General features: G+C 45.0%; 1 protein-coding gene across 1 annotated transcript; it reads right to left on the reverse strand.

Annotated features, from left to right (window-relative positions):
- Positions 1 to 1,627: 1,627 nt before the first annotated feature.
- On the reverse strand, positions 1,628 to 52,410 carry JCHAIN (joining chain of multimeric IgA and IgM). Its single transcript, XM_069236851.1, has 4 exons — positions 52,220 to 52,410; positions 34,232 to 34,361; positions 31,843 to 31,923; positions 1,628 to 2,127 (listed from the first exon to the last, which is right to left on the reverse strand). The coding sequence occupies exons 1-4, from the start codon at positions 52,284 to 52,286 to the stop codon at positions 1,929 to 1,931; spliced, it is 477 nt and encodes a 158-aa protein (XP_069092952.1). The 5' UTR covers positions 52,287 to 52,410; the 3' UTR covers positions 1,628 to 1,928.
- Positions 52,411 to 72,089: the final 19,679 nt, after the last annotated feature.

Here is a 72,089-nt window from a genome sequence, read left to right on the forward strand (position 1 = left end):
ATAGAAGAGGTGGAAATCTCTGCACAGAGGTTTGGGAATAGCATTTTGTTGTACAAGTAACACTACTGTAGTACTATTAAACATAACAGAAAATGCAGTTTATGAATAGGTCCCTTGGTGTATAAAGTACTACCACCAAGCTGCATTTACATTGGAATGATTCAGCAAGTACAACTATGTTACAACTTCATATTTTCACAAAAAGTGTTGAAAATATTAGGTGGCTCATTTCAGTATTTTGTTTTGGATGCCAAACCGCCTTAAAATGGTCCTTATAGTGCAAATATACTCCATGGAGGACGAAGCAATGGGATACACATTAAGTTGACAATGAAAATCAATTCAGTAGCTGCACAGTACCAAAAATGCATTTTTGAAGTGAACATGGTTTGACTGCACAAAAGCGTCCTATTCCGTGATACTTGTACCTACGTAACATTCCTAACTGTAATATAAAAACATGCTGCAAACCAAACATTTGAGATGAGAAATATAAAAGATAATCCAGCCCAGTAGAGAATCCTGGTGAGGGTAAGGTTTTGGGTGAAAACGCATTTCTCTTTCCTGAAAAATAGAAAAGAATGACCTCTTGATGTAATTCATTTAATGCATAATTTCCAGCTGCAAAACAAGAAGCTGACAGTAATTTGACAGCCAGCTGGACAGTAAAATCAAAAGGTAGAAGAAGAATTAAAGAGCAACGATTAAACCTGAAAAACTGTGAAAGGACTGTACAGTAGCAGAACTGGCCCTCCTGCCATTTCTGTTGTTTAGTTGTAAGACTGGGACGGGCCCTAGCATAAGCACAATTCATTATTGAACATGACATATGTCGAGGCATTAAAATTAAAAGAATGAAGTAGCCATGAAAGCTGTGCATAGAAGTCAGAGCAAGTAAAAACGGTATATGTGAAATGAAATGCAGAAGATAAAACTGTTTATAGTTGGTGCCATTGTGAAGAGGCTTAAGCTAGAAGCCAAATTTGGAAATTTTTTGGCGCACAAGAGGCACATAAAATACAGTTAGGGCCTGGTTCACAAAGGTAAAAATACCTTTAGAGTAAGTTTACCATGTGTTTGCTATTCACAAACAAAATATATTAATAATATCTTTAAAACTTTGAAGTATCCCCACTCATACCGGAGACTTCCCACATGAAAAGACAGGCCAGGCCTTTTGTTCCTAATAGCAAAAAAGGCAAACTTACACTAAACTGTAAATTTACCGCTGTTAATCAGGCCCTTAATGAGGTAAGTATGGAGGGAATGCTGTCCGGTGCCTGGAGCACTCAAAAGATACCAGTTGTCTTTCTTGTGTCACAAATCCAAAGGAGATAATGGACACCACAACCAAAGGCTTAGTACTGTTTACGTCCTTAGTTCTGATTTGTTGGGCTTTAATTCAATTGCAACTCATTGGGCATATTTTATTTTCACAATATTATTCCTAATTCCCCTTAAACCATTCTAAACATGACTTGTAACACTTTGTACAACTTTTGGCACAACAACAGTATTGTCATAGATACAATGATTCATTAAGTATAGAATGATGGTAGAAGAATTATAAATACTTTTGTGAAAACACACTCAATGAATTAAGACCAATAAATAGGAATTACTGACAGAAACGCAATATTAAGACTTTATTTTCTTAATTTCTCTTCTTTCTTTGGTGTTTGTCTAAGAGGGGGTTTATAATTTGAAATTTCAAGAATCTTTTAACAATATAAAATCCTAAAGGTTTAACTGAAAATGGATGTGATGCTGCCTTAACACAGACTTAGTCGAAGCTAATATAAACAAACTACATAATCTGACTTTTTGGTCTGAAATAATAGATGGGATTACGCTATGAGAACGTAACATTTGGTGTTTCACGTAGAATCATTTCATCCATCCATCTTGCACAACATCATGGTAGTTCTTTATTCATAGCAAGACTCAGATGTCAGGGGTACTTTCAACATTTTGGTCTGCCCTTCATAGGTGTACTTGATGTCACTCGTGTAGCACTTATTCCTGTCGTAGGTGTAACACACATCTTCAGAGGCACTGCAGTTGCTCCGGCTAGCCATTACTATCTCGCCACCCAGTACGATTTCTTCTGGGTCACACTTTTTACATCTGCAAGCAAGGGACAGAACATAACTTAAAAAGGTTAGTTTATAAATTACTGGAATGTATTGTTGCCAATATTACAACATTTCTGAGAAATTTCATTGATATACCACTTTTGTTTTTTTGTGTGGCTTTTTTCTTTATTGTGGCTTTTTATCATAGAAAGGATGGTTGGTTATCTATGTGTCTGTCTGCGCTCTCTTTTTTCTGACTTAGGGCCTAATTTATATGTTGGCGGAAAGCGTACGCGATAGTAACGGTGATGGAGTACCCTTCCCACCAACATAATGGTCCATTCACCCAATTTACATGCAGGTGGACCTCTGGTGTAACAACGGCAGAGACTATTCTTTTTCCGCTGTGGTTACACCACTTCGATGGTCTGATGGAGGAAGGGCCATCGCACACTGACCTTTAGGTCCACCCACCTAATTTAGACGGACGGACTTAGAGGTCAGTTTTCACTGCAAGTCAGCACCAGCAAAATCCTGGTCAGAGGCAGTGTCATGGCAAGAGGGGCATTGTTTTTTTATAATTTTCAAAAATAAATCCCATCATGTTTGACAGAGCCATATGTCAAAGTTATAATATATTGGTAGGAACCGCCTTGACTGCAGTCCCTGTCAATGCTTTAAATGTCAGATATTTCATAATTTAGTAGTCAGGACCTCCCCCAGGATGGCAGAGTAGGAGGCAGGAGACAGGTAAGGATTGCATATGGCTAATTCACAGGAACAGTCTATATTCACTCAGCTGACTGCTGAATAAACACACTTTTTATACTATTCACCCAGCAGAGTGGGTTTTAGACATGGATGCTTATTGGTCCCATGTCATGAGTGACCCTTCAGCCACACTGATATTTTATTCACTTGCCCAATGTATCATGGGAAGGTTAGTTTTTTAACATGCTAAGCAGTGTTTTACTTGGGCAAGGTTCTGTCTCTACTGTGTCCTAGTTCCTGTTCTTGAAAGTGCTGTCTCAGCAAATGAAACCTGGAAGTCAAAAACAAATCTGAGATACTGACTTGGATGCTGTACCTGGCTAAAGCCAATGTCGAGGGGGCCTGGGGAAAGAAGGAGTAGGATCAGTAGGAGGAGGTTGACTGGTAGGAGTGTAAGAGCCAGGATGTGGACCACCAGGAGACCTAGGCAACCAGAGCCATGGAAGCCCGTAGAGTGACATGCACATCACATTGTGCTCAGAGATTAAATGTAACTTAACAGGATCACTGGTATACTGAGCTACAAATAGAGCTGCATCACATCTTGTGCTGAAAGTCATACAAATGATACTGAAAACAAAGTTATGTGTGTGTCACTCTCCTAAAAATTCTTTAAGGTAAAATGTTTGATGCATGAAGTGGACTTCATCTACTAAGAGGTTGGTGCATACCCCTGACATCTTCAACCATTGCTCTTCACCATTTTTCTTCACAGCATTCACTCTTTAGTAGTGATCTTTGAAATATTAATGTTATTCTTATGATTGTATAAAGGGTTTTTGTTTACAGTGTGGGTCCTTGAATGCCTAATGTTCAGATTTCCTTTCATTGCCCCTTGAACTTGCATGTCCTGTTTGTTGAACCACATATCCTGAGTGCTGGAAATATATTATGCTAGCTCTGAAGTGAGTATTCAACTAATTGTGCATGTTGTATTTTTTTGACATGCTTGAACTTTAATATCTATGACTGAACTGTATTTCTTTATGTATGTTCTTTCAGCCTTGAAGAAGCGGATGAAGGTCCGAGAAGCACACGTTGGCAACTTCAGTGTGTGTATTATTTCAAAATCTTTGTGTATTCATTTAATTCTTGGTGATAACTCACATGTTGTATTATGCTCTTATGGACGACTTCTGTAAGAATCTATGAACACTGCTTCGCATTACATATATATACTGAACAGATGTGTTACAAATTGGAGAACTATACTCTTCAGATATACTTTCAAATTATAGAAAAATATAGTCTGTGGTATTGGTGCATCGTGTTTAACTATGAACTCCCCACAACCCTTTGTTTTTTTAATAAGAAACTGATCCTGGATGACCAAGACAACCCAAACTGGGAGGAAAACGACTAAGGGGGGCCAGGGCACAAGAGGCCAGATCGACCAAGGGGATCAATAGGGCCGGTACCAGGGCTAAGAGATCCAGGGTGACCATGGTCAAGGGGATCAGAAAGGAACAGGGCTAGATGTGTCAAGACTAGGGGGATCAAGATGGACAGGATTGCCAAAAGATTTAAGTTTATTATAACCAGCACAATAGAGCAATAAGGACCAGGATGATCAAGAGCAAGGAAACCAAGTTCATGATAGCTGGTGGACCTGTACTAGGAGAACCCACACTATTAGGAGCGGGACCAAGAGGATCCAGGCCATTGGGCACAGAAACTTGAGAAGGAAAGGAGTATGGAAACAGGAGTAGGACGACCATAGCTTAAAGGACCTGGGAGTTGAGACCAGGGACACAGGCAACCAGCGGCAGGAGGAAAAGTTCTAAGAGGATCAGCAAGCAGAGGACCAGGAGGGCCAAGAAGATCAGGGCAAAGAGGATCAGAACCTTGAGTAAAAGGACCAAGGGGGGCCTTGTGTGGAGAAAAAGAAGTATCAGGACCAGGGACATCAGGAACCAGATGACCACAGCCAGGAGGTCCAGGCCACAAGGATAGAAAGAGGATGGCCAGGAAGATGAGGTACAGGATTGCCAGACACAGGAGGACAAGAACAAGAAGGACCATGGTCCATTGGTGTAGAACCACGAGGGCAAGCAGCAGGAGGCCCAGGGTCAAGAGGATCAGATCTAAGAACACTAGTAAAATAAGGAGCATGAGGATTATGGCCAGTAGGGCAAGGGGAACAGAATAAGTAAGGAAAACAAAGAGGCCAGTGCAAATGATACGAGGGGAACCAGAACTAGAACAAGGAGGATTAGAAGGATCAGGACCAAGAGGATTGGATAATGGTCTGGGAGTGCTAGGGGCCCAAGGACTAATGACTAGAGTACCAAGTGGAACACAAAGACGGGGGTAACAGGACCACAGTAAGGAAGATCAGGAGGACCAGAACAGCCAGAGCCAGTAAGATCAAAGGGATGAATGGCCAGGGGGGTCAGGGACAAAATGACCAGACTCAGAAGGACCCCAGCCAAGAGAACCAGGACCAAATGGCCCAGACAAGTGTGTGCTATGCCAGAAGTACCATGAGGAGAAGGCATAGGGCCAGGAGGACCAGGACAAAACAAACAGGAGGGCTAAGAGGAACAGGACACACAAGGCCAGGTGGATCAAGAGAACCAGCAGGACTAGGAGCTGGTGTACAAGACATTGGATGAGCAAGGTGTGAAGGATCAAAAAGATGAGGTCAAAGGAATGAGGGGCAAGAGTACCATGAAGTGACAGGAAGAGCTAAGAGAAAAGGGCCTGGAAGAACCAAGATGGCTGCCGGGAGGACCAGGACCAAGAGGACTGGGCATATAACGTCCCAAACAAGGAGGACCAGAAACAATGAGATCAAGTTTAGTGGGGCCAAAACCTTGAAGACAACAAGAACTATCAGAACCAGGAATAGGAAGACCAGTGCTAGGCAACCCAGACTGAGAGTGAGGAAGACTAAGAGAACAGGACCTGGAGAATTGGGAGGAGCTGGCCCGGCAACCAGAGGCAGCAGGACAAGAGCTAAGAAGACCAGGGCAAGAAAGACCAGTGGGACAACAACCAAGGGGCAAAGGAAGATCAAGTCACAGAGGCGAAGGAGTATCAGGAACTGGCATGCCAGGAAAAGGAAACCCAGGGCAAGATGGAAAAGTAGGTCCAGGATGACAGTAGCCATGATGACCAAGTCAAGTCTGAAAGCACCAGATGACCTGAACTAAGAGGATCAGGACAAAGTAGACCAAGAATGCGCCAAAGTGGACCAGAGTGGACCAAAAGTATAATGACAGGATAGAGGAGGACCATAAGAACTAGTCAGAGCAGGAGCAAGTAGAATAGGCCCATTAGGATCAGCAACCAAGTGAGAGGATTAGGTAGACTAGAAGGATCAGGATAAGTAGGTCGAGGAATAGGGCTAGGAGGACCAGAGAAGCGAGAAACAAGGGCACCAAGGTCTGAAATACCAACTAGAGGAGGACCAGGAACTGGGTTATCAAATCAAGGCTGGCGAGGTATTCAGGAAGACCAGGACAACCAGCGGCACAAGGATCAATGGGGCCAGGACTAAAATGCCCATGTCTATCCCAAGAGGGCCTAATAAGGACCAGGATCCCTGGATCCCTGGATCAGAAGACACAGTAGCAGGTGGACCACAAGGACAGAGGCCAGTGCACGAAGATCAGAATGGCCCAAACCAGGAACACTATGAGTGCCAGACCTAGGAGAAAGACAACAACAGGACTAGGTGGAGAAGGATCCGGCAGACCAGTAGGATCAGGGTGGGGAGGATCAGTACTACCAAGACCAGAAGACCAAGAAAGGGCTAATGCAAGAAAGGGGCAGAAGCAGGGCCAAGAAGCAAAGGTCAGGAAGGACTAGAACCAGGAGCCCCAGATTCAGGAAACAAGTACCAGGGTGAGCAGAACTAGCTGGACCAGGGCTAGGAGGACAAAAAGAACCCAGAAAAAGAGGTCTTAAAACAAGACCAGGAGGAGTACCAACACCAAAAGTCACTGCAGGATCTAGAAGAGAAGGCAGAAGATCTAGAACAGGAGGGCAACTATGTGATTCTAGGCCACATGTATTTGGTCATCCATTTGTAAATTGTTCTTCTTCATGCTTCTTATGCCTTTCACCCCTAAAAACCCTACACTTTTCAGCCAAGTTATAGAACTAGTGAGTATTTTCTGAAAATCAGAGCATGCAAAGTGAATGAAAAGCCTGGACTCTTACACTCTGACCTCTGAGTAATAGCAGATACTGTGCAAGCTGGCACAGTATAGTACGGATCAGAGGACACAGGAATTGAAACTTGGCAAAGGGGCCTAAAGGTGGAAGGGTGAAAAGGTGGGCAGTTTGTTAGGGATGGCAGAAAGGGTATGAGTAACTCAGATGGCTGAAGTCAGCACAAATGGTTAATATCTAACAAAGGGCCCAAGGGCAATGGCAATCAGTAAAGAGGATTTCAGGATCAAAAGAAGGCTCAAATGAGTAGGAGAGGGGGAGACTCCAGAAAGTTTATGTCAGATGGCCCATTAGGGATTCTGAGTAACAAAGGACTCTGATTGTCAGCAGTGATAGCACTGGGAACAATGACATTAGTGATTGCCTCAGCAAAGACAAGTTTATCGTAAAACTCTGAGAGCTATATGAGGGGTGGTCGAGATACATATGTAGCGGAAGTGTTTGGAAAGCAAGCAAAGAGGCACTGGATGTAAAGAATGTCTAACTCCCATTGGATATGCAGCAAATGTGTAGTAGTAAGACTCCATGTGTGGTGAAAGTCTCAGTGCTGGGACCAGTGGGATGTACCTTGGATTGCCCCTGGCTTACTTTGACACAAATGTTGTGGAGTAGATAAATCTTCCTTAGACAGTGCAAGTGTATTGACTGCATCCCTGTGGCTGGTGGATAGCGACACAGAACTGAAGTGAGAGAGTGAGAAATGTTACCCACAGAAATTCAGTGAAGTCCTAGTTAGCAAAGGGCTCTTATTAGTTCTTCCTGAGTGAGAACATAGCGTAGATGGTAGGAGTGAAGGGTAGGTTACAGTTTTCTCTTGTTAATATTGACAATGGGGCTTATTTACAAGCCCCTTGCGCGACCGTAGCATCATGTTTTTTTGATGCTGTGATGGTTCAATGAGTACCCTACTGCACCACATTTACAAACTGGAGCAATGGGACCATTGCACCAGTTTGTAAAGCCTTGTGCCACATTATACCAGCGCCAGGTATAATGTATGCAAGCTAGGTGTTCCTGGACAAAAAGCCATGCAGAACTGGCACAGTGAAATTTACTAGATTTCACTGCATCTTTCTGCGACTTCACTTTGTCAAAAATGTAATGCCTGCTCAGAGCAGGCTTTAAACTGACACAGGGCTTTTTAACATGTGAGCCCTCTTGTAAATGAGGCCCAAAGTGCCATGTTTTTTGTACCTGATGACTGCTCAGGAAGGCAGATGACATGCATGTGCTGAGATCTCAAACTTCATTGTATCTTTGTTTTGGATACTCCTAGTTGAAGCCAGCATTATTTCTACTTCGCCATCGCCTGGCACAAAGGCTGTGTCTGAGCTAGAGCCAGAAAATGACATTTGAAAGAGAACCAACCCAAATCAGTTCTGCAATCTAAACAGTGGATACACATCCCCTGTCTGGAAAGAACTATAAAAGTGGAATTGCGAAATGATCACTCTGTAGGTGTAACAAAACATCTCTGTTTATTCAGGGTCTTATTTACTACAATATTTGCAATAAAGTCAGTGAATAAAATATCTCAGTCAGTTTCTTTTTTATGCGTCTTTGAAGCCTATATGGCTTTCTCTGATTTACTAGGAATATACATTCAGATTCCAATGACATTCAGTTTAATTAATTTCACCCACATGATCGTGGCATGCTTCATCCTTGGCTAGTCCGCCCCGTCGGGTTAAGATGGTACTAACTCTGCGTTCTCAACTTTAACTCAAAAAATCTTTTTGTTGGGAAAAGGGGCTCAGAATAAAGTATGTCCTGGTAAATGTAGAGAGCCAGATGTTAGTATAATAAAATATTGCCTCTGTGTGTACCCTGGATGTCTCCTTTATTAGTTGGAGCACATATGGTAGGATTGAAAACTGGTTGCTCCAATCTCACGAGCGACCTTAAAGGGGTGTCTAAGATTGATGAGAATTCACCACACCCCCACATAAGTTAATGGCAACATGTTTTGGTTCATGAAAAAAGAGAATACCTGCCTGGCAAGAAAAATATTGCTTCCAGGAACATGGTTCTGGGCCTTCATCGGGGCACGGCCATCACAAGGTCCCTACTGCTTGTCATACATGTGGAAATCATGCATAAAGGTAAGACTGATTCTTACCTAGTCCTTGTTGACACTCATCAGGGAGAAACTTCATTAGTCACTATGAGGGGGACCTCACCTGTAGTCACACATTCATCAAGGTGTAGATCCGGTATCTTACACCTATTCTCATGCCTCCATAGTGCTCCCACTCTATGACAAGTGACGGAGGACTGGTTCCTTTTAAGAACATGGACTGCTTTATTTGTTTTTAAAAACATGTGGAATTCATATGGAATTAAGTCATATGGATGGTGGTGTGCTGTCCCTTGCAGGCTACCCTCCCTATGACTATAGCCAGTCAATCTTTGGGTGCATACCATGAGTTTAAAAACTCAACAGAGTATTGCTTTATTTGAACTAAAAACATTTCTTGCCATTTTAACTTTTCCATTTGAGTGTCCAACACTTGGGGCAGTGCTTTACACAGGAACAAATTATGTATATTGATCCAGTACTGTATGATCTGGTGCCCGCGAATAGGTGATTTGGCCCAATAGTGTGTGAAATAGGCTCAGCACTGTGTGATCTTGACCCATGCTGTGTTGTCCTAGGCTAGTAACAAGTGCACATGGCGCAACACAGTTTGTTTTTATGCCATTCATATCTGCTCTTGAGCTACTGCTGTGATTTAGGCCAGCACTGAATAATAGTGGACCATCAGTTTACTATCTGGTGCCAGTCAGCTCAGCCCTGTCTGACAGTGGCTCAGTCGTTTTAGATCTTTTCTATGTTTTGTTCCCCACAGAGAACAGACAATGAAAAGGTCAGGGTGGGCTCATGAATAGCAACACTTTGTTCTCAAAAGCATCATGCAAAACCTCATGATGGAGGTGGTGAACTTAAAATTATATTTTAACTTTTTCATGCTTCCTTCATTCTGATGAAGGCTTAGAAAATAAAGTTATTGCAATGTACGGCTCTAAAACTTTTAAGTATTCCAAATATTTTTCCACGTATACAGTAGGGTCCGTAATATGAGTGGACATGGTCCTTCTACCCATCCTCCCTACTATATGAGATTGAGGGTGCAGCTCGTGCAGAGCAGTTTAAACACAACCACTCACCAATCACTGCTTTCCCAACTTGTTCTGTCTAGCTAGGTCACACCAATTCATACCTGTGCAGTCCCGGGCATCTCCCCCAAGCAGCATCACAGTTTTCAAATGTTCTTCATTTTAAGGGCTCATCCTTATTTCCTCTAGCATGTAAGCGGCATATTCATGATTTATATGCACTGGCCACACCAGACCATACCATACCAAACGATCCTTAGAAAAAAATTGACAGATTTTGAACAGCGCACACTGGCCATCGCTGTGTATGATATTAAGGCGCTCATTACAACCCTGGCGGTAGGTGGTAATTTAGGGAAAGGTACTGCCAACAGGATGGCGGTACCTTTTCCCAAATTATGACATTGGTGGTTTGGCTCAAGCCAAACCATCAATGTACCACTCCGTCCGACAGGGTGGTAATGGCCACTGGGCTGGAGACTTTGGTCTCCAGCCAGGCGGCCATCACAATCCCACCCTCGGGATTATGACCCCGCCTACTGCCATGATTTTCGTGGCAAGCGTATCTCCACGAAAAACCATGGGGGTAGGCACTATCAGTGCCATGGAATTCCTTCTCTGGCACTGATAGGGGTCTCCCCTGCCCCCCTCCCCTTCCCCAGAGCCCTCCCCGCCCTCCCCCTCCCTCTCCTGCCCCTCATCACATTTACACACCCACACGCGCACACATACTCACTCATACACACACGCATACCCACATCCACCCACGCAAGCACACATACATACCCACATGCCGCAACACACACCAACATACATTGTCACACACACGCATTCACAACACAACATACAAGTACACTCACATTCAGTCATTCACGCACTCATTCAATGCGACTCACACCTGCATGCATGCATACAAAAACAGACACACACACGCCACACACAACACCCCCACACACACACACAACACCCCCACCCCCTCTCCTGTCGGAGAACCCGACTTACTTCCTTGCAGGAGACGGGACGTGGCACTGCTGCCAGCAGCAGCGCCCGCCAGCAAAACACCGCCAGGCCGTATCATTGCTCATTATACGGTCGGCGGTGTTTTGCTAGTGTGGCGCTGCTGATGCAGCAGCGCCACCTCACACCGTCCACCGCCATGAACGTCGACGGTATTCCACCAGCCTTCTAGCAGAATTCCGTCTACGGTCATAATGCGGGTGGTAGGCTGGTAGCCACAGCAACAGTATGTTGGCTGCAGTCACCGTGGCAGTAGGCGGTCAATACCGCCAATGTTGTAATTAGGGCCTAAGTTTTGACAGTGTTTGTAGGCCAGAGTTATGTGATTCCAGCACTGTGGTGTATTGCACGTTGATATGACAGTGTGACAATGTATGTCTTTGCTGTATGTTGGAGAAGTGCTAAGTCATATCAGGTGTGTGATTTGTGATACATGGCTCAGTTTTTGTGATACTGCCATAATGGTGAGTGATATTGCCTATGACTTTCTAGTTATATGGTCTGGGCCCGCACTGTTGATTGAGAAAAGTGCTACTAATGCACCAACATTATGTACAGTGAATTGACCATATACCTCATTTATGGGGTCATTACAACATTGGCGGGCTTGTAACCGCCGTGCGGCCGCCAATGCGGCCGCACTCCCACGGACCCCATTACAACATCCCCGCTGGGCCGGCGGGCGCAAACCTAGTTTACGCCCGCCGGCCCAGCGGGGATGCGGCCGCAACATAGGAGCCGGCTCCTAATGGAGCCGGCGGTGTTGCGGCCGTGCGACGGGTGCAGTAGCACCCGTCACGCTTTTCACTGTCTGCTATGCAGACAGTGAAAAGCTGCACGGGGCCCTGTTAGGGGGCCCCTGCACTGCCCATGCCATTGGCATGGGCAGTGCAGGGGCCCCAGGACTCCCCTTACCGCCAGCCTCTTCCTGGCGGTGCAAACCACCAGAAACAGGCTGGCGGTAGGGGAGTCATAATCCCCAGAGCAGCGCTGCTTGCAGCGCTGCCCTGGCGGATTATCACCGCCAGGGCTAAAACAGCGGGAAACCGCCGGCCCCGGCGGTGCGACCGCGGCGCTACCGCCGCGGTCGTAATATGGGTCTCCATACCGCCAGCCTGTTGCCGGTACGGACGCCACATTACCCCTGGCGGTCTCAAGCCGCCAGGGTCATAATGACCCCCTAAGTGTTTACGAGGTTTTACTGCATCTGATGTAGAAGCATGTCTATCCTCTACACGAGTCAGAAAAGCTTTTCACTGTTAGCCAGATGTAGTGAATGTATAAGGGATTGGTATGACCGAGTTAGTTTATTGAACTAACTAAAAGTGCCTTTAGTTTTCTTCTCTCGTTGCTGAATTTGAAAGCACCCAGCAGCGGTGGACCAAAATGCCTGATAAAGCCAAGATTGGATGTAGGTGCCAGCCTTTCTTTACAAGGTGAATTAGGAAAGGCCTTTTACATTTACAAATGCTACTAAAGTGTGATATTAACACTTGCTGGGAAGACGCCCTAAATCACAGTGGAAGAAGCCCCCAAACCATGAATGCATCCAAGCTGTTAACAGCAGCACAATTGGCACTATCTGGTTAATAATCAGTTTGACTGGAAACTGACTGAAATAGCAGCAGATAATAATGACTCCTACTCCAGTTGCAGGACATACCGAAAAAGCGTGAGAAATGTATTAATTTAAAGAACTTAGTTCATGCATTACACAACATGAAGGCCAAATACGATGATATGTTAATATGTACTTATTTTGTTTCTTAATGCAATACTGTTTTTTGCTTGCATTTGGTACAGTACTTATATATTCCAGAGTGCACACATACATGGAAAGAAACGAGAAGACATGCACACACGAAGCATTTTACAAACTTCCTTTAAAATTCCTCCAGTGAATGTCCTGATTCCCTCTTCCTCTTGCTTTTCTCTCGCACACAAACACACAGAAGCAAGCAAACACACAGACACAAGCAGACACTCACACAAAAGACTCAGGTGGCAATAAAGTCATTTAAAACTCTTTACCTCCCATGGCTTTCTTAATTGCAGCTGTCAGTGGGCTGCCTGGATTCCAGTGTGTGCACAAAAGCACACAATAGTGTGAATGTGACTGACAGCGCACAGGGCTTAAATGGGCCTTACTCTCTCAAATAGTTCAGCTGTGGCTCAGCTCGGGGCTACAGAGGCGCTTTGTCTGTCAGTGTACTGGTACTCTGCTTGGTGGCAGAGATGTGCTGTTACTCAGAGTGATAAAAATAAGACGTGTCGGTATGAGTCCCGGCCACTTTAAAGCACTGACTTGGGGGCATATTTGTCAACATTTTGCATCGCCCTTGCACCACGCAAGGTCGCACAAGGGTGATGCAAAACCTAAAATGATATTTACCAAGCTACACAAGGCCACCTTGCATGGCCGTGCACGGCTTGGTAAATCTTGAGTAACGTAACGCAGCTAAATTGCATTACTCTGCCCCAGGGAGGCGTTCCATGGTTGAAGCATGGGGAGGTGAGGAGTAACGAGGAGAAATATCTTTACTTCCTTTATTTCTCCTAAATCTTCTTCTTTTAACACGTGCTGCATTCTGCATCACACGTAAAGAGAGGCAACAGCGTCAGAGGATTGTTTTGTGCAGGAAAGTGCCCCTTCCTGCACAAAAACAATCCTGTCTGCAATGAAGGCACCCTTGCCCCATGATGCAAGGGTGACTGCATTGGCGCTAGGCAGCCGCTTGTGCATGAGCGCAAGCAGAAAGCAGGAATGCAGCATATTTTGATAGACATGGCATATTCTGCCCTCTCCCTTTCTTGTAGCTCAGAGCAGCAAGGTGTCTTGCTGAGCTGTGTGAAATAATGCTAAATATGGACCTAGGTTTGTACTCTCCCTGTGCCCCCATTGTGCAGAACCCTCATTTTAATGGTAATTAGCTGAGGAAAGCAATTGCTTTACATTCAGGCTTCAATTTTAAAAGACTTTGCTTCATTAAAGATATACACACTTGTTAATGTATAGTCTATAAGGGATCGTGTCCATGTGGAGATGCGAGTAGGAGCAGTAGGCTGATCATCTTTAAACCGCCCGTTTAAAATTTTCATATCAGCGGAATGGAACAGGTCAAAAAATAGTTTAGCTAAGTTATCTCTTTTTTATTCATTAAAGGGTATTCAGCAGAAGGAATATTCCATAATTGATTATTAACTATTACAAGGTCTGATTTCTTTGAGGCAGGTGTTAAATATAGGTTTATATCACTATTCATGAGCCAGTAGGAATCACAATACTGCATTTTTAAATCACAGATTATCTCTTCAGATTTTTATTAAAAAAGTCATTTTTATCGCGTTTTGAGGATTAATGTAAATATTCATAAGGATTAAAGGAGCCCCATTTTGCCAGAAATTCCAATTTTTAATCATACATGTTATTACTGCAGGAAGTTGATATTCAATGTATCCTATTAACAGGCATGAAGATTCAGACCAAGCTTCTTGTAAAAGTAAGATGATATATTTTTGCCAAAACTTTATTGGCTTCTCATCTAACAGTAAGCCCAACACCATCCCCTTTGTCCCACAAGTGTATTTTCAAAAGTTCAGAAGAAGTTGGAGGAGAAATTTTATGTCAATTATTTTTCTTATTATCTAATATTGTGGGAAGCCAACTCCAGTCTGATTCTTCTTGCAACTTGTCTAGATCAATCTTACGTTGTCCTTTCTGATCTGTTCCAAGGTGAATTTTCATACCTAAATGCCCTGTGAATTTTTGATGTTCAGGGCCTACCATCCTACACAAGACCAAGGGGTTTAGATGAGCTTGCTGCATTGCATCTAATCTAGATGGCCTCTATACAATGTCTTTCACAGGAAGAAGAATGTCTGGGTAGTTAGGTTTCATCTTTAACAAGAGCTCAATACCCCATTTAGCAAGTTGTGATTTCTATGCATATACTTCTTTTGCATAAGAACTTGTACTCCATATAACTAAGGTAAATTCTTTTAAGATCGGGATAAAAGGGTGGCAAAAATTCTACAAATTCTATATTTCTTGAACTTATGTGGGTCAACACATTAATGTACAATTTTAGCAAACAGCAATGCAAATGGTAAATTCACTTAATTATTTATGATGTTGCTTCTGGTTAAACAGCTGACATTTTATATTATTTGACCAGTGACCTCGCAAGTAGCAAAGACATTTTAATATTTACCCAGCAGCTGGCTAAATAGCACAAATGACGTACTGTATTGCTGGTGGCCTTCCCAATGACTTGAAAAGAAATGTCATTATTTACCTGGTGGTTAGATAGATACACAGTAGACAGTATGCACAACTTAGCCAGTAGCCATGCAAATAGCAGAAGAACTTCACTATTTACCCAGCTGCTGTCTAAACAGCTTACATTTTGTTTTATTATGCCTTTTGCAGATTTGAGCAGGTACTTAAATTGGGTAGAACTGCAAATGAAGAGTGAACACAATTGGCATCCATCTTTTATGAAAGTTTGTGTCCTGATGTATTATTTCATATGCAAAAAGTGGTTGCAAATTCTCCACACACATTTTGCAAATGGAATAGTACTTTGCAAACCGACATATGTACTGTTTGGTCAGTTTACAAAATACTGACTCTTAGGGTGTTGCAGAAAGACCTGCTTAATTAATATTCATTGGCCAGTTGCCAATTTGTGACTGTGATTGTCTATAATCACAGAAATAGTGGCCTGCAAGGCAAAGCAGGCAATCATCTCTATGACTGCATTCTCAAAGCAGTTTGTGTTTCTTAAAGGAACAAGTTATTGTTTAAAAAAAAGTTTTGGGTCTTGGAATCTTCTTCCCCCTGAGGCTGCCAACATGATTCTCATTCCCTTTTGCAAACTGTAATTGTATTTATATAGCACTTACTATCCGTGACGAGGCATCAACACACTTTTCGGCGAGTAGCACACTTCTCCAGAACCCAAAAAGCATTAGTGGTGGATTAGTATAGGGAAGTATGAGTTAATCTGAATGGTGGACCTGTGAGTCATTTAGTTGTGTTGAATAGGATAACGGAGGGATAGAGGAGGGAAGAACATGGAAAGTGTTATTTGGGAGATCATAGTAGAATGATGAGGTTTGGGGTGAGTCAATGGAGGGATACATTAAGGAAGAATTAAGAAAGGGTTATTTGGGAGATCATAGTAGTGAAATGAGGTTTGGGGTGAGTCAGAGAGTGGGGGTAGAGGATATGTTGAGAAAGGTAAAGGATTAGACATAGAGTAAAAGCAATGGAGAGAGACAAATGGTGTTTTTTTTCTACAAGAGTAAAGCAATAAATGTATAGATACATAACCACTTAGAAAGTGTATAAATGTATGAAGAAAATAATATATTGAGATATAAAGTTGTATTGTATACATTCAGGCTTTCAAGGGTTGCTATACTTGAAACTAATTTATTTGTATGTTTTTATATTATTTAGTTAGCTCTATGCCGGCTTCCTAGAATTTTTGTATCAGAGTGTTATAGTCAACTGTGTCAAAAGCAACTGAGAGGTCCAAGAGAAGTAGTGTAGCAACCCTGTTTCAGTCTATGTTTTTAAGGTCATCCCAGATGGCGATGTGGGCAGGTTCTGTGCCTCTTCCTGGGTGGAATCCTGTTTGGAAGTCTGAAAGTATGGAGTTATTTTCACAGAATTTTGAAATCTGAGTGAATGCTGCTCTTTCTATCATTTTGCCCTGGAAAGGGCCATCTGTAATCGGTCAGTAGTTATTGGAGTCATGTGGGTCCAGGTTGTTTTCTTTATTATAGGGCATATGTATGCCTTCTTTAGGTTTTCTGGAAAGATTACAGTAGCTAAATTAATTAACACCCCAACTTGGGGGCACATTAGCTCATCAATGGTTTGTGACAGCAATTGCAGTCACAAACTATCAATAACTTCCTTTCTGAATTGTATAGGGGAGGGAGGAAACTCCTTTCAGAACCATCCTATTTGCACTCAGAAATGATCAGGAAAGTCCTTTTACTAGATTAAATAATTTCCCAGTTTCTATTAAGGGTTTTTTAACATAATGATAAGCGCTTTTGTGGTCACAAACCCTGTGATTTAGCAAAATGAGGCACTTAGTTGCTACAGCTGGCTTAGATGCAGCCACTAACTCATAGGTCTAAAGGTCCCAAATATTTAAATGTTTTGAAATATTTTGACAGACATGGCACTGAATGCCAGTCCATTACACCATTGGCCAAGACAAAGCAACATAGGAGGCCCTTAATTGAGTTCTCTCCTGCTCCACAAACGCTCCCACTCGCTTACATTTACCTGCAGAGATGACTAATGATATAGATGATTAGCACCTTTGTCAGACTTGTTAAAGCTGTTTATTCTTCTAAAGCTACGAGTTAGACTAGACAGCCTTATGGTGGTTTTACCCCAACATCTTGCCTGCCTCCCTCTATTTCTTGACCTCATTTTTGCTGGCTTTAGTACTCTGTGCACTTTACCACTGCTACCCAGTACTAAAGTGCTTGTGCTCTCTCCTCTAAATCATGGTAACATTGACTTAACCCCCAAATGGCCTATTTAATTTACATTTAAGTCCCTAGTTAAATGCACTACATGTGCCCAGGCCATGTAAATTAAATGCTACGTGTGGGCTTGCTGTAACGGTTTTATCACCCACTTAAGTAGCCCTCTAATCATGTCTCAGGCTTGTCATTGTAAAACCTGTGTGTGCAGTTTTACATTGCCATGTCGACCTGGCAAAATACCCTTTTTGCCAGACCTAAACCTTACCTTTTTATACATATAAGTCTTCCCTAGGGTAGGCACTAGGGCAGGGTGCAAGGTATTAAAAAGGCAGGACATGTACTTTTATGTTTTATATGTCCTGAGAGTGAAAGTCTCCCAAAGTAATTTTTCACTACAGAAAAACCTATCTCTCCAATAGGATAACATTGGGATTATCTTATTACGTCTTAAAAGAGTAATTCACAATCTGGAAGAGATACATTTGTCAAGTTTGATGTCTTTGGACTCACAATTTAAAATCACAACTTATGATGAAGTTGGATTTTAAATTGCAGTTCTGCAAATGGCACTTTCAGAAAGCTGGCATTTTCTTACTTTAACCATTTGGTGCCTTCTGTCTGTCTCTAATACACGTCTGGGGTGGGGTGAGAGCTGGGCTTGTGCATTCCCTCTAGACAGCCACACACAGAGCGAGCTTAGGTGTGACTGATTGGCCATGCACAGCCTGATGGGTCATCCTGGGCAGGAGGGGAGGGATGGGCTTGACACTTGCACCTGAATGCTTCATACCCCCCTGTAGTGAGTCTGAGGCCAGGGCAAGAAAGGAGGACCTCTGTGCACTTCAAAGACCTTTCTTTGAAGTCTCCCCAGCTTCAAAGGCACAACTGGCTATAAGTACTGGACCTCTGACACCACCAACTCAGTACACGTCTGGACCTGTGGATACTCTGTCAGAAAGAAAGACTGCTGTGCTGCTACAAGGACCATCACTCTGCTGAGTTGCTATTCTGCTGGACTTCTGCTTTGCCAAGCTGACGTACTGCCTGCTGCCCTCTAGCCTGGGGTGAGAAGGACTAGACCTGCATCTGTACATCTCAGAACTAAAGTGACTCGAAGGGCTTACTGGCTTGCCTCGTGTTTTTTGAAGTCTCAGGGACACAAAAGAATTCCAACTCACCTGCTACAGCTCTTGGACCCATCTTCAACCAGCTCCTGGCCCCTAAGAGGTGCTTCTCCAGTCCTGGGCCATTGGAAGTGGTGTTTGGCTCCTGAAATCAAGCTTTTGTGCTCTTGGCGACTGCAAACAGGTCCGCCTGCACCAAAAAAGCATTGCCCGCTTGAAGAATCAGCACAAGCTGTGACAAGTTTGGCTCTTCGCACAGCAGGTATCGCCACTCGCAACCACAAGGTTCTGGCCCAGCCATCTGTGATACCCCGCTGACTCTTCACACCTGTGGACCACCGCCAGCAAGGCTCTCCTAGAGCGACCAGATACCCCACTTTTTACTTTATGCTTTTAAGCACTATATTTTGTTTTATTCTTTACAAAATCATAACTCAGGTTCTACTTATATGATTTTTGTAGTTTTGTTCTGTTTTTGTTCATAAAATTAAGATCTATTTTCTTAACCAGGTGTGGAGTCTCTTTGTGTGGTGTTTTCACTGTTTTACTGTTTGAAGTATTGCACAAACACTTTACACATTGCCTCTTAAGTTAAGCCTTACTGCTCTGTGCCAAGTTACCAGAGGGTGAACACAGGCTAACCATAGGGTGTATTTGTCACTTACCTGGACTAGGATTGTGTTTTCTGCTTGGACAGGGTGCATACCTCTGACAATCAGAAAGTTAATTTCTAATACTATGTACTCGGTCTTACTCACAAAGCCATAGGAATGTACCACAGGTATATATATTGATACCAAAAGGCTCCATTTTATAATTTCAACTCTTTTTCTGCAGCAAATCAGTGCATTCTAGAATTATCAGCTCGGTTGTTTTCAATGAAACAAATCAAACTAAAATACCTAGAAACAGTGATTTGTAACAGCAAAAACAAATGTTTTATCCAGTGACATAGGGTCATCTAATATTTGGGGTGATTTTTATCAAAATAGAAACAATTGCATAGTGTTCGTATGATGTTAACAACACAGTATAATTAAGAGACTTCATTCCAATCTCATGACAGAAAGAAGAAAAACTATGGGCCTGATTTGGAGTTTCCAGGAGGGAGTGAACTGTGTCAAGATGGCGGAGTACAAAACCTCCGCTATCCTGAGGGACCTCCGCCCACCAAATGTAGAGTTGTCCACTGGTCCTGTGGTCAACTCTCTACAATGACACATTGGGAGTTTTCTCTCAGAGTGATGGGGTCATTATTTTTTTCTTATCCTTTACAGCCAGGTTTTAATCTAAATAAGGTGGCAGTATAAAGTTCTTCCTTCAATGGCCCCCTATTCTGTCGGGCCATCAGAGAAAGCATTCCATCAAGGAGCCACAAGCAAAGGAATGAAACTATAATTAATTTAACTGAATCTCACTGGAATGTGAATGAATTCTCCCAGTAAATTAGAGAAAGACATATAGGCATCTAACAAAAAGAAGAAAAGATGTGGACCAGAAAGGGTTTGTTAGAGGCAGATATTTGCACGAGTTGACCCATGACTTGTTGGGTGCGGTGGATCTGGCGATCTCTGAAAAAGTTCCCCTATCGGTTCCTACTTTCGACGCAGCTAAAACTTTCGACCGGGTAAATTGGCGTTTCTTACAATGTTCAATGGAGGCTTTTAAGTTGCATCCGAAATTTATTGAGGCTATTCAGGTTATCTATAAGGATCCATCTGCCTGTATTTTGATCAACGATAAGGTATCTTCTAGATTTAGGATTCAGAGAGGGACGCAGCAGGGTTGTCCATTATCCCCTCTTCTTTTTGATTTATATATTGAACCTTTAGCAGCAACAGTTAGGGCGGATAGAGAGATCCCTCCTTTCCTATGTAAGGGCTGGGAGAAGAAGATTGTTCTGTATGCTGATGATCTTATGATATACACTGGGAACTTGACACATGTTTTTTCCAGAATTCTACTACGCTTGAAGTAGTTTGGTGAAGTCTCGGGTTACTCTGTTAATCCAGAGAAAACTGAAGTTATGTGTTTGAATACTACCTTTAATAGCCCGCTGGTTAAGCAACAGATTATATACCTGGGAATTCAAGTTATTCCCAACCTCAATGAATTGGCTAGGATCAATTTTGATAAGCTTTGTAATGAGACTCGTAATTTGCTTAAGATTTGGGCTGGGCTCCCTCTGTCTTTTATAGGTAGAGTAAATGTTCTTAAAATAGGTATTCTTCCTAAATTTACATTTTTGTTTAATGCAATCACCCTGGAATTTAAGAAGAGCTGGTTTCAGAAGATGCAAGCTGATTTAACTTTGTTTGTATGGTCCTCCAGAGTGGTTAGGATTGCTTGGCAAAAATTGTGTAGGCCCAAGGGAAAGGGGGGGATTGCAGCTCCAGATATCTATAAATACTACTTAGCTTTTCATTTGAAAAATGTCATGATTCTGCTACAGGACAGATCTAAATATACGTCCTTTTGGGGCGCAGTGATTCAAGAGTTTATAGCAGCTGGTACCTTTTTTTTGTATAAGTTTGGCTGCCCGAAATTCTTCAAAAAGATTTGTTTGAAGCTTCTCAAGGATGCTGCCAGAGTATGGTGGTTGGTACGCCAAGCTCTCCATATTCATTACTACAGTCCCAGAGCACCAGTCTGGGACTCTCCTCGTACTCCCTAGTTCCTTTTAGATAGACTGGCGCTGGTATTAAAAGGAAGGAAGCCAAGTTAGTGCCCCGGTCAGGACTTGAGGAATTAACAGATCATAAGCTTTCAAGGTTTAAATATTTACAATTAGCAAGCTGGGCGACATCCCTTCAAGAGAAAGGGGGTGTGTACAATTATTGGGAAGAGAAATTATCCTTGTTCTTAGTACATAAAGAAGTTTCTGTTTGGTATCAGGCGTTACTCGATGCTTCAGAATCAGCGGTTTTGCTTCCCAAGAAGAAATGGGGAGAGGTTTTGCCAGATTCAGATATAGTGCATACCTGGGAATTATCAACCTCCATTCTCTGGTCGGTAACTAGATCAGCAGCTTTGAAAAAAAATCATTTATTCACGATGCATAGGGTCTATTGGTCCCCCCAGAAGTTATCCACCTTGGGGAAGTCAGAAAAAAAGTGTCCACGATGTGGGGAGCTTAATGCAAATGATATACATATGTTCTGGAGCTGTCCTAATCTACGTATCTTTTGGTCTGGGATTAATGGTTTTCTTAAGCAGTTTATAAGTATTGAGGTGGAGGTGACCCCCTCTTTAGTATTCTTTGGTGTTTCCCCTGGCTCCGCATGGGACCAGAAGCTATCCAGGCCGCACAAGTGTATAATGTTTTTGTTGATGTTACTGGCTAGGAGACAAATATGTTTCAAATGGATCATGCCTATACCCCCAAATGTGTCTGACTGGTTGTCTTCTGTAGATTAGTTTTCTTGCTTAGAATGTAGTGGCCCAATGGGTAATAACGATGAATTCTGGGCCATTTGGGAAAATGTTCGGCAAAATGGAACTACTTATGGAATATAGTCCAATGATTACTCCCTCTTTTTCTCCCCCCCTCCCTCCCGGGCTTGTGGTTTGATATGAGCATTGGGTATGTCCGGGAGAGGTGAAGTGCTGTATCTGTCTAGGTTTAACCTGGTTAAACTGATTCGCTATGCTGGATGCAGGTTGATGACCCTCGAGTGGTGTGGCAGGATTTTCTTTATGAGGACAAAAATAAAAGAAGAAAAGAAACTCAGAGAGATTTTTATTCCCTGATTTTATTACCAATATTGTAAGAAGTATGACACTGAATATACAGAGACATTTGTTTACGTTACATCCATTCTTGTCACCTACACATTTTCCAGACAGCAATGTGGATACATTATTGAGGTTTCAGAACTGATTTGGGGTGATGTATGATTGTCTGGCGTTAGCTCCAAGACAGTCGTTGTGCTAGGTGATGGCTCTCACAGCAGTAGCAGTATTGCTGGATCCAAGCAGGAGTATCTGCAGCATGAGATCTCAGCCTTCCTGTCATCAGCCTTCCTGAGTAGTCATCAGGCACAGATAAAAGGGTCCTTATGCACTCAGATCTGCCCTCAGACTACTGTGGCAGCATTAGGCAGCACCTTCAATCACTCACAATGTAACACTCACAGCTTTTAATCCCTTTACATGCTCTGATTTTTCATCAAATACATACCAGTTGTATACATGGTCTAAAGAGGTAGGGGTTTCTCAGGGTTGGCAGCATAAGAACCATGAATATGAACCATTTACAAAACAGATATCATAATACATGAGGCCTAGACTCACAGGTGTCCTCCTGCTCCAGGTCTTCTTCCATCTCTTCTAGGTTCTTCTGTGCTTTTAGGCATCCGTCTTCCTCCTAGTCCTGTTCCAATTCCTCTTTTTCTGGTCTTTTTCAGACCTCCAGACCCTCATTCTGTCGCTGATCTAACTAGTTCTGGTTACACTGGTACTAGTTTCCTGAAACAGGTACTCCTGGTCCTGGTCTTTCCGGACCCTAGTCTTTCTGTCCCTGCTCCTGGCACATTCTTGTTGTAGCCCTTCCTGGACCTCCAGATATTGGCACTGCTGATGCTCCCCCTCACCCTTCTGGTCTTGGTCTGCCGGGTCCTTATCCACCTAGCCATTTGTCCTGATTCTCCTAGGGCTGGCACTTCTAGTCTTCCTGATTTGGGTCATCCTGGTTCTCCTTTTCCTGGTCCTTGCAGTCTACCTGATAATGTGTCCAATGGTTGTGGTCCTCCTTTTTAGGTACTCTTGGGCTGGGCCTGGACATTTTGCTCCTGTTCTAGTTCCAGTGGTCCTTCGAGCTCTGGTTGTCCTTGCTCCACTGAGCCCTCACCTGTCTGGTCATATTACTTCAGTTCTTTGTCCCCTGGATCCACTTGGAGTTTTAGGTCTTAGTTCTCTGGGTTTTGACCTCTCTAGTGCTCCTAGCCCTCTTCCTGGTCCTGCGTATTCTGATACTTCTAGTCCATCTAATCCCCCCATCTGGTCCCCAGTCTTAATGGCCCTAGTCCACCTGCTCCTGCCCTGACTAGTTCTCCAGTTCCTCCTTCAACATGTCAAGATACTCTTGGCCCTTGTCCTCTTGCTTGTTGCCATCCTGGACTAATGTGTCCACTTTGCCCTAATCCTCCTTATTCAGGCCATCCTGTCCTTAGCCAACGGGCTTGATCATCATTGCCTTCTGTCACCCTGACATTCCATATCCTGGTCCTCATTTTCCTTCTCGTCCTCCTGATTCTTGTGGGCCCCTGTGACTTGAGCTTCCTTTTCCCCATGGTTGTGGTCTCAATAGTCCTACTTGCCTGCTCCTCTTTGCTCTTGTCCTGCTGGCTGTGGTTGCAAGGCCATCTACTCTTGATTCTTCAGGTCCTGTTCGCCTAGTCTTTCACACTCTCAGTCTGGTTTGCCTAGCAAATATCTTCCTGGGTCTTCTTTGTCCTTGTTCCCTCTGTGTGGGCCCTTCAGGGACTTGCCACTGTGGTGCTGGTCCTCCTGGATATGCAGACCCAGTCCCCTGAGTCTTTCTTGCTCTGGTCCTCTTGATCTTCCTCGCCATAGTACTGCTACCCCAAGGACTGGTCTTTCTGCTCCACTGGGTAATCTGGGCCCTGGCCCTATGGTCATGGGCCACTTGGCACTACTAGGCCTGTTCCTGGTCCTCTTGGTGCTGACCCTTCTAATTCTCCTTGCTCTGGCCCTGGCCCTGCTGGATCTGATCATAATGATATTCTTGGTGCTCACCCCCTTATCCTCCTTGCTTATCCTGCATCCCTAGTCATATTGCCTTGGATCTGGTCTTCCAATATCTGGTCCAGATGAACCTGGCCCTGATCTTCCTGTCCATTGTCCTCGCGCTTCTACACAAATTCATCATGGTTCTCCTTTGTCTGGTCCTCCTGGGCCTGGCCATCCTGTTGTTCATCTTTCTAGCCATCCTGTTTCTAGCCCTGAGGCCTAGACCCCCAGGCTCTGATCATCCTGGTTCTGATGTCCCTAGTCCTGATCATCTTTACCCTGGTCATGGTACTGAAGGTCCTGATCCTCTTTACCCGGATCTTCCTGGTCCCCCTAGACCTTTGTTTCCTGCCCCTCTTATAATGTTTCCTTCTAACACTGGCTGCCTGTGTCCCTGGTCTCAGGTATTTGGCACTCCTGGCCAAGGGCATGCTACTCTTGTTTTTCATAATCCTTGTACTTCTTGAGCTTCTGCGCCCATTGTCCTCCATCCTCTTGGTCCTGTTCCTTATACTTTAGGTTCTCCTGAGCCTAGTTCTACTGGACCTGGCCCACCTACTGGGTTCTGGTCATCCTGGTCCTTCTTGTCCTTTTGTGCTTGTTATCATAAACTTTGCCTTTTGGCCATCATGGCCCTTCTTTGCTCTTATAGTTTTGGCCCATCTAGCCCTGTACCTTTCTGGCCCTCCCGGTCCTGATCACCTTGTCCTGGTACTACTCACAGTCAACTTCCTAGCCCTGATACTGCAGATCCTGGTCCACCTTGCTTCTCCTGCCCTGTCACTCTTGGTCTTTGTCCTCCTAGTTTAGGTTGTTCTGGTTCCCTTGGATCTGGTCCTTGCTCATTTAGCCCTATGGGCACTGCAGCCATTGTTTCAGGTCCTACTAGTCTAGGTTCTCCTTGTTTTGGTATTCCTGAGTCTGGTCATTTTGGTCCTGGTCCTCCTAGTCACTACTGACAGGTCCACTTAGTCTTCAAGATTCTGGTTGACTTATTTACATCTGATCCTCCTCACCCTGGTCCTGCTACTTGTATTGACTGCTCTGCCCCATTTGGTAATATGAGCCCTGGTCACCAGAGTCTGATCTCCATGACCATCCTAGTCCTGTTTCCGGTCCTCCTGGTTATTTCTTTTTTAGTTTATCTAGTCATCTTAGTCTGATCTTCTGGATTCCCTAGGTACCTGACCCATTGGTCTTCCTTGTACCTGTCCTGCTTATCCTAGTGTTCTGGATATACTAGCCATTGCCCGCCAGGTCCTGGTCTTTGCAGTCCTGTAGAGCCTGGTACAGATCGTTCTAGCCCTCATCCGTCTGCTCCTTGCCTGTACTGTTCTGTAAAAACTTGTCCTGTGAAAGATCACCCTAGCCTTTCCTAGATCTGACATTCTTTGACCTCCGGTTCATGCTAGTCTAAACACTTCCTGGCCCTGTTGTTCCTGGTGTGTCTAATCCTCATTTGCATGTACTCAAGCCCCTAGCCTTTTAGACCTTTTCAACCTTCCCACCCTAAATCTCGCTCATCAGTCTTCTTGGTCCTTCTCCCTGGTTTATATCGTCCTGTGGTTTTCTTCTTCCTAATCCTTCTGATTCTGGTCCCCCAGGTTCATGTAGTCCTAATCTTAGTTCTTGTACGTCTTTGTCTGGTCCTCATGCATCAAGTCTTCTGGTACTGGTCCCACCGTTTGTTATTTCCCAAGCCTGCCTAGTCCACCAGTTCTCCTGCCCCATCTTAGTCCTATTAGCCTTCCTAGTCTCCTCTATCATGGTCCTCCTAGTAATGGTCCTCCTGGGTCTGGCCTTCCTCCTTCCTGTGGCTCTGGGCCTCATAGTTACCAGGTTGCATGTCACCCTGGTTTATGTAGCCTCTCTGGGCCTGGTTCTTCCTGCCCTGGTCCTTGTGGCTTTGGTCATTCTCCTGGTAGTCTACCTTCTTGCACTTATTTTCCTTCTGGTCATCATCCTCCTCCTACTGATCCTACAGCTTCCTTCCCCAGACCCCTCTACAAAGTCTTTAGTCAGTTACAGCCTCCAAGCTTACCCCTCAGAATTTCCTTTGACTTCTAGATTTCTTCATCTGAGACAGCACTGTCAAGGACAGAAATAGGGGCTAGGTAGAGACATAGCCTTGCCCACTTAAAACACTGCTTAGCATGTTAAAAACCAAGATGGCCATTCCTATGATACATTTTCCGGGTAATTAAAATATCAGTGTGGCTGAATGGCCCATGATGACATGGGACCTGTTGGACATGGCCCTTCTTAGGGGATTTTTCTGAACTTTTTGCTTTTTCCTCACAGTTTTTTGCTGATTCTCTTTGGGTGGCCTTAGGACTCTGGGCACTTTCCCACTGTGCTACAGTGGGAAAGTGCATGCGCCCTTCCTACCCATGCCAGGAAGGGGTGCTTACATGATTGGTTGAGGTGCCATACCCAGGAATGCCTTATAAAAAGGTAAACCACAAACCCGGGGCAGGTAGGGCCCTGGCCCTTAGTGAGACGCTGACTGAGTGTGCCACCCACCGGTTTAGCCTGACTAACATTTCCCAGGCCTGTGGAGGCACAGGGGTGCCTGTGCTCAGGGTGGCATCACTTCCACATTCGCCAACTCTGAGTAGGCCTTCTGCTACCCATAGAGCACCCCCTGGAGGGCGGAGCAGGTGGCAGGCAGAAGGCAGGGCAGGTACACAAGTGTGTTCCATGCCCTGGTAGGGGAGAATCCCCATGTGGGTTTCCCTACCTAGGAGGTCGGCTCTTCCCTGTGGTTTTTCTGATCCTCTTTGAGTGGTCTTAGAGCCGTGGATGCTTTCCCACTGTAAGTACAGTGGGAAAAGTGTGCACGCCCTTCCTACATATGTTAGGAAGTGGCGCCTACCAGTATGTGCACACTTGCACATTGGCGTTCTATACACACCTTAAAAAAGTAGCCTAAAGTTGGCAGAAGGACTTCCATAAGAAGCCCAAAAAGATCCCAGCCCACAAAAATCTTCAAAAGGCGGATCATGAACGTAAAAAAAACAATGTATTTTCATGATTGACTGAAACATTTATGCAGCCCTGCCAAGAACCACGCTTCAGGGGTTAGACTTACACATTTTAGTGCTGGTGTCCTCCTCACCGCACTAAAATGCATTAGTCAGACGTTTTATATCTCCTGGCACCTGCACTAAAAATGAGGCACAGTATTCATGTAAGGCAGCTAGCTAAGCCACAATTATCATTATCAGCTCCTCACTGACTCTCCCAGGCGGGAAGGGAGGACATTTCTGGGTTAGACAAAGTGTCAAACAGTAAATTGCCTCAGCAGAGCCTTTTCAGTAAATTAATAATTGGCCCAGCATCTCTGGGCCACGTGGATCTGAAGGAAACGAAGAGAATCCTGAACATAGTCCCAGGTACTGCCTTTTAGTTTTCAAGCATGCAACACCTAATAATTGGCCCAGGGGCGCAGTTTGTGTTTCGCAGCTCTGCCTGCACAACCGCCACATGACTCCATGCTCTGTGTGGCACTGGTGCAGGTGGTCATGCTGGTGAACAGCGGCAGCAGCACAGGATGTTTTCTCCAAAAGATCCCAGACATGTTTTTTATTTCTTTCTAACTAGCTCCTCCAGGCCCCGGGACATACTTTCCAGGCTGTTGGATGCTGTTGACTTCAGCATCATCAAGTTGTCGGCCTATCTGCCCTCCTTGCTCCAGTCATTTGTGGAGGGGTTCCTGTAATCTAGTCCGATGCTGGAGGTTGAGTGCACACTTTAAAAGTGTTAATAAGCCCCGACAGCCACTACAGGGCCCTCCAGCAGCACCAATGGCAGTGTGACAATGATTCCACCAGAGACGGCCAGTAGCACAAGAAAACGCCCTGCAGTAGTGCACTCAGGGAAGCCCAACTATGAAGGGCAGCACACAGACAATCTGCATCCTAGCGATCTCCAGCATGGCACCAGTTACAAGGCGCTCTCTGCTGCCTCAGCTTGCCCTAGTAGTCCATTTTCCTCATGCCTCCCAGTTTTGTTTTTTTGAGAGTCTTTAGTAAAGGTAATTCCTAAAGATACAAAGGGCTGTGTACCTGCACAGCATGTGTGTTGGTTAAATCACTAGGCATATTTTGCGTTCCTGAGTAATTTTGATGGCTTGCAAACTTAACAAACTCCCTTTGTATTTGATCAATTAAACTTGGAGGTTCATTGAGCTCAGTGGAACGAGGCAATGTGGACTGGGTCCCCTTGTTATTATGATTAGTCATTATTTTCACCTCACCTACTAGTGACTTCAAGATGCTTGGGAGGGTTTCTAATGAATTTATTATTGGTGAGCATATACAGGTTTTACTAGAAGGATTGCTTACCTTTGCCCAATGAATTAATTCGCTCAGATCAGACGGTAACCTTAACATCCAATCCCACAACTTGGGTAACTAAATTCTGAAGAATATCAACTTGCAAACCTAATTTGTCAGATTTCAAATTAAGTGCTTTAGCTGCGGCATCAAGGCACTTCAGCAAAGAATACCAAGTGGAAGGATGTATTATTTTTCCAGGATCTTGTAGGTCAATAGCCTTAGATTTTGTGGAAGCAGCTATATCTTCTGCAGAATTGTTAAGAAATATTGAACAGGATAGACAAGACAGCCTTTGGTTTGCCTCATTCTTGATTCGAAATAATGGCTGATCCGTGACTGCAAATAACAGAGTCGTTTTCCAATTGCACATCCTTTCTAGAACGTACCTCATCTAGAACAGCTGAACAAGCATGCTGCATATTTTGTAGATCAGATTTCATCTCCCCTTGCTGATTTATTAACGGTGTTGAATGATTGATTAGCTCCTCTTTAACAGCTACATTTGTAGGTTTCAGAGAAGACATGCTAGGGTTATGATCAGCAGTCCAAGTGCATTAAAAAAAGTGTGGGAACTGTGGTGCTGCATGCAGTGGGACAGGATAAGTGGGCATGGGGTCGGTGTCGAAGGTGTAGGTAAAACAAACAAAATACTCTATACGTTTGTCTTTTACTGTCAGTTAGTTATATGTAAAATAATGTGCAGCTTAAATGAAAAAGACATTGAAAAAGTTGTTACTCATGGGAAATGCACTATTTTACCTTATGAAACCTCTCTTAGTTATCGCACTGCAGAGGCCTCTGTGTAACCAGAAAACCACAGAATTAAATGTTGGGTGGTGCAATGGAGAGTAGTGACTTGTTATTTTTCATGCTACAAGGTCACATCCTGTGAAAGAAAACACTGAGACTATGTAAATCATAATTTTAAGTTTGAATTACACACAGTATAAGATATACTGCTACATAGTGCACAAAAAGTTTGAAGGTAAAATGGTGCTTCCAAAATAGGGATTTTAGTAATACCCAGACTATACTTTACTGTTCCTTCAACACCTCCAGGGGTAGTAAGTGCTGTATAAATACAATTACAATTAAAGGCACGTACTTCACACCTTAGTTGTTAACTGTTTGCACTACCACTCAAAAAGAACAAATCTTTGTCATCATAAATCTTCGAGTGATTTAATCAATTAAAGCCAATACCAACCTCCAAGCATCCTTTACATTTTCTGATTACCCTTTACATTTACAGGATAACTCATAGCAAACATTTTCATTTCTTTCAGGCAAGCAGGCACCATGGCTGGAAGGCTTGTTTAGCTGTCTGTCTGGCTTCAGTTTCACAGCAAAGGAGACTCACTGACCTACATGTCAGCTGAGGCATTTCAACTATCAGAATTAAGGTCCCAGGACAATTATCTTTCTACGAAAAGTAAGGGAACAGTTTTTCATAAATCAAAAAGGTATGAGCACGTCGTGCCCTTCCGATCCCACCCACTTTGACCTCTGGTGACGATTACTAATTTCACTTTAAGATACTGGTAAAGATTGCTTAAAATACTTGTGCAACACTGTAGGACAACTTATTGCGTTTGCTTTAACATCAGAAGCCTTTTTATGTATATTAAAAGGGCCTGGCGGTGTATACGCAATCTACCTTTTCTTCTATTTCCTTGTATATTTCCTCAATAGGGCAACAACTGTTGTAAGGCAACCAGATCATGTATAAGCATATCCTTCAGCCATAGTGCATATGGCACAAAGCAAAAGGAGTTCAAAGGACTGAGTCCACTAGCCCTGCTGGATGCTCTTCTTTCACCCTGTATGGGAAGGGAAGCACAATGACACAATTTGGGACCAGACTAGGCCCCGCCTTCTGGGTACCAAGCAGTTTTTATACTCTATATGGCGCTTGGCTTCAGGCTCATCAGATCTGAGATCAGAAGTCCATTCTGCTTCATCCACGATCAACCAAAAAGACACAGGATTTAAAATATCACAAGTCGTAATAGTTTTCACGATAACTGTGTTAGTCTTTGTGTTTTTAATTTGCTTCTGTCTGGCTGCACAAACCTCAATAGCTGATTTCTCACTAATCTAACTACAGCTATGAGTAAAGAGGTACACTGATACATTAGATTATCCAAATCGAATATCGCACTCAACCCTACCCCAGTGCCGCAAGCCCCTCCAAGGCCACCTTCACAGAGGCCACCTCCTTAGTACAACATCTCCCCAGCTTGGCCTGGCCTACACCACCCACTCCCCCTCCTGAACAGTCACAGTTCTGCAGACCTTCCCCAGCACACTCACCAGCAGCCTTAGTCACCGGGCAAGCACACAGCACAGGCAAATATCAACAATGAATAGAGGGAGGCGGACACGTAGTCATGGAAGTGAGCACAGCAAGAGACCAGCCAGTGGAGCTGCAGGGCACTAGCGGTCCTTGCAGCTTCCATGGTCAATGCGATGCATATAGCACGAGTGCGCAATACATGTGAGAGGAGAAGCAATGTGTCTCATCCAATTTAATGTAAGTGACTTCGAATTTGTAGAAACATGTACAGAGATTGTATCTTTCCTGTCATTACCTATTGCATGCAAGCAGTAAACATGGTGGTATAAATATCTCCATTTTGCTGGGGAAACAGGTCAAAGGACACCCTAGTTCTCATTTTTATTGTTCAAATGCTAGCTTTGCTCCTCAACCTGCCATTCATCTTGGGTGCCAGCTGTGGCATCAGAACATTTGCTTATTACAGGTGGCAAGAGATGTCGCAATTTAACTGCCACAAGGAAAGGAAAGATAGGTTTTTAAACAGGGATTACAGGATTCCATGTATTATATTTGCACTGAAACCCCTTCTGCCTATCCATTGCACCATTTTGAAGGATCCTGGTGGTGTACTTTACCTTCTATACAACATACCCAATTAAATAAACTGTACTTACAGATCTGACATTTTGTAGACAAATTTCGTCCTCGGTGGGGAGTTTGGATCCGAAATGTTCTGTCTGCTTTTTAATGGAACACTAAAAAAGAGAAAAAATCTTGCATGCTTACTTTGTTGATGATAGTCAGCAACGTTTCTTCCAGGCTACAAAACCTGATGGCTAACCATTCCCATAAACTGAACAGGAAAAGTCCTCCATGAAATAGGGCTTGATAAGTTAGAGCAACTACCTCGGAGCTGGGTATCCGGGTTTGCCCCTCGGTGTCGGTGCAACGTCCTGTGATTCTGGGCAAATCACTTAGGGCCAGATGTACAATGCATTTTTCAAGTTGCAAACGGCGAATCGGGTCGTTTGCGACTTGAAAAATGCAATTTGGGATGTACAGACCCATTTTTGCGATTCGGTAATCTATTTACCGAATTGCAAAAAGGGTTTGTGAGTTGCAATTAGGAAGGGGTGTTCCCTTCCTAATTTTGAGTCGCAGTCCCATGTATGATTGTTTTGTGACCACGAATGCGGTCGCAAAACAATCGCAGTTAGCACCAGTTTCAAACTGGTGCTAACCCATTCGCAAACTAGAATAGGTCCCAATGGGACCCCTTCCCCTTCGTGAATGGTAGTGAAAATATTTTTTCAGAGCAGGCAGTGGTGTTACGGAAGGAAAACGGTCTGCATTAAAAAAAAAAACTGCTTTATTTAAAAGCAGTCACAGACATGGTGGTCTCCTGTCTCCAGCAGGCCACCATCCCTGTGAGGGCAGCCATTCCCAATGGGGTCACAAATTTCGACCTACCTCATAAATATTCATGAGGTAGGTCATTTGCGACCCCATTGGGAATCGCAAACAATGTCATTGACACTGTTGTACATCAGGTTTTGCGACTTGCAAATTGGGAGTCGCTATGACGCGCAATTTGTGAGTTGCAAAACCTGAATTTCGTACATGTCGCCCTTAATCTCCTCGTACCCATAGACAGCGCCTGGATAACCTCATGGGTGATAAGCAGCGCTAAATAAACCTACCCACACATAAATGTGCATGTAGCCTAAATCACTAAAGCAGCCTTACATCCTCTATACCTAAAAAAAAAAAAAAACAGGGCAGTCTGCTCAGCAACCCACTTCCAAAAGGTTAAGTAGTATTTAGCCCTTTAGCATCTCATTAGTGTGATCACTCTCCCTACTACATTTCCCAAGATCATCCGTGGTCCACTCACAGGAATACACCAGTTTGCAGCTTAGCTAGTGACTGGAGCAAAGAAACGTGATGTACCTCTATTTCTTAACTGAGATATATTGGCTGTCCTTGTCATTCAAAAGTCCGCGCAAAAGGCTCGGCACCGCATTCCATTCCATATTTTTCCTTCATCTTCCATACTTCAATAAAAGTATTAACCTACCATGAGGTAATCCAATGACAAGCAGCAAATTTCATATGATGCTTGGGGTAAGAAAAGCTCCATCATCTTTGTTTACCGATATTAGACTCTCACCCTCACTTCTTGCCTTGTACAATGCCTAAAGGTCCAGCTGTTGAAGAAGTCATTCTTCAAAAATCAGACGAATCCTTTTACCTTTATCACTCCCTGTATTCCATGTATTCTATCTGGTTGCTGCTGCCATTGCATGGTCACGGTTAAGTCACCTGTAATAATACCATATTGTACAACTACATGCATGGGGTTTCACAATGGCAGTTTAACCGTTACTCGGAGTGCTTAGAGCGGGACGCGTTGAATCATCAGTTTATCTGGATCACACTTTGGATGCTTTCATTTCACAAAACGCAGATATTTTTAAGCCCTGTATTTTACAGCGTTTGTCTTATAGCCATTATTTTCTATGATTCATTGATGTTACACAATTACAGTGATTTATGGATTTCTTTTATTGCAGAATCTATTATCAGCATAAATCCCTTCTCTATAGCTAAATAATCCAGAGCATAACAGTGAATTTAGATAAACTCAGCTCCATATCATACTGTGAGTTCATGAAATGTTAAAACGAATATTATAAACACAATCAGGCCCATGGTTAGATGCAAATTATACTCATCAGTTTCACGCACCTCTCACTCAGACAAAGCATAAAAAGCTTCTCATCGCTGCATAAAGTGTATGTTGCTTCCTTTTCACTGCAGACAACCAAACTTTGTAGAGCATAAAGCATATTCTTCTTGCGAACGTGCAGTATTACCCCACGACGCCATCTCGGGGTACTGGTTACAGTGAGCAAACACTCTCACATCAATTACCAGAACCACTCTTCATTATTAATGGACCATAATTTGTATTCACCCTTTATGAATGAAACTTGATATTTATATTTATGAATAAAAAGTAGAAATGCCATGACAAACAAGGTCACAAGCTCTTTCACTCACATGATTCTGATATTCCTTTCCAGAATCTCTTCAGATGGATTGTCCTCTGAACGGACAAACCGGGAAGTCACCTTCACACACTTGCATTTGTTATCCACCAGGACATGTTCATCTTCTCCGTAATACTGAGCTGTTAACAACAGATTGAAATATCAGAAATTAAGTTCAATGAGATAATTCTAAAAGTCTAAATTCCAAAAAAGGGTTACAATGGCAATTCAATATGGAGGAGATTGTCATCATAGCATTCTTGTGCTCGTTCCTTAAGCCTAAGGCAATTTCCATTGAATCCTTTCCTTCTTGCTGCATTCTGGCAAAAGTAGCAAGCAAAGGAATCAACTCTAGTGCTGTGATGACCACCTTTGGTTGTCTCATACTGTCAACTTGATGAATTAGTCAGTCCAAATATTCAGATCATGGGCCCAGTTCACAAAATGAATTTGTAAATCTCTCCCTGCAGGGTTACACCCTTTCATATGGGCAGTTCTGCAAATTAGGAGTATTTATGTAGGTTTCCAAGACTATGGTCCTGATTATGACCTGGGCGAATGGGATACTCCCTCACAAATGTGATGGATATCTTGCCCGCTGTTTTACAAGTTCCATAGGATACAATGGAACTGGTACTACGTTGGACGTTTAATAAACACTGGTAGAAATCTTCAGAGAATACTAAGAAGGGATTGTGTGAAAACACTAAATATGTCTCACAAAACAATAGGTTAAAACTCATCCTTCTGAATATGAACCTCACTTTTGCCCACAAACTGTCTGAGATGCCAGTCAGAAAGGAGAGACTTCTGTCATTCATGGTGGGACTGTAGGGAATGCACTGTCTTTGGATGAAGTCAGATCAAATCTTGGTGGATTTTCGGATTAGACAGAGGAGATGAATGCGAAAGTGTGTTTATTGGGGGTTTTATCTAAGATATGAACCAGAAAAAGTAACATAAAGGCACAAAAAGGGGAAAGGGTGCAGGAAAGAAAGGAAGAAACTGTCAAAGAAAGATGCAGCCATGAAAAGGAACGGAGGAGGAAGAAAGAGGCATGAGGTGGACTGTGGATCTGGTATTTGGCAGACTTGTATTTGGCTGCATCTGATGTGGGCTCATGAGAAAAAACATTGAGTCCTGCAGGGAGCTCAGGATTTATTTGACACCCAATGCAGATACAAGCCTCTCCCCCACAACAGGTGAAAGCTGTTATTTGTGAACTCTATATACAGTAACACAACAGAAATCAAATTAGGAAATATAAGGTAATCTTGACATCATTTTACCAATCACGTTCTTTCAAGCTGTTTTCCTGTTCTGCAAAACACCAACGCTTTATGTTTAGAATGTGTTTATCTAGCCTGTATAGGGTTAAAGTGGATTTGTGGAAACATTTTCATGTTCAACAAAATCAAGTATTAGGATAGGGAGCCGAAGAAGCTAGGGCCAGAAATTCCAATATGAAAATATTCCACTTTTACATCAGATGGCAACAATGACAATGAAGGATGCCTATAGGTATTAAAGCAACAAAAAAAACGGACTATCAAAGAAGCTGTCAAGAGGTGTACTGACAGTGCATCACCTAAAAGGTGGCATATTGTCAGTGTGCCCCCTCATGGCAGCCCTCTGAAGGGGGGCAAGGGGTCCTATGGACCCCCCTGAGATCTCCCATTCTGACTGGTGCAGTCACTCACTGCCCCAACCTGGAAGGGGACCTCTAATCCCCCTTAAAGGTGCAGGTATGATGCCACCTGCACAGTGAAACACAGAGTGGTTGCCTCAAAGACGCTCGGTTTTTCACTTAAATGTGCATACAGTTGAGTGGTGTACAGTGGAATAGCTAGAGTGGATTGGCATAAAGTGGAGTAAAGTACACTGGAGTGTCCTACAGTATAGTGATGTAGAGTGGAGTGATGTGGAGTGTAGTGGCAAAGAGCGGAATAGCATAGAGTGGAGGGGCATAGAATGGAGCGGCATAGAGTGGAATAGCGCAGAGTGGAATGCCATTGAGTAGTGTGCAGTCAAGTGGCGTAGAGAGGAATAGCATTGAGTGGAGTGGCCTTGAGAGGAGCGGCATACAGTGAAGTGGTGCACAGTAAAGTGGCATTGGGTGAAGTGGTATAGAGTGGAAAACGTAGAATGGAGTGGCATAGAGTAGAATAGCGCAGAGTGGAATAGCACAGAGGGGACTGGCTTAGAGAGGCGTAAAGTTAAGCTGAGTTGAGTGGAATAGCACATAGTGGAGTGGAATAAAGGGGCTGGGGCACAGAATGGAGTGTTGTACAGTTGAATAGTGTAGCGTGGAGGGGCATAGAGTAACATATATTTAAGTGGCATAGAGTGGAATAGTGTAGAGTGGAGTGCATAGAGTGGAGTGGCATAAGGTAGAGTTGCGTAGAGTGGAAAAGCGTAAAGTGGAGCAGTGTAGAGTAAGTGGCATAGAGTTGAGTCGTATAGAGGGGAATGGCATAGACTGGAATAACATAGAATGGAGTGGCATACAATGCAGTGGGGTACAGTACTGTGGCATTCACTGGAGAGGCATAGAATGGAATAGCGTAAAGTGGAGTGGAGTACAGTCAAATACGGTAGAGTGGAGTGGGTTACACTGGAGTGCCATACAGTACAGTGTCATAGAGTGGTGTAGCATACAGTGGATTAGTGTAAAGTAGAGTGGCATAGAGTGACATACATTGGAGTGGCGTAGAGTGGACAAGGGTGTGGAATTTTATAAAATATCTATTTGACCATGGGACAGGTTACTTCATAAATCTACATGTCCTGAAGGAATATCCACGTGTCCCTTTGGTGCCATGTAGTGCGGCAAAAACCATGTCAGCAATCTCATTATATAAGGGCTCTGATAATAGCCTCCCTGATTATGCCAGGGCTCATCCTATAGTAGGGTTTGAAATCAAGCAAATCCCTTATTTTACCACCTTTCCACAGATGTACATATTGAGGCTGTATGTAGAAGTAAGCAATAGTTCCAGGTTTGAAATGCCCCTTTGAGTCTGTGCAAACCTACACACCTGCATATTTTAGGGGTTTTTACCAGCTCTTCTCTAATTGTTTTCCATACTGAGAAAGCTTGGACATTTACTCTTGACAGCTGGAGAAAAACGTAATTGGAGGAAAACTGAACTTGTAAATGCGCAATAGATTTTTGCATGAGCAATTCTAGGCGTACATATTTGCTTGAGCTAAAATGTAGTTCACAAATATTTTCTAGGAATACCATTTCCTGGCCTACTTATGTAAATTGTTGGTAATTCATGAGTTGTAAATCTGCACTAATACATAGACATGTACCATGTGTGCATTTTTGTGACTTCCATTATGAATTGGGCCCCTAATCAGGTCTGGTATTAACCAAGATAGTTTGGCCCTGATTTAAGAAAAGTGGCGCTGGTCCCAGTACAGCGTGTCTTTTCTTGCTCCCCTTAGCGCCCCCCTAATGCCGCCATGTGTGCACCATATCTAAGATACAGCGCACAATGGCGATAGTTAGGGGAACTAGCATCAAAATGTTTGACGCTAGTTTGGAGCCTTGCAGGATTAGTGTAAAAAATGTTGACACTAATCCTGCAAATCCCATTGAGACCCAATGAAAACAATGGTGTGCCTCCTTTTAATGCCTGCTCTAGGCAGGCATTAAAAGTGCTGAAACAAATGACAGAAATAAATCATTTAGATTTCTTTGCCTTATATTTTCGGCCACCCTAACTCGGGACCACCCCCTTTGTATACATTTTGCCTGGCGCAGGCATAATGTAGTTCAAGGCGTTACAAAGTTGCACAATGTGTGCATTGTACCACTTTGTAAATTTGGCACTGCGATTTTGGCCTCGTTGGGCCACCTTAGCGTAAAAACGAATGATGCTAATGTGGCACAAGGAGGCGCAAGGGGCTCTTAAATCAGCCCCTTTGCTTTCATTACAATTCTGTCTCTCTCTCCTTCTATTGGCTGGCTTCACTATGACTGACAGCATTGTGCTCTTTTACAAGGAGCCTATCGGCGGACAAAGTAGTTTTATTTAATATTAGGAACTACTGTGGCAATGTGTGCTTTTTGACACTAAACATATTTTTGCTTTTGCCAATGTTTGTTACAATAGTGAGGGCCCAGCAGCTCCCACAACATCAAAGTTTAGCAAAAACTATGTCAAAACTAAAAGGCTTGACGACCACTGTCAAACCTACTGACTTTGACAATGCTTGTTTACTTTCATGTTTCCCATAATCTTATTAAAACTGGTTACATTGATATTTGTATTATGGATATATTTTTAGAAATACTAGCATGTATCAACACAATTTACTAAATGATGCCTCAAAGAAATAGTGCCTAAACGTTCACAGCAGCTTAGGAAAACATTTTTTTCCTCATTTTTTAATCAACATTTTGATTTTGAAATCAAAGAATACTCAAGATTGCTTTCAAGCTTCTTCACACATTTGCATTAATCAGAGAGCTTTCTAGGAGCATTATACATACCCTCATATTGTTGAACTTTGCAAACGTGTGTACACATTTTTATATTGGAACTTGTAAGGAAATGCCTCCTTGGCATGGTTACCCCCTGACTTTTTGCCTTTGCTGATGCTAAGTTATGATTTGAAAGTGTGCTGGGACCCTGCTAACCAGGCCCCAGCATCAGTGTTCTTTCCCTAAACTGTACTTTTTTCTCCACAATTGGCACAAACCTGGCACTCAGATAAGTCCCTTGTAACTGGTACTCCTGGTACCAAGGGCCCTGATGCCACGGAAGGTCTCTAAGGGCTGCAGCATGTCTTATGCCACCCTAGGGACCCCTCACTCAGCACATGCACACTGCTTCACAGCTTGTGTGTGCTGGTGGGGAGGAAATGACTAAGTCGACATGGCACTCCCCTCAGAGTGCCATGCCAACCTCACACTGCTTGTGGCATAGGTAAGTCACCCCTCTAGCAGGCCTTACAGCCCTAAGGCAGAGTGCACTACACCACAGTTGAGGGCCTATGTGCATGAGCACTATGCCCCTACAGTGTCTAAGCAAAACCTTAGACATTGTAAGTGCAGGGTAGCCATAAGAGGATATGGTCTGGGAGATTGTCAAACACGAACTCCACAGTTCCATAATGGCTACACTGAAAACTGGGAAGTTTGGTATCAAACTTCTCAGCACAATAAATGCACACTGATGCCAGTGTACAATTTATTGTAAAATACACCCAGAGGGCATCTTAGAGATGCCCCCTGAAAACATACCCGACCTCCAGTGCAGGCTGACCAGTTTCTGCCAGCCTGCCACACACCAGACATGTTGCTGGCCACACAGGGAGAGTGCCTTTGTCACTCTGTGGCCAGGAACAAAGCCTGTACTGGGTGGAGGTGCTTCTCACCCCCCCCTGCAGGAACTGTACTACCTGGCGGTGAGCCTCAAAGGCTCACCCCTTTTGTTACAGCGACCCAGGGCATCCCAGCTAGTGGAGATGCCCGCCCCGCCGGCCACTGCCCCCACTTTCGCCGGCAAAGCTGGAGAAGATAATGAGAAAAACAAGGAGGAGTCACCCACCAGTCAGGACAGCCCCTAAGGTGTCCTGAGCTGAGGTGACCCCTGCCTTGAGAAATCCTCCATCTTGAGTTTGTAGGATTCGCCCAACAGGATTAGGGATGTGCCCCCCTCCCCACAGGGAGGAGGCACAAAGAGGGTGTAGCCACCCTCAAGGACAGCAGCCATTGGCTACTGCCCTCCCAGACCTAAACACACCCCTAAATTCAGTATTTAGGGGCACCCCAGAACCTAGGAAACTAGATTCCTGCAACCTTATCAAGAAGAAGGACTGCCGACCTGAAGCCCTGTAGAGAAGACAGAGACAACAACTCCTTTGGCCCCAGTCCTACCTGCCTGTCTCCCAACTTCAAAGAAAACTGCAACAGCGACATATCCAACAGGGACCAGCGACCTCTGAAGCCTCAGAGGACTGCCCTGCACCCAAGGACCAAGAAACTCCTGTGAACAGTGGCTCTGTTCAAAATCCTGCAACTTCTTTGCAACAAAGAAGCAACTTTAAAGACTTCACGTTTCCCACCGGAAGCGTGAGACTTTCCACTCTGCTCCCAACGCCCCCGGCTCCACCTGCAGAAAACAAACACCTCAGGAAGGACTCCCCGGCAACTGCAAGCCCGTGAGTAACCAGAGACGACCCCCCCTGCACCCCCACAGCGACGCCTGCAGAGAGAATCCAGAGGCTCCTCCTGACCGCGACTGCCTGTAACAAGGGACCCGACGCCTGGAACCAACACTGCACCCGCAGCCCCCAGGACCTGAAGGAACCAACTACAGTGCAAGAGCGACCCCCAGGCGACCCTCTGCCCAGCCCAGGTGGTGGCTACTCCGAGGAGCCCCCTCTGTGCATGCCTACATCATTGAAGTGACCCCCGGGCCCCTCCATTACTTTCTATTTAAAACCCGACGCCTGTTTGCACACTGCACCCAGCCGCCCCTGTACCATTGAGGGTGTACTTTCTGTGCCTGCTTGTGTCCCCCTCCAGTGCCCTACAGACCCCCCCTGGTCTGCCCCCCGAGGACGCGGGTACTTACCTGCTGGCAGACTGGAACCGGGGCACCCCTGTTCTCCTTTGAAGCCTATGTATTTTGGGCACCTCTTTGACCTCTGCACCTGACTGGCCCTGAGCTGCTGGTCTGGTAACTTTGGGGTTGCCCTGAACACCCAACGGTGGGCTACCTTGGCCCCAACTTTGAGACTTGTAAGTGTTTTACTTACCTGCAAACTTAACCTTTACTTACCTCCCCCAGGAACTGTTGATTTTTGCGCTGTGTCCACTTTGAAAATAGCTTATTGCCATTTTTACAAAGACTGTATACGATATTGCTTTTATTCAAAGTTCCTAAAGTATCTAAGTGAAGTACCTTACATTTAAAGTATTACTTGTAAATCTTGAACCTGTGGTTCTTAAAATAAACTAAGAAAATATATTTTTCAATATAAAAATCTATTGGCCTGGAGTAAGTCTTTGAGTGTGTGTTCCCCATTTATTGCCTGTGTGTGTACAACAAATCCTTAACACTACCCTCTGATAAGCCTACTGCTCGACCACACTACCACAAAATATAGCATTAGAATTATCTACTTTTGCCACTATCTTACCTCTAAGGGGAACCCTTGGACTCTGTGCACACTATTTCTTACTTTGAAATAGTATATACAGAGCCAATGGCCAGATGTAGCAAAATCCGAATTTGCGGCTCTCAAATTGCGAGTCTGAGCGACTCGCAATTTGAGAGACGCAAACCTGGATGCTGGATGGTGTCCATGACACCATCTGCAAATCGGAAGGGGGTCGCAAAGACCCACCTCATTAATACTAATGAGGTGGGTCGCAATTTGCGACCCCCTTCCGATTCGCAGAACTTACTGGGATGGTGGCCTGCTGGAGACAGCAGACAACCATGTCTGTGACTGCTTTTTAATAAAGCAGTTTTTTTTTTGTATTGCAGCCCGTTTTCGTTAAAGGAAAACGAGTTGCAACACAAACGAAAAAATGAAACGTTCGTGTTTCATTTTTTCAGAGCAGGCAGTGGTCCATAGGAAAAAGTGTTTTTAGGGCCATTCACAATGGGGAAGGGGTCCCATGTGGACCCCTTCCCTTTTGCGAATGGGTTAGCACCCATTTGAAATGGGTGCTAACTGCGAATTGCTTTGCGATCGCGTTTCCGGTCACAAAGCAATTCTACATCACGATGCGAATCGCAAATAGGAAGGGGAACACCCCTTCCTATTTGCGAGTCGCATTCCAATTTTGCGAGTCGGTAACCAGGTTCCGACTCGCAAAATGGGAATGAGCATCGCAATGTGCTTTTTGCATGGCACAAACAGCGAATTTCGCTATTTGCGCCATGCAAAAAGCATCGTACATCTGGCCCCAACTTCCTTCAGAACTACTATTAGTAATGCTGTCTGAGCTTACTACATTTCCTTCGCGCGCGCTCACCCTAATAATAAAGCCTTTGAATTAATGAACCATAAATACAAGTTTGAACTGCAATGACATACGGACACAGGTGTTACCTTTACTGTAGACAATGCCCTTCCCTAATCCATAATGTGGTACAGTAAACTGGCAGCCAAAGGATTTGTGCTGCAGGGGGTGAAGCCTACTTGTCCCAAGGGCAAAATAAATATGATAACTTGTTGCCCTTGACCCCAAACAATATGTCCTGGGCGTCTGGCTATAGGAATTCCACACCCCTAGTGGAATAGCACAAGCATGGAGAGGTGTACAGTGGAACAGAGAACAATAGAAAGGCGTAGAATGGAGTGGTGTCGAGTGGGGTGTTATACAGTGGAGTAGCTTACATTTGTGATAATGTCATGATAACTGGTTATGATAATGGCATTACAGAACTGTGGCATAACAGCCAAACATTCAACATTCTGTAAATGACTCCATTAGTGGGTGGTGCTCAGTTCTCCCAGATGAGAACGCAACACAGCTCCACTGCACATAAACAGTACAATGTAGTCCTGAAAGTTCTTTCACTGATGCCCTAAAATGTTATTCTAACTCTTCCAAGATGTAAGCTTGTCAGTGTAGCTCAACACGTTAAGGGCCTCACAACTGTGTACCCCGTATCACCTGGTAACTCTTCCTGAGACTTTCTGATATGTGGGGCATTGATTACTGCCTAGGAATAGAGCATTACTGTGAGAATCAGTAATTGGATTCCTAATTCTTCCTAGTATTTCACTTTTAGGCGCCCTCTCCGTTCCCGCAGGCAGAGTGCCTGAGTAAGCATTAAGGGGTAGTAAGACGTTTCTAGGGTTCATAAAGAGGTAGCCCTAAGGAGTAGAAAAGGGCTTTTAGGATTCAGCGAAGGGTGTTGAAAAGTAATAAAGAGTTTTTAGTGTTCAAGCTATGGTAGTGTTAAAGGGCAGTCAAAGCATGCTAGGGCACAGGAAATGGTAGCCTAATGAGGTAGTAAGGGTTTTATGGTTCAGGGATGGGCAAGGGAGTAGCCAGAAAATTAAAATACCCCCACTGCAAACCAAAGTTCTTATGGCAACAAGCAAATGAAGCAAGTCATCACAACCCTCCCCAGAAAAGGCCTCTTGTCTCTTTCAGCCAAGCATCTAGCCATTCATCCTTCCATCCACCTGCTATATTCTACTACTTCACCTTTACATTCTGCCATCCATTCATTCATTCATTCATCCATCATTCAGTCTTTTGCCATTCCCCTGTCTGTCCAACCAAGTCCAAACGTATCCATCCATCTCCAAGCATATCCATTAAAACTATCCATCCATCCATCCACCCTTTCACCTATCCATCCATACTTTTGGTCATTCATCCATCCATCCTTTCGCTTCTCCAATCATAATCCTTTCACTCCATCCATCCATCTTCCCTTTCACTCATCCACCCATCCATCCACTCATCCATCCATCCATTTATCCTTTCACTCATCCTTCCATCCTTTCTGCTCACTTTTCCATCCATGCTTTCACTCATCTGACCATCCATTTACCCTTCATTTCACTCATCCTTCCAGCCATCCTTTCATCTATCCATCCACTTTCCCTTCTACTCATCCATCCATTCTGTCACTCATCCATTCATCCTTTCATCCGTCATTCCTTCCACCCCTTCACTCATCCATCCTTTCTCTCATCCATCCTTTCGCTCATCCATCCATCCTTTCTCTCATTCATTCACCCTTTCATTTCATCCATCATCTTTCAATCATCCCATCCATCCATGCTTCCATTCATCCATCATTTTACTCACTATCCATCCATCTACCCTTTCACTCATCCATCCACCCTTACATCCATAGACCTACCCACCCTATTTCACTCATCCATCCATTCTGTCTCTCATCTATCCATCCACCCTTTCATCCATCCATTCACACTTCCGTTCACCCATCCATCCATTCTTTCACTCATACATCCTTACATCCATCCTTTCACTCATTCATCTACCTATCCACCATTCCACTCACCCATCCATCCTCCCTTTCACTTAAACACCCATCCATCCATACTTTCACTTACACACCAATTCATCCACCCTTTCACTTACACACCAATCCATCTACCCTTTCATTTACACACCCATCCGTCCATACTTTCGCTCTCTCACAGACCCACCCACCGTTTCACGTTATTTATGAGCGTTTGTCTGCTGAGTTGCTGATAGAAGAGGCCTGTCAAGAACTCCACCCTGCTGTAGCTGATAAAGCGCACGGGGGGGGGCGGGTTCACGATGCCCCTGGGGTTGCGTACCGTTCAAGGGTTGTAATGGGTTTGTGGGCTTCAAGGAAGGGTAGCGCTAAGATGTAGTAAAGATTTTTACGTTTCAGAGATGGGCACCATTAAGAAGTAGTAAGGGGCTGCTATGGTTCAGGGACGAGTAGCGTTAAGGAGTAGTTACACAACACCATTACAGCCTTCCAACTGCGCCCCTTATATCATCTGGTAACTTCCTCAGAGTTCACAATACCTAGGCATTGATAACTGCCTTTGAAATGGTGAATTACCAGGGTATCTGTCATAGGATTCTTAATTCTTCCCAGTATTTCAAATTCAGCCCCCCCCTCCCCCCATTCAAGCAAGCAGCATTCCTGAGGGAGTATTAAAGGGGAGTAAGGAGTTTCTAGGGTTCAGCGAAGGGTAGTAATGAGGCATAATTAGGATTTTTAGTGATCGGTGAAGGGAAATATTAAAGGTTAGCTAAATCATTTTAGGGCACAAGGAAGGGTGTTGTAAAGGGGTAGTAAGGGTGTTTATGGATTCATAGCTTTAAAGGGTAGCAATGGGTTTGTACGGGTCAAGGAAGGATAGCTTTAAGGTGCGGTAAGGTTTTCCAGATCAGGAACGGGTAGCATTAAGGGGTAATATGGGTTTTTTATGGTTTAGCTAAGGATAGCTGTAATGGGTAATACAGGTTTTTAGGATTCAGGGATGGTAGCATTGAGAGGTAGTGAATGAGTATTTAGGGTTCAGATAAGGGTAGCTTCAAAGGCCAGTAAGAGGTTTTAGGGTTCATGGAAAGGTAATGCAAAGTTGCAGTAAAGACTTTTTAGGGTTCAGAGAAGGTTAATGTTCAGCAGTTTGTAAGGTTGTTTAGAGGTCGCAGGAGAGTAGCACTAATGCTTAGTACAAAGTTTTTAATACTCAGGGAAGGGTAGCATTAAGGAATATTATGGGTTTTCGGGGTTTATGGAAGAGTAGCTGTAAGGGGTAATAAAGGCTTTTTTGGGTTCAGGAATCAGTAGTACTAAGGGGTAGAGTGGGGTTTTTAGGTATCAGAGATGGGCAGCATGAAGGGGTGGCTATGGTTTTCAAGGATCGGGAATGGATAGCTTTAAGTCCAGAGTTTCTATTGCTCAGGGAAAGGTAGCATTAAGAGTTTTGTTGGTTTCAGGGGATAGAAGCAGTGTTTAGGAAAGGGTAGTATTATGGGGTGTTTCATTAGTTTTTAGTGTTCAGGAAAGGGTAGTGTTAGGGAGCAGTAAGAGATTTTTAGGGTGTATGGATGTGTGGCGTTAAGTAGGAAGGTTTTCTAGTTCAGAGAAGCATAGCGTTAGTGGGTAGTATGGCGCATTTAGGGTTCAGGAAAGGGCAGTTGTAAAAAGTGTTTTTAGGGTTCAGGGATGGGTAGCGTTAAAGGGTAGTAACAGGTTCTTAGGGTTCAGGAAAGAGCAGTGTCAGTGAACTGTAAGAGTCTATTTGGTTCCATGGAATGGTAGCGTTAGGTTTTAGTAAGGAGTTTTTAGGGTTCAGGAAAGTCTAGCGTTAAGCAGCAGTTGTCAGGGTCCATGGAATGATAGTGTTATTGAGTAATAAATAATTTTTAGCGTTCAAGGATAACGTCAAGGGATAGGAAGGGATTTTAGGGTTCAGGGATGGGTGATATTAAGGGGTTAAAGGAGTTTTTAGGGTGCAGCGAAGGGTAACTTTAATGAGTAACAAGGGTGGTTTAGGGTTCAAGAAATAGTGGGTTTACGGGGTGAAAAGAAAACAGTCACTACTGTCACAAGGAGTGCTGTGTTAAGGTATTTCTGAAGTTGATAATGGGTAGAGAGAGGTGGTTAGGATTCAGTACACCAACACATTCCTCCTGTCTGCGCTGCTGCCAGAGAAGAAAAAACACCACAATTAATAATTATTTAGGTCGCATACATCATTGCAATGGCGTGTGTTTGACCAAAAGGCTAAGCTCTGTTGTAACAGAATGGATAGACTTGTTAAAGGGCTCTGGCTTTGGCTCAGGCAAATTGATCAACAAATAATAACAGCTCTTAGAGAATGAGCACTTTTTTGGTAGAAGCACCAAACTTTTAACCAATCAGCACATGTACTCCCGTTTATCAACATGTGAGCTGAACCAAAGCCCCTCTCTGTGGTACTCCCGGAAGCTATTTATAGGTGAGTCACATAATGTATGGCAACAAAAGGCTGTCAAGCCAGACCTAAAAATGGGTAGAGCCCATGGAGACAAGAAACAATGCTATATTAATAAAAGGAAACAATTCCCTCATTCTTTAGGATGGTGATCGTAATGCCTTGTTCTCAATGTAGATTTCCGAATATTAGAGAACGAATTAACATAAATTCTAATTGGAGTCACATATGATAGATTATAAAATAATTTATGTGGATGATAAAACTGATTGTTGCATTTAACCTTATGGCTTGTGTCGCATGTGTGCAAATGATACATATGACCGTGTATTGTTGAGAACTGGGTTCGTTCCAGTTCCAGGTCGCGGTGGGGGATGAGGGGACGAACAGGGGCTCCATCACCCCCAGGGCCACACTGCCCATCTAGGTCACTGGCCATTTCTGCGGTCGGTGCGGAGCCACGGGAGGCTGGTACTTCCAGTAGGCAGAGAGAGCACAAGCAAGGGGGGGGGAGACAGGAAGAAGATCGAAAGAGAGAGAGAAGGGCTACTTTGGGTTTCCAGTCCGTCTCTCGCCGTTGTGCCGCGCACTTTACCTCTGGCCATCAATGTTTTCTCAAGCTCTGCCCGTTCACCATAAAGGACCATCTTTTGCTCAAGCCTCTTCCCTGCCTTCAGAAGACTAACGTATCATGAAAGCACAGAAGAAAAGAACTAGTAAAGCAACATCTTCCTCCTGTAAAAGTTCAAATGTCTGTATTTTACTGGGACTATTAGAGAAAAACTACTTACGCAATTTTTCAAAGCTTTCATAGGTTAATCACAAAACCAGAAAGAACCTCTGCTGTTGCTTCCTCGGCAGTGAAACCCTGCAATACCGAATCACATGGTGCGCGTCAGTAGGTAGCAGCCTCGCGTTCACACTTAGTGCAGATGTGTCTCCTCCCGGCGTTATTTTATAGGCCCCTTTCCACCCTACGTTGTGTTGTTTAGCATTTATAAACCAGAGTGCCTTGTTCGATGTGAAGCATCCTGTATCCTTGCGGAGTGCATGTTCGGCAGAGTATTCTACTTACTGTAATCCTGCGTGGGAAGCATTTTAGTGTTGTGAATTTACCTAGAAGACATATGCTATGGGCAGGGTCACTGGAATTATGCATCTGGGGTGGGCCAAATTATTGGCAGGATTTAGTAAACGATGCAGTAAGAAACAGCCAAATTGGCCTATTTTGTGATAGTCTCACTTCATTATTTTGTCAACGCTGTCTGGGCATTGATTTCACCTCACAAGTACCAGTTTAACACCCAAATACAGTAATAAGCAACAGAAGTGTGGCAAGTTAACCTTTGCAAAGGGCCTTCCATTGCATGCAAACACAAGCTGCTTCATTTGTAGTAACTTTTGAATCGTTTGAGCTAGAAAGATGTTTTTTGTCTCAAATCTGCAGTTTATACATCAAATAATGGATGATGTGTTGAATGTGCCAAATCTATAATTATGTGAAAAATGCTGGCAGCCTCACAACCCTCGCTATAGACTGTTTACTTAGAGGGGCAGAGAAACCTATAGGCAGCTACGTGGCACCAAAGGAGCCAAAGGGACAGTGTGTCCAGTGTGCTTATACAGCGAAAAAGGAGATAGTGAAAGTTTTTTTTTTTAGTTAAAAGTTTTTTTATTGTCTGAATAATTAAAATCATTACAGTCATATTAAACAAATGAATAAAATGATCTCATGAACAACTATCATGTATGATAACTCAAGATTAGGCATGTGCAAATCATTCTCAAAAACCTGTGCAAAAAAAGGCTGAAGTGCTTAGTAGTGATTACCCCTCCTTTAACCTCTGGTCCTTTGTTGTTTGATACTAAGCTTGGGCAGCACCATGCTCTCAGAAGTAAATTATTATTTGAAATGGAGCAAATAGAAATCATTCACAGGCTATTCTAGAATTGTTAATGGCTTGAAATTAGTATTCCATCACTACCTTCTAATTAATGATTCGCATAACTTATAAAACGTGTTAAAATAGTTAACGTTAATCGTTCATTAGTCATCAGTGCTTGACAGTATTCATGAACTGCCTGCGCAAAAGGTTACTAAAGTTCTTAACATTGATTCATCATCTTTTAACTTCTTATCAATTTCAGGTGATCAATAGGGCATAGATTAAACATACATAAAACATTTAAATGAGAATGCTGAAAGTGCTGGTGATCAGAGATAGTCTAATAATCTACAAGGTAACATGCATAAAGTAGAGATGCTATCAAATGAATAAACTTATGTCAAATAGGCATGAATGTAAATTGGTGACATGACCTTTTAAAACTCAGACATTGCTTGCTGCTACACAAATACACATCAACAAGATGTGGAAAAGCAAAAGACGTTGACAATGTTAACAGGAACTACACAATGTTTAAAAGACCCAGATTCCACCTACTCTTGCAAGGCTGAAGAAACTCAAAATTTTGAGTCGCAGTTTGCCTCCCAAACCCCTTTTTTGGGCAACCCACAGTCAGTGAGCAATAATTAGTTCAGCGGATCTTAAGGAGAACAACATTTACTTCACTTAAACAAATGGATGATAAACACTGTTTTACAAAATGTATGATTTTTCCAATGCAGTAAATGTTGCTGACTCAGATGAAGGCAAACATTGAACAAATTAAATATTTCCAAAATATAGTTCCATCTTGAAGAGCAGAGCTGGCCTTTACTCAGAAAGTGCCCTGGGCAAAACTAAATTGGGCAAAGTAGGAGTTTATTGTTTCTGGAAAAACGAATGGCCCAGTCACATGGGAGTCTTCGCTGTTTTATTTTTACTGCCCCTCAATGCCAGAATATTCTTGGTGGTGAAAGACAGTTAAAAAAAGTAATCAAACTATCCATTCTAAATAGGAGTGTGTGGTCAGAACTCCAATGGCCTCTTGTCCCTCGGGTCATACTAGGAAGGTTTTAGTAAGTTTGACTCCATCTGCATATACCTGGCAGGCAAAACAACTCAAAATTGCCAGGCAGTCTGATAGTATGGCAGGAAGAGAACTGGGTCGCTGCTGCAACAGAGTACCCTCTATGCCAATCTCTAACTCAGGCCCCTAGTACAGTGGTGGTTGGTAATTTTAGGAGGGAGGGGGTGCGGATGGGACACACATGCACACTCACACTGATTCATTGGTACACACACGCACACACATCCATTCATAACACTCATTATCAAATAATCAAACATGCCCGCACCAAACATTAATTAAAAAAAATACACACACTTACACCTGCTGCTCAGCCTCGGAGGTCCCTGGAGGGTTAGGACTGCTGCCTTGCCTCCAGTGAAGGAAGGCAGCAGTCCAAAGCTCGTCACAGAGTGGGATGGGGTCAGTAGGTTTGCTGACCCCACCCCACCCAGCTCTGTGACAAAGTGTCACTGATTAACACTTGGCCGTGGGCACTTCAGTGCTTAAAACTGAAGCACCCAGGTCGGAGTCAATGAGTGACACTACCCGTCATAACCAAGTGGAAGGGCCTCCAGGATGTTTGCTGGACTGAGAAGGTCACATCCATAGGAGCTGTGACCTTATCAGCCCAGCAAAGTTCAGCTCAGGCAGCCAGGAGCCTGCGCAAATAGGGCATGTCTAGCTCCTGGCTGCCTGACCTGAAAATGAAGTGTCTGTCAGGCTGACCTTTGCTCAGCCTGACGGACAATCTTCTTGAGGGGCAAAAGGTGAGGGGGAATGACTCCTCAGCCCCAAAGGATGGGCTGCGGTTGCCTTAGTGTTTTGTGAGTCATGCACTTAATTCCCAACAGGAACTTGAACATCTACATCATATTCCGCCAAGCCATTTCTGTGGCATGATCTAGGGCACATTTTTCAAATAGTGTAGTCAAGAGTCTGGGCACACATTTCTTTTATGGGCTAGTGTATGCTTATCTTTGAATACTTACTTTGGTAAATAGTACTCTTACTCATTTCCTAGTCATAGACCTTACTATATTAGTAGAGGGAATACATACCTCAGATTTGCTGGGACAGTCCCAGATTTTGGACATCTATCCCAGCTAAATTCTGTAAATCTGCTACATTATGGAGTTTTTTGAGAGATCTTTAGGTGGCCTCTGCACTGGAATTAAAAAGTGTTTTCCCGCTGTCCTTATTCTTTCTCATGACCAGCACGGGACTATAAGGTAAGAATCTCAAGAAAAGAGCTGAAACGGGACCTCACCCTAACTCAAAAGTACCTCGTGAGTCCAAGCAGCCTTCTCTACTACCTTCCCCTTCTGCTCTGAAATCGCCCTCCCTGCGCCCTGCACATCTCACCCAATGCCTCTTCTCGAGTGCATCTGCACCCTGCCTTCCGTGCTCATACACTGACCTCCATGCTCCACTGCTCATAATTTGCCCCGCCTGCACCCTGCCTTTTCTCCTCACACACTGTCCAATCTTCAATCTTCCCTGCACACAGACTACTCCTCTGAACCCTGCTGCTTCTGCTCTCACACTTTCCTCTGTTCCTGCCCCACTGCATGCACTCTGCCCCTTATGCTGATACTGCTCTCTGCACATGTGCACTGCCCTCTGCACTCCTGCCCTCTGTACCCCTTGCCTTTTCTGTCCCCACACTGCCCTCTCTGCACATGTGCACTGCCCTCTGTACCCCTTCCCTCTGTACCCCTTGCCTTTTCTCTCCTCACACTGCCCTCTCTGCACATGTGCACTGCCCTCTGTACCCCTTCCCTCTGTACCCCTTGCCTTTTCTCTCCTCACACTGCCCTCTCTGCACATGTGCACTGCCCTCTGTACCCCTTGCCTTTTCTCTCCTCACACTGCTCTCTCTGCACATGTGCACTGCCCTCTGTACTCCTGCCCTGTGTACCCCTTGCCTTTTCTGTTCTCACACTGTCCTCTCTGCAAATTTGCTGTCCCCTCTGCTTAATTACAGCTTTGTGCTCCCCAGGGCGGCTCGTTTTACTTTTAATGTTCTATTTATGTGGCAAGAAAAGTCGGATTAGAAGTTTACAACGCTAATAGCTCTAACTCGAGCAAATGCGAGACCCATTGCATTGCAAATGCTTGTTTTAACCGGGATGACAAGTATTTTATTGTCCTGGCGGAAGAAAAATGAAGAAAACCACCTAAAGCCGGTATTTTCCCTATTATCATTACATAGTTAAAGCTGCAAGCATAAGAAATAACTTTAACATTTGTTATAACATTCACCTTAATGATTAGTTATTTATAGTTAAATTAAACAAAGGTACAAACCATGAGTTGAAAGTGAATAGGGACCATTTTATACAAAGTCCTATTTAAGTGTCCTGCCTTGGCCTCTTCAGGATCTTTAAACACAAACAAACGGCTAGTATGTGTTTTCTGAGAAAGGCTGGAAAGTACATGAACGAAATAAGTGCGTGTAGGGAAAGCAAAGGCGCTGGCGGACTGAAATTAAGAAAAAATGAATAAAAGCTGTCTGCCTAGGCTTTAGGCCCAGTTTAGCCAAAAGTCGGCCCCGGCTAGCGCAGAAGAGCAGGCTTCGGTTTTCCTTTGCTTTATCTTCCACCTTCCCCGTCGCACTTACCTGATACAAAAGCAGCTCCAAGCAAAAGAGCCAACCCTGCCCAGAGGACAGCGCCCTGCCTCACCATCCTGCGTCACTCCTTTCTCTCAATGCCTCTCAGCTGACACGGCGGTGCTGGCGTCTGTCAGAGCCCAGGGCAATGAAATGAGGTGCAGGAGTCCTGACACACTGCAACTCGGTGTGGGGGCGAGTGGTCGAATTCAAAGGCTGTGGCAGTTCTGAAACCAGATGGTGTCATGGTAAGCTACGCAGACATTCGGCGTCTCTGCCTGGTATCCGTTGGCGCGAAAGTGATACTTCTTTGTGAAACTCACAAAAGGAAGCTGTTTCATTCAAAAATAGCTCAGGTGCAGCGTAGTTTAAGCAGTATTACATAGAGTGCACCAGTGCTGGTGACTTTGCAGAATTGCGAGCATTGGGTGAGAGGGGGATAGCACAGACCACGGACAACTAATTTTGGTGTGAAAAAAAGCTGCTTTATTGAAACAGTTGCACATTATATAAAAACTCTAGGCCTTTGCCTTACAAACTATAAATCTCACTATAAAACAATTTACCTACTAGTATTAACCGCCTCCCTTACAATTCCCTCTGCCCCACATAATAACTTACACCAATCTAACTCCCACCCTGCCTCACAATTGAAATGATCACTTTTAACTTCCCATAACTCTTAATCAACATTTAATAACATCTAACTAAAATCCTATAGCATAACTTTCAATCTTTTTGCCTCGTCCAGGTGTCCTTCCTTGTCACCCTCCCACTTATCCTGCTTCTCCTATGGCAAGAAGAATACAAATGTATTTTAAAAAAATGCAATTCATAGGCCAACAGCCTCTCAGAAAATAGGAGACCCCACCTTGAATTTTTCTGACTCCCCCAAAACTAGGACAAACCACCTCATCTATTCACATTCAGAGCTCTAGCCAGAATCTCCTTAATCTGCAAAAAGATACAGCTCCACCCCGAAGCAAGTCAAATGTACCCCATTACCCCAGAAGAACTCAACATTCTCATAGTTCAGCTCCAGATGTTATGCTCTGCCCACCCCCACATCCCTGCAGAAATACCTTATCTCCCAAATGATTTTCCTCCTAGTTTTATCAATTGCAGAAGGTTTTTTCGCCCCTTTCCATTCCCTTCTAGGAATACAATCCACCCATTTAATGTGGCACCCTGCCCATAGCCGATTGATTTCTTTCAAATCTCTCTTCATCTCTTTCAACAATGCTAAACCGTTGGTAACAACCAAATCATTCTCCCCCAGGTGAAGCTGCAACACATCTGGGCAACAATTGCCACGCAGCATAGCATTAAAACAGTGCAACAATTCCGGCCAGCGCATTCCCCCTTTACCCCACCATGAGATCTGAAATAGACATTTATCAAACCCCAAGTTAGAGCCCTGGCCCTTCTGCACCTTGTGACTCTCAGCTCATTTAATGAACGAGTGGCCCACAATCCAGATAGACAAAGGAGCAATCTCCAGGCCTGCAACAGCACCTGAAAAGATAACAAGATTGAGCAAAGCAGGAAAGCAAACATCCTTATCAACATCCCACGCTATCCAACCTCACATATCTCTTTAAACAATCAGACAACCACCTACCCAAGCCCATTATCCTGTCCCTCCTCGAACACTGCTGCACCATTGTCGTGGCAACCTAAATCCTGAATGAGTGAGTGCCAAACGCACACAGCTCCTCCCCGAGCACAACTAGGGCCTTAGGCAGTACAACCAAAACCTGAAAAGATGTTACCCGAGCACCCAATGTATGGAGAAAATCCTCCCCATTCACATCCGTTGCCATACCCCACATCTTCTCACTCCACTGTACTGGAAGCAAAAGCTGAGCTGGATATTTCAGCAACACTGTCTTCCCCTGAGCCCTCTGACCCATCTTAGACTTACTCAAATAAAGCTCCAAACCGTCTCCCAACCATGAAATGCTCGTCCATTACACCCCACTGCTGCCTGGCCCCATGGCAATTCTGACACCTGAAACGCTCCAAAGAACACCCACAACATCAAAGTGGAAAATAGAAAGACTTTTGGCTCCACATCATAAACACCAGCAATGCCCTCAGCATTTACTGAGCAGTTGCTGCATCAGTGGCCTCCACCACCTCCCCTTGCTACTGCGCTCCCTTGCCCAGCCTTCTAGGATAATTTTGCCCAGCTCCCATGCAGACAGGGCGTTCCCCCAAAAGTTTCCCCATAAATGCAATGCTTGCTGCTTTCCCTGCAATCGTTATTCATGACAAACCCTTCTCAATCAGAGCCAAGATGAACTTCTTTACATCCACCGTCCTGTTCCTACCCATCGGTCTGTCGTGCCCCCAAAAGTAAGAACTCCTCCCATGGCTGTAAGTATAGTAGAAACTGCCAAGGACCCTACCATTAGCAGGAGCATCTCGTCATCTAAGCTCCATAGAACCATAAGCTTTGTCTTGACCCTGTTAGTTTCCATGACAGGCCTACAGAATCTCTCCTCCCGTGAATGAGACATAGCGTCCGCAATGTCATTGTCCACTCGTGGTGCATGACATGCTTTGAACAAGATGTCATACCGCAAACAACACATCATGGGAACCCGCAGAAGCTTCAGCATCTGCGCATCCCTAGCCGAATGCTTGACAGCATGTACCACTGCCATGATATCCACTTTGAACAGAACTTTCTTGTGTGCCAACTCATTTCCCCAAAGTGACATGGCTACCATAATCAAGAACGTCAATGCTCCTCTCTTGATTTTCCATATTCCTGGCCATTCCTCAAAGTACTATTTCTTTTGCCAGTACAGCCCAAAACTGTCACTACAGGCCTAGTCCAAGTGGATCTGAGAATTCCAAACGCACTCCTACAATGTCATCAAAGGAATATCATTGAAATCATCCAGAAACCTGTGCCACATTCGCAAGACCTCACATGTTCCTGTTAAGAACTGTACATGATGATGTGGTGGTGACAAACCTCCTAGTGATAAACCCAAATGCCTACAAAAGGTCCTGCCTGCTTGCAATACTCTGCATGCAAAGTTGAGGTGCCCCAACAATACCTGTAGTTCCTTTACTCTCACTTTGTCTTTTGCCAGTATTGTATCCAATAACAAACTAATGGCTACCTTCTTGTCTAGTGGCTTCCATGCCATCAAGACAATTTTGGTGCCTAAAATAGACATGGAGGTGCTAGTCCCCACACATCTTCAATGGTTCAGTGGCACCCCAAGGTCACCCATAATCAACTGGAAACTTACCAACACCTGTTGGCAGTCTGCAGAACCGGGTTGACCTACGTGTTTCACTGCTGTGTGCCCTGTGCATCAGGTGAACAGCCACTGTAGGAATGAGCTGCAGCGCTTGGAGAGCACACATGAAGTGTAACAGCCCGTAAGCGAGGCCTTACCCACAAACCATTGGCCATCGAACTGAATGCCCAGAAGCCGAAAATCGTCGGGGTGTACCAGGAACAGCCTAAAATCAGACTTTATGTCGCTCTTGGCTATGAGCACCCCTTTTCCTTTCTGTTAAACCGGTGACATAGCCACATCAACAGATGAGTAAGATGCTGAGGCAATGTCATTAGCAATTAAGTCATTCACCGAGTAACCCTCTGGCCATTACAGATATTGTATGAGCCAAAACTGACCCTTCTTTTTGGGGGCCACACCTATAGGTGATACAATCAGTTCTTCCATAGACCAGTCATCAAAGGGGCCTGATAGCTAACCCTCTTGAATTTCCTTGTGAAGCTTTTCGCAAACCACCTGTTTATGCTCTTTGGCACACTTTAGATTCTCATCCCACCTCTTCAATTTCAGGCCTTCATAACCCAAGCTGGAGCATGAGCAAATACCAGTGCTCAGAAGCCTCATGTCCTCCTTGTGTGAGTAGTGTGCTTGCCGGAAATCTAGGCAATCCTGATCAATTGGTGTATAAGCCCTTTACTGTTGCCCTACGTGTCCCCTATCCCCTACAAAATCCGGGGTTCTGACTTCCTTGGTATGCTTCACTCCTACCTTGCTGCTGAGACCACTGCCCTGTTTGTTGCCCCTGGAAACCCCTTGCTGCCCTATAGCACTGCCCAAGAGCATGCCTCTCTGCGCAATTCGAGAATTCATGTCTTGCAATATTCTCTTGCACAGAGACCCTTGTTAATGTTCCAGCAGGCTCCATCACGCCACCCAGTCCTTTACTTGCAATCCCCACCCCTTCTCAAGTGGTGCATCCTTGAAGGGGTAGTATATTATTGGGTGACCACTGATGACGCAGAAAAAGAAGGACCAACATATATTCATATATCATGTAACCAAAATCGTATAATGTAGTGTGATTTTAGTAAAGAAAATAATGTACGTGGGAAATTGTGCCCTCGGAGTAGTTCGCCATTATTATAAACGGGCTTAATTAATCATGAAGAATTGACAAATGTAGTAATCTGTCATAATTGCAAATGTGTTCTATGATTTTCTTATTGAAACTATTTTATGCTTAGCTTACATTTAGTAGAGGCTTTGGCCTAGTCGCCTGGTCTCAAATATAACTGCGTGGTTTTCATTTGATTAACAAAAATACCTTATTCTGTATTTTCCCCAGTAGAGATGACTAATACACTTACCTCAAAGGTTTCGTGCTAGGCCGGTTTCATCCCCTTTGATACAAGGTCAGCTCCTGCAGGTGCGGACAATAAAAGCTTTAAGATAAAATTAATTGGCAAACTTTGTTGCAACTTGTTTTTCCAAGGCTCCAAGGACAATGTATGCAAAAATGAGTACTAGGAGAAAGACACTATTCATTGGTCAAATTGAAGCCACCCTATGAACCCTCCAATGGAAGACCCTGAAGTATTTGGAATGTTTCTTACTTAAACCCACCGGACAAAGAGAAGTCAGCCATTTTCCTTGATGCCATCTTTGAAGCTAAATGCCAGACGCCGTCTTAGACGAAATCTTGATGCCCTTGTCTCTATTCCAGAGAAAGAGACTTTAAGAATTCTCACCCTAGAGACTTTAACTTTAATTTACCCCGTCTTGCCCATGCAGTAACTTTGCCCCTTTCTCCTTGCTGCCGCAAAGAAACTTACCCTTAACTTTGCCCCCTTTAAATCTGCCCATGCTGATCGAACCGGTACCTGAAGGACGAAGATTTTCTTGAATGCTGATTGTATTTGGTAATTATGAAAGGATAATTGTATTATGCATTGTGTTTCCCTACTAGGTACCAACTGCTAATTTTGATAGGGCTCAAGCTAGAAGTTTTCCAAATTTGTGTTGACTAAATTTGTTTTGCATGAAGCCCGACATGCCAATGCTAATTAGAGGCTAGTCGAGGAATTCATCTGATGCACCATGCTACATTGAAATCTTGTTATGCTGACCGATGTATGAAATTAGCCAAATTCAGTTGCTTATATTAGTGATTTGTATTGCTATAACTGAGTGCATTATAATTCAGATTTTGCGTAGATTGCGTTTCTTCCGCCGCTATGGACAGCTAGTAATGTTCGTATACATATATCATTTGGTTTTGAGACTTATATACATATATATATTTTTTTTTAAATATTTTTTTATTAACATTTTATTATTTAATAAACAGTATTATGTTTACAGCACCATCTTGTTTGCTTCGTGTTAGTGCATAACAGTGTTAATATCACTACTGTCTACATTGTTTGGATGTTCTACTTCATTAATTATTCGATAACCTTTATACTTTAAACTTATGCAAGAATAGAACATCAGTGGCGCTTCTTCTCGTATGGGTTGCCCAATTGGCCTGGTGTATCAGAGTCATGTTTTCCTAGCTATTATACAACACCTTTAACTCGTTTCAAACATTATCAACTTAAACTTAAACACAATGGCAATGTAGGGGGTGGAGGCTGCTAATGCAGGGGGATGCCATTTCTTGGCTTTTCCAGTATGTATGGTGTCATTACTCATAGACTTGTCTGGTTTCAGGTGGGTGGGGCGTCTACCGGGTCCAACCTGTCTGTTACTCAATGTCCTGGGCTCTGTCCCCTGTTGTCCGCCTTTTGTTCAATCTCGGCCTTATCGTGTCTTCCCTTATCATGTCCTAGAGGGCGAGGCAACATCTCCTCCCTTCCTATGTTTATCCAGTCTCCACTCCTGTTGGTGTGTCTGCGTCCGCTGTTCTCAATATATTGTCCCAGCTTGTCATTGCTACTTCCCATTTCTGTGCTATAGGGTGGCGACGCAGTCCCCTCCCCTCCTCGCTCTTCAGGACCTGGAGTTCGGCTCTAGCCCATGTTGTAACGTCTTGTCTCCACCCAACCCGGGGGGGCCGAAACTGTGCCTTCCAGTTCTTTGTGATCTGTCTCCTATATAATACCAGTGCCAGACTCAGAAATCGGGTCTCCACTCTTCCCCGCGGCAACCCATCCCCAAAGCCCATCAAACATCTGTCAGGGGTCGGAGTCAGGTTCATATTAAGGAGTCTCGATAGGTCGGACATCACCTCTTCCCACCCCAGTTGGATCTCTGGACAGGTCCATACCATGTGGTCAAAATTTGCGTCTACATTTTTACATCTGGGGCACACCCTAGGAACTCCCCCATAGATTACTGTTAGCCGATGTGGGGTGAGGTACGTTCTGTGGAGGTAATTATATTGTATATATCTCAGTCGCGTGCTGGGAGCGACGGTCCGGGGGTAAGCCAAAGCTCTGTTCCATTCCGCATCTGACGGTTCCCTACCGACTGTCCTCCCCCATCTCTCTCTCAGTGGCCGCAGGGAATCTAGTGCATCCTCAACTTGAACTCGGTATAATTTAGATATCAGATGGGACTCATTTCCTGATGTCAATAGGAGATGCAGCACCCTGTGGGTGGCTGGTTCCTCGTTGACTGTGATCCAGTGCGTTTTCAGCACATGTATCAGTTTATGATACATAAGGAACTGACCCGGGGAGACTCCACTGTCAACAAGATTAGTGAAAGACCTCAACACTCCCTCCTGAAACAGGTCTCCCACCGTTTCTATTCCTGCTCTCCTCCAGGTTCCGAGGCTCATGCCTCCCAGGTTCCTCTCACCAGCCTCGATCGTAAGTACCGCCAGGGGTAGGGCCGGAGAGTACGGGGGACAGTGCCATCCCTTTTCACGCACCTCTTCCAACATGCTGACGCCACTTTTGTCATCGGGCTGTGCATGTGGGGATTAAGCTTCCTATTTGTCATTCGAGCAACGAACTGATTTATGTCCTCCACTACTTGGTCGGTGTACCTCTCCAGGTGACACTTACCTGTGAGCCACCTGGCAACCCATTGCAGCTGGGATGCCAGGTAGTAGGCTTCAAAATCTGGCGCTCCTAGACCACCCTTGTTAGTTGGCCTGCATAGTATCTGGAGCGAGGTGTGTCTACGACCATCATCCCATATAAGTTCCCTGAGTAGGGTGTTTAGTTCACGAAACCACGCTGTTGGAATCAGAAAGGGCAGGTTAGCGAAGTAGTATAGAAGCCGGGGCAGCATGACCATTTTGGACAATGCTACTCTGGCCATTATCGTCAATTTCAGCGATCGCCAGAACCCCACCGAGGACTTTAGAGATCGTAGAGCTCTGCCCAGGTTACCCTCGCGCAAGTCTGACCTGTCGTGAAACACCTGTATGCCCAAGTACTTAAAGGTTCGAGGGGCCCAAATCATATCCCCAGGGCATGTTGTCGGGCGTTCGCCGCCCGGGGCCATAGGGAACACGCATGTCTTGCTACGGTTGAGGCAAAGTCCAGATATGTTCCCATAGTTCTCCAGCACTCCCAGCGCCCATGGGAGATCCTTCTCTCCGTCCCTAAGGTAGACAAGTATATCATCAGCATATAGCGAGATGATATGTTCTTGGTGTCCCCATTCCACTCCTCTACCCACGCCCTCCTGCCGCATCTGGGACGCCAGCGGCTCGATGGCCAGGGCGAATAACAGTGGGAACAATGGGCAACCTTGTCTGGTTCCCCTGTGAATTGGGTAAGTTCCGGACACTGTTTTACCTGTTCTCACTCTTGCCAGCGGTGACGTGTACAACAAGTCCACCCATTTGACCCAATCTTCACCCATTCCCATATGGAGCATCACTGCTCTCAAGTAGTCCCATCTGATCGAGTCAAATGCCTTCTCAAAATCCACCGCGAGCAACACCCCTGCTGCAGGTTTCGTGTCGCTAGGCATATTCAGGACCGCAAAGAGACGTCTCAGGTTTAAGGAGGTGCTGCGATTCGGGACGAAACCATTCTGATCTACATGTACCAGAGTTGGTACAAGAGGGAGTAAACGGTTGGCCAAGATCTTGCTTAGTATTTTAAAATCACTGTTTAGCATTGACAGGGGGCGGAAGTCAGTCACCGAAGGTTGCCTAGATTTTGTCTTAGGGAGGGGGACTACCATTGCCTCTCTCATGGTGCACGGCATTATCCCATTCTGTAGCGATTCTGTATACATCTCTACCAACTGGGGGGTCAGTTGCTTCTCTAATTTTTTATAAAAGTCCATGGGGAGGCCGTCTGTTCCCGGGGTCTTCCCTGAGGCTAATTGAGCTATAGCTTCACTGACCTCCGCCACCATCACTGGGCCCCCCAGCCTATCCCTGTCTCCGGCCATCAGGCTCGTTATAGGTATATGTTGTAGGTAATTATCAAAGACCTCTGTACTGATTTCAGCCGGTTTTCCATATAAAAAGGTGTAATATTCCTTGAATGCATCATTTACAGGGCCTGGTCTACTTCTGTATGACCCTTCCTTATCCAGCACATTTGTGATGGGCTCGGCCTCTCCACCCGGCCTCACCAACCAGGCTAACATTTTCCCAGACCTACCCTCTTGAGACGGGCCCTGCGAGGTCAAGAGACTCCGGAGTATGTTGAAAAGTGTATGAGACACTTGATTGATGTTGTAATCTGTTTGGTTTAATAGGTTGATCGGGCGTGGTCAACGAGTCAGTATGAATATTGAGGAATGAAAGACATTTTTTGACTTTGAGATTTGACGAATTCTAAGGTGCACTAGAATAGTTCATTGATCAGTTGAGAGTAAAATTTGCAGGTCAAATTTTGCTTGCGAAAGTGGGAAACCGAGAAAGATGGAATAACTGCCAAGGCTAGTGAAAAATCCCTAAGGTTTCTGAAGCGATTGTATTACCCTTCCTGTAGTAAACCGACAGATTTGTTTTCTTCTTTTTGGTTAGTGCTCGCGATATATTGCGGAAATTAGTTTTGAGTGAAGCTGAATGAAGGAGGACAAGCTGCGGGACTTTGTCAGCCGCAGTGTGTGAGTGTGACGTCACTAGGAGCCGCGCTGGGATAGGTTGGTTGCTGAGAAGGGTCGCGCACGGATTGGACGCGGTCCGTGAAGCGCAATTGGAGGGGAAAGGCAAGCGAAGAGTATTCCGGGAATTAAAGTCACTTATTGATTACATATTTTAGAAAAATAAAAGACTGAAAGATTAAATTTTTCAAAGCATTTAAGAGTGCCTTGAGGGGAGATGTATATATAAAAGCAAATGTAGGAGAAGAAACACCGCCTGAGGGTACACCAGCTTACATCGTGATTGAAGAAAAGGGTGTCGCACCATGTCTTTGGCTAAAGCAATGGTGCAAATTAACAGAGAAGCATGGAAGTGTAGCGTTCCCTATCCATGGGTCGTTTAATCTAAGGGTCTTGGAGAATCTAAGATTCGCGCTATACGACATGAAAGTACCTCCGAGACCAGCACAGTTTGAGGCATTAGCAATTTGGGAGCTAATAGCTAGAAACCAACAATAAAAGAAATTTGAGACAAGAGTGAGAAAAGTAGAAAAGACACTAGCGGATGCTAGATGGGATAGCACACAAAAGGTTTTGAGATCAGACGTATTGCAGGGAATTAAATTGTTTCCAGCAATCACTGATGAAGCAGAGACGGAAGGAAGAAAAGCTACCTATAAAACAAACAGGAGTCAGTCCAGAGATGGAAAAAACAACAGAAATTCGAAAAGATCAGACGAGTCAGACGATGAGGAGTTCATTATACAATTGCTAAATGATCGCCCGCCACCATATGTGGAAAGCGAAAAAGGCTCAAGCATTAGTACTGCCCCTCAGAACCAATACAAGGTAATGTGACACCGAATTTGAGAATATCACAGAGACAGAGCAGTTCCGATATGCCCTTTTCACCAAAAATACCACAAATTCAGAGAATATATCCTGACGTGCCTAAATTGAAACCTTTCGATAATTATCAGCCGCAGGTTCAAAGGCGCTGTTGTGATGAGCATAATCTGGGAATGACTTCTGATTTAATGGCACAGGGAGGACAGAGTTATCAAAGACCGACATTAATTCAAGCCGAATCAACACAAAATGTAATGCCTCAAAAGCAGGCACAAGAAGTGCTGAGGTACACTCGAGTAACAGAGAGCCAGTTAGGTATGCCAGCAATGATGAACCATAACGTGGGGATTAACTTGCCACAGAATTCGGGGAACAGACAGAATCCAGATGCAATATCTCTGCCTATCACTGTAGGTCCGCCAGTACCATTGTATATATAGGCAAACCCAAACGTATGCGATCAAGGGGTAATGACACAAAATGAGACAGGGAGAAGGTGCATAGAAAACACTCCAGAAACGACTCTGGTAGGAGCACTGCCAAATGGATCTGGGACTTTGTCGGAATTTAGCCCAATTCCAATTTGTGCTCCGTCAACTGTGGTAAGGTCAAACCCACCACTAATAGTACCGTTAACTTCAAAAACTGAAACGTTGAAGCAACCATCAGTAGCAGTTGATGTAAGTGCTAGATTGATGGGACTGAACGCACAACAGCTAAACAAATAGTTCAACAGTCTGAACTCCCCACAGAGTACACCCAGCGGGAAGGGAGAAGTATACCTGAATAAAATAAGATTGGGCATGGAAGCAGATGAACTAGTAGAGGGAACGATGGGTCTGAACAGGTTAGAATCATACACAGAAGAAGAGCTGAGATATATGTGCCCTAGGATTACAAGAGAAGTAAGCAGGGTACATAAGAAGTTACAAGAAATTGCAGATAGGAACGAGATCGATATAGGTAAGACTAAACACTTTAGCAGAAGTTACAGGCTAGACTTTGAGACAAAAGACTTTGAACACATGAGATCTGCAGGGATGAAAACACACCTTAAGGAGATACTGCAGTGCACGCAGGTCTGTTGATGTTTAGACAAGTGGGAAAGTAGATGGGTTAAGTAAAAGGACAAAAAGAAAGAAAGTACCCCAGATCGAAATGAAAAAGCACAACAGAATGACGACCTGATAACCATGTTGCCAATGAGAGAAACAGCAGGGGGAAAACTTGTACATGTACCGTGGCACAGGTGCGATATTCAATCCTTTACGGATGATTTCCCTAAATTGAGAGAGAAACCGATCGGATGGTATCAACAAACAGATAGATTTGTGAAACTCACAAAATGTCTTTGGGAAGACCTGAATACTTTATTTGAAATTGTGGTTCCGGCAGATTTGTGTGAAGATTGTAAGAGGGCTGTAGGTTGGCCAACAAGTGAACCAGAAAGAGATAGGGACACAAGAGCACCATCACCCATGGTAATGAGTTTATACCATAAGGTGATCGAGCATTTGAAGACGAAGGTTGCGTCGAAAAATGTGGATTGGCAGAGAATTGACAGAACAGCACAAGAGGTTAAAGGGTCGATACATGCATACTATGAGAGATTGTTGAAAGCGTTTAAAAATTTCAGTGGTACGGAAACGATTGAGGCAAAGGACATGCTCCACTTTGTGTTCAGATTTGTGGAAGGATTGAGACCCGAAATCAGTCAGATGATTAAAATGCATTTGATTTGTTGGCAGTCAAAGTCGATTGATGAGGTGTTGAATTACGCCAAATACTGCAGTGATGAGATTGAGACAAAGCAGAAAAGGTTGAAGGAAAAAGTGATGGTGATGCAGCTTAGAGCAGCTCAGACAGGTTTGCAAGGGTTACAAGGTTTTCAACAACAGTTGCAGCAACAGCAACAGCAGGGAAATGCTATGTTTCAGCCCCAAATGAGAGGCAGAGGCCGAGGAGGTTTTGTGAATAATGGTCCTGATTTAAATACTGTTATGGTTCCGAATGGTATACAGGCAATGAAGAAGGTGATGCCATGTCACACGTGCGGAATCGTCGGGCATTGGAAACGGGAGTGCCCAATGATGGTGCAGGAAGGTGTAGGTCAGCAAAACAATGATGTCAATGCATTTCAGAATATGAGAGGACTGAAGTTGATAGGTCCAAACCCAAATTTTCAAAACAATGTAAATTAAATGCAGGGTTTACAACCCATACAACTGCAGCAGGTGCAAATGATCCGTGCACAAATGGCACAGTTGCAGCCTATGCAACAGCAGTTTCCTATGGTACCTAATCAGCAAATGCAATTACCCTTAGCACCAATGAATCAGCAACAAGTAATGCTTCCTCAACAGGTCGTGGGTCAAGGAATGAACCAAAATGACACAGTACACCAATTCCCGTTACACAGTGAGAATGGAATAAACAATGTATGGGAGAGTGAAAGTTCAGATGAGGAGGGAAATTGTATGCTTACAGCATCCTTGGAAGTTGATCAAAAGGGTCCGTATGTGGAAGGAAGAGTTATGGGTCACCGCGTTTCGTTCTTGGTCGACACCGGAGCTACACGCTCTACAGTCAGAAGCATCGAAGTACCACATTTGCCACTTTCAGGGAGAACGGTTCAAGTAGTGGGAGTAGCAAATAGGTACCTGACAAACCCAATCACAGATCCAGTGCAAGTCAGAATTGGTAACTATCAAGGGTCACATAAATTTGTGGTGTGTGACTCAAGCCCGATATCATTATTAGGGAGAGACTTATTGTGTAAATTGGGATGCTCGATTATGTGTTCAAATGATGGAATTAAAATCCAGACAAACAGTGATGAGGAAGAAGAGCACAGTTTAGGAGGAGACGAAGTGGAAACTGTCGATGAAGAGTATCCCCTGATCACTCTTTATCCAATGCTCACTGAAGCAGATATTCCTGCTGAGTTACAGGAAACAGTTGGAAAAAAAGTATGGGATATGACAGGGAAAAAAGTAGGATTGGTCAAAGGAGTAGAACCAGTGAAAGTGACCGTAAAACCCAATGTGAACTTTCCCCAGACACCACAATACCATATGCCGCAAGACACCCTCATGAAAGTCGCCCAACTCATTGACGAGTTTGTGAAACAGGGAGTACTGAAAGAAGTGCTAAGTAGTCCATGTAATTCACCAATCATGGGACTAATAAAACCGAGTGGAAAGATCCGGATTGTTCAGGATTTGAGGAAAATAAACGGCATAATAGTCAAGTGTTGTCCCGTAGTACCAAATCCAGCTGTGATAATGTTCCAAATTCCTTGTGATGCTGAATGGTTCTCAGTCATCGACTTATCACAAGCTTTCTTTTCTGTGCCTCTTCATGAGGACAGCCAATTTCTCTTTTGTTTCAAATTCCTAGACAGAGTCTACAGTTGGTGTCGAATTCCTCAAGGGTTTTCGGAGTCACCATCAATTTTCAATCAGATTCTAAAGAAAGATTTGGAATCATTGGAATTACCATTTGAATCAACCTTGGTGCAGTATTTTGACGATTTGCTGATCGCATCTAATACAGAAAATGACTGTACAGCTGACACCATTGCCCTATTGAACCATTTGGGAAGGAACGGACACAAAGGGGGTCATTACAACCCTGGCGGATGGTGGAGAACCGGCAGTAAGACCGCCAACAGGCTGGCGGTCTTAACCGCCATGGTCATCTGCCGGTTTTCCGTCCCGCCCGCCAGGGCGGAAACGACCGCCGGGCTGGAGACCTGGGTCTCCAGCCCTGCGGCTGTCAGTATACCGCCGGCGGTATTTGGACCGGCTTACCGCCGTGGATTTCCAGCGGTTTGAACCGCCATGAAATCCATGGCGGTAAGCATTATCAGTGCCAGGGAATTCCTTCCCTGGCACTGATAGGGGTCTCCCCCACCCCTCACCCCCACCCGACTCCCTCCCCTACGCCACCCACCACCCCTGCCACCCCCCAAAGGTGGCAGGGCCCCCCTCCCCACCCGACCCCCAACATAACATTACTCACACACACCCGACACGCATGCAGGCACCACCAACACACACACGCACACATCCCGACATACATGCCCACAGCCACACACACAGTCAGGCACGCACACTCACATTCAAACATACACGCACACATCCATACAGACATACCCACAACCATACACGCACTCATTCCCATACACACAACACCCCCTCTACATACCCACACGCACAACCCCATGCACGCACACAACACACAACACCCCCCACCCCCCTCCCCTAACGGACGATCGACTTACTTGTTCTGCCGATCCTCCGGGAGGGGACGGTAGCCATGGGGGCAGCTCCACTGACACCTCCATGCCAACAGAACACCGCCACGGCGAATCACAGGACGTGATTCGCCGGGCGGTGTTCTGTTGGCGTGGCGGTGGAGGTGGAGCAACCTCCACTTCCCAACCGCCGCAAGTATGGCTGTTGGCGCCTCTCCGTCGGAATAACGACAGAGAGCAGCCAACAGTCATAATACGCCGAGCGGCAAACCGCCTGCACAGGCTGTCTTCCGCATGGCGATCCCTCAGCGTTCTTGCAAAAAGACCGCCGAGGTCGTAATGACCCCCAAAGTGTCCCCTTCAAAATTACAGTTCTGCCAGAAGAAAGTGAAATATTTGGGTCACCAAATAGAGAAAGGGTCGAGAAGAATTATGAAGGAGAGAGTAACAATTGTACTTCAAATGAGTCCACCGAAGACGAGAAGAGAGGTGAGAAAGTTTTTGGGAACGGTGAGCTATTGTCGCCAATGGATTCCCAATTTCTCAACTCTAGCAAAACCTTTACTGAAACTGACCCAGAAAGATGCGCTGGATGAAATAGTGTTGAAAAGAGATGAGATGGATGCTTTTATTGAATTAAAGGAATGCATGTGCAGGGCTCCAGCTTTAGGTATGCCTGATTACACAAAGCCTTTTACATTATTTTGTCATGAACGTGATGCATGTTCCTTGTCTGTCTTGACTCAAGCCCATGGTGTGCGTGAACAGACCAGTAGCATATTTTTCAACTACTTTGGATCCGTTCACAGCAGCACTGCCAGGGTGCTCGCGTGCCGTAGCAGCAGTTGGTATCAGCCTAAATCAGAGTGAAGAAATAGTGATGGGACATCCTTTAACAGTCATGGTTCATGGTCCCTCACTCAGTCGAGATACTTTTGACACGTTCCCGAACACAGCACGTGACCGGTGCCAGGCTTACAAGGTACGAGACAATAATTTTGGGTTCACCTAATGTGCAGCTGAAGAGGTGCACTACATTGAATCCAGCAACTTTGTTTTCCAGTGAAAATATTGAAATTGAGAACGCAGAAGACATCAAGCACGACTGTCTTCAGGTGACTGAATTTTGTACAAAACCAAGACCTGACATCAAAGACACCCGATTGGAAGAAAACAATCAAGTTATTTTTGTTGATGGTTCATGTTTAAGGGATGCACTAGGAATATTGAAAGCAGGATATGCTGTATGTACAATAACAGGTGTTCTGGAAACATCTTTGCTTCAAGGAGTTTACTCTGCACAAGTAGCGGAGCTGGTAGCACTTACTAGAGCTTGCCAACTTTCCGCATTAATGAAAATCACCATTTACACTGACAGTCAGTACGGATTTGGAGTAGTGCATGATTTTGGACATTTGTGGTCACAAACAGGCTTCATGACCTCTTCAGGATCACCAGTGAAAAATGGCGAAAGAATAAGAGAATTGTTACATGCCATCCAGTTACCAGGAGAAGTAGCAGTGGTAAAATGCAGTGCACACTCAAAATCACAAGACTATGGTGGTCATTACAACCCTGGCGGACGGTGTTAAAGCAGCTGAAATACCAGGCCGGCGGACAAAAAAAGGGAATTATGACCCTGGCGGAAACCGCCAACAAAGACAGCCACTTTAACACTTTGCCCGCCACAGCGGTACAGACAAGCAGCGCGGCGGTAACCGCCAACAGACAGGCGGAAAACAATGTACCGCCCACACTATTACAACCCGCCAATCCGCCACCTTTTCCGGGGCGGATTCACCGTGGATAAAAACACGACGGAAACAGCTTTTGCTATGGGAAAACGCTCACCTGAACATATCCCACGAGGAATCCATGGAGCCGGAACTCCAAATACTCCCTGCCCTTGTGTTTCTGCTCTTTTACGACCAACAGCTACGTAGGCGCCGCAGACAACGGTGAGTACTGCACCTACGACATGGGGGAGGGGGGAGGCAAAAGTTAGGGACACACACACCAACACCCCCACCCCCACCCTCGCATATTACAACATACACACCAATGCATTCACAAAAAATCACAGTAACAACCCACAATCCCCCCGGAAGAATGAATACACAAAGCGACATTCGGTCAAACAATGTAATGTGCCAATATACATGTCATACAAAAATATACAGATATCTATTTGAAAATCAGTTATAATTATATACAATATGAGAAGTAGTGCAGATATGTACATAACAATGTCCGTGCACCATCAGTCCAAAAATACATGGGCGAGGCCCACAAACGATATCTGACCACAATCGGAGAGAACGCTGCCGGGGCATCAGATAGAAATACCACAGTCACCTCAGGGGGAAGGGAAGGGGGACACCTCAGCCGGATGACTGCAAAGCCAGATCCACGACCGGGCTCCATGCCCATTGATGTATCCTGGGGAGTGCAAAGCCACAGTCTCTCAAGTCTCTACAGTGGGTGGCTTGCCGACTGTGCTATCCTGGGGAGTGCAAAGCCACAGTCTCGTCAGTCTCTACAGTGGGTGGGTTGCCCACTGTGCCATCCTGGGGAGTGCAAAGCCACAGTCTCTCAAGTCTCTACAGTGGGTGGCTTGCCCACTGTGCCATCCTGGGGAGTGCAAAGCCACAGTCTCTCAAGTCTATACAGTGGGTGGGTTGCCCACTGTGCCATCCTGGGGAGTGCAAAGCCACAGTCTCTCAAGTCTCTACAGTGGGTGGCTTGCCCACTGTGCCATCCTGGGGAGTGCAAAGCCACAGTCTCTCAAGTTGATGCAGGTCCCTACTGGTACTGGGGGGGGACTGGTGCCCAGACTGGATGAGTCTCCCCGTGAAAGGTAGTGTCCTGTCACTGTCCCAGCTGCACATGGGATAAGGATGCCTGATGTGGCGGGCCATTCATTCCTACCCGGTGCATTGCCCTGTTCAGCAGTGCTTTGCCATGGCGGTCTTTGCCCTGTTCAGCGGTGCTTTGCCATGGCGGTCTCTCGACTGTTCAGCAGTGCTTTGCCATGGTGGCTCAGGACTGTTCAGCAGTGCTTTGCCTTGGAGGACTTTGCCCTGTTCAGCTGTCCTGCATGGCGGTCTTTGCCCTGTTCAGCAGTGCTTTGCCATGGCGGTCTTTGCCCTGTTCAGCGGTCCTTTGCCATGGCGGTCTCTGGACTGTTCAGCGGTGCTTTGCCATGTCGGTCTCTGGACTGTTCAGCGGTGCTTTGCCATGGCGTTCTCTGGACTGTTCAGCGGTGCTTTACCATGGCGGTCTCTGGACTGTTCAGCGGTCCTTTGCCATGGCGGTTCAGGACTGTTCAGCGGTGCTTTGCCATGGCGGTCTTTGCCCTCTTCAGCGGTCCTTTGCCATGGCGGTCTTTGCCCTGTTCAGCGGTGCTTTGACATGGCGGTCTTTGCCCTGTTCATTGGTCCTTTGCCATGGCGGTCTCTGGACTGTTCAGCGGTGCTTTGCCATGGCGGTCTCTGGACTGTTCAGCGGTGCTTTGCCATGGCGGTTCAGGACTGTTCAGCGGTGCTTTGCCATGGCGGTCTCTGGACTGTTCAGCGGTGCTTTGCCATGGCGGTTCAGGACGATAGTGGGGCCCTCCTGGGCACTGACTCCGGCGGTGGTCTCCTGACCAGTGACGATAGTGGGGCCCTCCTGGGCAATGACTCCGGCGGTGGTCTCCTGACCAGTGACGATACTTGGGCCTTCCTGGGCAATGACTCCGGCGGTGGTCTCCTGACCAGTGACGATACTTGGGCCCTCCTGGGCTGTGACTCCGGCGGTGGTCTCCTGACCAGTGACGATAGTGGGGCCCTCCTGGGCTGTGACTATGGCGGTGGTCTGTGGACCAGTAACGACGGTGCTGGCAGTTGTGTCTCGACCGCCGGAAATGATGGTGCACTTCTCCGCCGTGACACTCACAACAGGCTGGGCAGACTTCCTCTGGCCCTTCCCCACCTTTGGTGGAGTCACAGCTGACTCTCCAATCCCCTTGGAACCCATGTCAGTTGTTTTCCCACCAGGAGTCTTAACACGGTCCCGTTGTCCACTTTCCAATTTTGGAGCCTTTACAGGGGGTGGGTTGTCAGTGTCTTGGCTCCGGGTCCTACTGCCTGCCCTGGTGTCCGGTGCACTCCAAAAACCTTGAACAGGCACCACTGGTATTGGAGGCTTTTTGGCTGAGGCGCTACAACGGGACTGATGAATTGGAGGGGGGGTGGGGGCAAAAAGGTCAACTTTACAGAGGGACAGTTTCTGACGAACACTGGGATGGGTAGCTGGAGGGGGTCTGGGAGTGGAGGAAGAGGAGGTGGTTGTCGGAGGTGTCACTTTAGGTGTTTTGGGTGCAGGTGCAGGTACTGGAGGCTGTCGTGAGGTGGATGGATGTTGGTTGAGTGATTGCTGGCGTTTGTGTACTTTGGGAGGGGGCGTCACAGACACACTGGGAGAGGACACAGGGGACGTGTAAATGGCAGCGGAGGTGGTGAGTGCAGGTGAGCGGCTTGTGGTGCTGGGTGTCCTGGTACGATTCATGGTACCTGTAGATGTGGTGCATGCAGGTGTGTGTGTAGACGACACTGGGAGGTAGGAGGGAAAAGAGGAGGAGGGGGACACAGTGGAGCCAGTGGGTGTTGTTGTGTCTGTATGTGGCTGAGGCTTGCGTGAGTGCTTGGGGTGTGTGTGGTGCCTATGTTTGCTTGAGCTACTTGTGTGTGTTGACTTGTGTGCATGCTGGTCTGTAGGTGTGCTTGGGATGGGCTGGGGTACAGGAGATTAGGTCTGGGTGGAGGAAGTTGGAGGGGGGAGGCTAGACACAGGGACAATTGCTGCCATCAGTGCTGAGGCCAAAGATTGCACGGTTCGCTGAAGGACAGCCTGACCAGAATGAATGCCCTCCAGGAATGCATTACCGTGTTGCAACTCTCGTTCTACACCCTGGATGGCATTCACAATGGTAGACTGCCCAACAGTGAGTGACCTGAGGAGGTCAATGGCCTCCTCACTGGGGCAGCAGGGGTGACTGGGGCAGGGCCTGAGGTGCCTGGGGCGAAGGGGATGCCCACCCTCCTGGGTGAGCGGGCACGGGGCGAACGCTGAGGGGCTGCTGGGAGGGTGGTGCTGGTAGGGGAGGTGGCAGCTGTACCTGTAGAGGTGGGGGGCACAGATGGTGCCGCCACCACAAGGGAGCCCACATCGTCGAACGAGTCCGTGTCGCTGCTTGGTGATCCGGTGGCCGACGTGAAGCTCCCCTCGCCCTCCGTCCCACTGGTGTATTCAGAGTCCGTGGTGTGGCCCTCCATGGCCATGTGGGATGCAGCTCCCTCGTGCTCCGGTGCCACTCTACCTCCGCCTGTTGATGCTGATGTACAAAAGGACAGGGAGAGCAGACAAAGGGGGGGGAGACAGAAGAAAGAGGGTTTTAGTGCATGGCATACCGCTACCGTTGGCGGACAAGACAAACGCAGATGCCCCCTGCATTACGCTGTGCCCC

This window comes from Pleurodeles waltl, chromosome 1_2 (genome assembly GCF_031143425.1).
Source record: "Pleurodeles waltl isolate 20211129_DDA chromosome 1_2, aPleWal1.hap1.20221129, whole genome shotgun sequence".
Lineage (NCBI taxonomy): Eukaryota > Metazoa > Chordata > Amphibia > Caudata > Salamandridae > Pleurodeles > Pleurodeles waltl.

Coding starts and splice junctions, on each gene's coding strand:
- JCHAIN (XM_069236851.1), bottom strand. CDS start 52,286: ATGGTGAGGCAGGGCGCTGTCCTCTGGGCAGGGTTGGCTCTTTTGCTT. Junction 34,362..52,219: donor TGGAGCTGCTTTTGTATCAG/GTAAGTGCGACG, acceptor TGTTGTTAACAG/CTCAGTATTACGGAGAAGAT. Junction 31,924..34,231: donor GAAAGGAATATCAGAATCAT/GTGAGTGAAAGA, acceptor TCTCTTTTTTAG/TGTTCCATTAAAAAGCAGAC.